General features: G+C 33.4%; 6 protein-coding genes across 10 annotated transcripts; 5 read left to right on the top strand and 1 right to left on the bottom strand.

Moving 5' to 3' along the window:
* The first annotated feature begins 1856 nt into the window (after positions 1-1856).
* On the top strand, positions 1857-12134 carry LOC132312566 (protein LSD1). Of its 2 annotated transcripts, XM_059810976.1 has the most exons (8): positions 1858-2233; positions 2446-2504; positions 5586-5699; positions 5877-5987; positions 7210-7322; positions 11343-11411; positions 11584-11655; positions 11756-12134. In XM_059810976.1, the coding sequence occupies exons 3-8, from the start codon at positions 5588-5590 to the stop codon at positions 11795-11797; spliced, it is 519 nt and encodes a 172-aa protein (XP_059666959.1). In that variant the 5' UTR covers positions 1858-2233; positions 2446-2504; positions 5586-5587; the 3' UTR covers positions 11798-12134. The 2 variants fall into 2 exon arrangements, with proteins under 2 accessions (XP_059666969.1, XP_059666959.1); XM_059810986.1 differs by lacking the exon at positions 2446-2504 and having other exon boundaries at positions 1857-2233.
* A 1023-nt stretch (positions 12135-13157) lies between these two features.
* Positions 13158-14537, top strand: LOC132314109 (CASP-like protein 1B1). Its single transcript, XM_059813031.1, has 3 exons — positions 13158-13419; positions 13557-13680; positions 14230-14537. The coding sequence occupies exons 1-3, from the start codon at positions 13175-13177 to the stop codon at positions 14470-14472; spliced, it is 612 nt and encodes a 203-aa protein (XP_059669014.1). The 5' UTR covers positions 13158-13174; the 3' UTR covers positions 14473-14537.
* A 4275-nt stretch (positions 14538-18812) lies between these two features.
* On the top strand, positions 18813-31153 carry LOC132312535 (lysine-specific demethylase JMJ18-like). 4 transcript variants are annotated; one of them, XM_059810935.1, is made up of 12 exons: positions 18813-19029; positions 21363-21658; positions 22753-22824; positions 23177-23257; positions 23404-23910; positions 24011-24238; positions 26606-26767; positions 27642-28010; positions 28185-29226; positions 29343-29446; positions 29782-29979; positions 30423-31151. In XM_059810935.1, the coding sequence occupies exons 2-12, from the start codon at positions 21653-21655 to the stop codon at positions 30801-30803; spliced, it is 3150 nt and encodes a 1049-aa protein (XP_059666918.1). In that variant the 5' UTR covers positions 18813-19029; positions 21363-21652; the 3' UTR covers positions 30804-31151. The 4 variants fall into 4 exon arrangements, with proteins under 4 accessions (XP_059666918.1, XP_059666911.1, XP_059666927.1 ...); XM_059810928.1 differs by lacking the exon at positions 18813-19029 and adding an exon at positions 19088-19631; XM_059810944.1 differs by lacking the exon at positions 18813-19029 and adding an exon at positions 19089-19631 and having other exon boundaries at positions 23180-23257; positions 30423-31150.
* A 1168-nt stretch (positions 31154-32321) lies between these two features.
* LOC132312558 (gamma-soluble NSF attachment protein) lies at positions 32322-42624 on the bottom strand. The gene is made up of 9 exons (XM_059810964.1): positions 42477-42624; positions 40455-40522; positions 40167-40251; positions 39901-40059; positions 39119-39256; positions 37826-37904; positions 37092-37171; positions 34149-34278; positions 32322-32616 (listed from the first exon to the last, which is right to left on the bottom strand). The coding sequence occupies exons 1-9, from the start codon at positions 42521-42523 to the stop codon at positions 32515-32517; spliced, it is 888 nt and encodes a 295-aa protein (XP_059666947.1). The 5' UTR covers positions 42524-42624; the 3' UTR covers positions 32322-32514.
* A 4389-nt stretch (positions 42625-47013) lies between these two features.
* On the top strand, positions 47014-47445 carry LOC132280036 (proline-rich extensin-like protein EPR1). The gene has a single exon (XM_059782142.1). The coding sequence runs from the start codon at positions 47014-47016 to the stop codon at positions 47443-47445; it is 432 nt and encodes a 143-aa protein (XP_059638125.1).
* A 2601-nt stretch (positions 47446-50046) lies between these two features.
* LOC132312523 (probable ribose-5-phosphate isomerase 4, chloroplastic) lies at positions 50047-58498 on the top strand. Its single transcript, XM_059810917.1, has 9 exons — positions 50047-50367; positions 51104-51231; positions 51927-51996; positions 52576-52680; positions 52962-53057; positions 53153-53209; positions 55242-55359; positions 55451-55517; positions 58055-58498. Exons 1-9 carry the CDS (start codon positions 50185-50187, stop codon positions 58131-58133), a joined length of 903 nt encoding a protein of 300 aa, XP_059666900.1. The 5' UTR covers positions 50047-50184; the 3' UTR covers positions 58134-58498.
* Positions 58499-60948: the final 2450 nt, after the last annotated feature.

Here is a 60948-nt window from a genome sequence, read left to right as displayed (position 1 = left end):
AAAAATTACTCCTTTTATATATAATAATAGTTTATATTATTAAATTTTGTAAGTGCAGTGTTGCCCTAGTGATTGGTTTGCACCCTTCTTCTAACAACTAACCTTTAATATTCTTGCCATAAAATATATATATATATAAATTTTGATGTATCCATCTGTATCCCCTTTTTTTTTTTTTTTTTTTCTTCTTTTAGATTTGTCAATTTAAGAGTTGAATCTCAACTTTTTTGCATGTATCTCGTGGATTAGTGCTTTCGAGAAATTTTGGAGTGACAGGCTTTGACACCTTGTATATACTAATCTAACTTCTAATACTTGTTGCCTTGTAAAAAAAAAAATAATAATAAAAACCTATGCCTTTTCATTTGAGATGGCATTTGTGTGATGAAATTGGTGATGATGAGAATAAAATTGGGTGTTGCCCAAGCCCATGTCCAGCCTCTCTAGTGGCCCAGTGGCCTCTCAGAGCCCATTAGTTCTTATGAGTTCTGGACCAAACCTAAACATTTTCTTCTATCCAGCCCACAGTTCAAGTGTTCTTCCACTGCATTCCTCCTCCTCCTTATTTATTTATTTATCTAGTTGAAAAGGTTTAAATCAAGTATTCTAGGCATTTCCATATTCCAAATATACAAGTAATATATCTTAGTAAGAATTATTATTATTATTTTTTTAATCTCACCATTTATGAAGTTCATTAAATCATATTAGTTAATAATTTGTTAGCTCTTAGATCCATCCATCTTCACGAAGTAAAAAAAAAAAAAAAAAAAAATCAAATGCTAGCAGCCGCGGCTAATAACCACAAGAGTCCATATGATATTGTGATCGATATTCAATCACTGGGGTGACGATCCATCATCAACGACTACTAATAACTATCCCAGCATTCCTCATTAAAAAAATTGTATTTTACTTTTTTTAAATAAATTAATTTAATTTTACAGATTATTTTAAAAAGAGATACACACAATCTCTTCCATCACATCCATAATCTATTTTTAAAAATTACCAAAACGAGTTGTCATTTTACTATTCTTTGTTGGCTCAAAGTAGGTATGAGTTGTCCATGATAAATTCAATCCAATCCAAACTGTAGTTTATTATTCCATCGCTATCAACTATTTTTTACAAGAGAGAGAAAAGGGTAGTGTTCAAAATGTTTTCTTCTTATTAGGTCTCATCAAATTGATAAAATTGTGGAATGACATCAAACATTTATAATTAATTTTGTTTTCCTCCAGTTTGGAATAATTGCATAGAAATGATATCATGACTTTAAAATTTTGGCTGCAAAAAAATAAAATAAAAATAAATAAATAACAGTGCAATAAAATAGTCAATAAGTATTAATAACTTTTATCTCACAAAATATTTAAACATTTTTCTTAATACTTTCAAAATATTGAGATATTATCTAACATTTAAAATTCAAAGATGAACAAAAATTTTCATTTAATAAACCTTTTTTTTTTAATCATGCTTAGATAATTAAATGAAAAATGATCTTTGAATTCAATATCAACTTTTGCATATGATTTTTTAATTCAATATCAACTTTTGGAAAAGGTATAAGTAAAAGATTGAGATGTTTAAAAATTATAAAAAAAAAAAAGTAGAGTATAATTTCATGCAGCTTATCTAATAAGATCGAATAGAATTCACCAATCAAATAAACAAACAATAAACTAATTTATGTTTTTTTTTTTTTTTTATAAAAAAAACATAAATAATTTCCTGACAATGATATATTCCTTTGGTTTTTACGCTTGTGTGGGGAATTCATAAATTTAAAGAATTATGGGGCATATTTAGGAAATAATTAAAATGACAACCCATAGTTAAGAGAAGACTTGTTACAGCAAATCCAATTCCCATGGAAACGTAGAAAGAAGTTTCCGTTGATGTTCTTCTCGTTGAAAGATTCTTACATATTAATTCCCCAAACGAGGAAGAAAAAGGGTAAGATTTCAATTTTCAACGAGAAGAATATTATAATAAAATCGTAATTAGTCCACAATCTTTTCCATTTTCAAATCCAAAACTCCCCAATTCAATCCTCCAAAGCCGATTTCAAATTCCCTCAGATAATCCGCGTCTCAAATATTCAATCTCTCTCTCTATATATCTCTGCAAGATCTATACAGAGTTCTATATATCTATATATATCTTCCTGATTGTTCACGCCGTTTAGCCTCGGCTTCAGATCGATTTTTAGAGGTCTCTTCCACTGGTAATTATTTTTCCCTCTGCAGTTGTTTGATTCTTCTGAATTCTGATTTGGGAATTTTGGTGCTTGATGTTCGATTGCTTTCGATGAAAGTTATTGATTTTGGCGCTGATTCTGATTATTCGTGTTGGTGTTTTTGGTGGTATGAAAATAGGTTCTTTAACGTTTTTTATGATTGACCTTTTTGATTTTTTTTGGTTAAATATTTTGATCAGAAGTGGTAGAGTTCGCGAAGTTGGTGACTTGAAGCGAATTAGTTCATTCAGTTGGTTAGGTAATTCTTTTGAGAGCTATAATTTATGTTGTTTTGTATGTGAAAATGTGTGTGCTTGAAAAATCACTATTTACTGAAATATATGTGAAAATGTTGGTTAATGTATTTGTTTCACTTGCTTTCTCTTATTGTACATTTTAATGTTTTATGTATATAATACATATGTGTGTGTATATATTAAAAATAATTTACAAAGTTGACCTCTCCAAAGATAAAAATGATTGCTTTGCACCCCTCGTAGGTGGGACACACCGGAAAATGCACTCTTCTTTTTTAAATTTTTCTGGGAAATAAGATCTTAGTAATACACTGTCAGGTTCATGTTCATATACTGTTTGGGGATATCTTATAGAGAGAATAAGGAATAATGAAATTAGATAATTTTGATGAACTTATTTTAAAAATGAACACATTAGGCAGGCATGTAAGGGGAGAAATAAGCTACAACTGTTCAAAATGGTCATTGGCTAGTGTGGTCTTGTTAATCGAGTGTGTTGGGAGGGGTAGATTGGATAAAGATCCAACTGTTGGCATTATTTTGCACAAAAGTGGCTGCTATTAGAATTTGAATATATATTATCATGCTTGACATCCGAGGCTCCAAGCTTTTACCACTACATCATATATTGGCCCCTAATAGAAATGACTGACAGGTGATTTTGATTTATACTGAAGTTGAGGCTTGTCTGTGGACCATACTGACCACTTTGCAATCCTTGTTATGCTTTCCTGACTATACACATCTACGTCAGAAGAAATTCAAAAGAAAAGAAGCAATTAATAATCTGCATAAATGGGCCCATGTCATCTAGGATTTGGAAAATAGCCTTAATGCTTAGGTAAATTTTGAGGAATAACGATTTAAATCATCAGTTATGCCTTTGTTCTTCCAGTTGTATATAGAACAATACTTAAGCATGCTTTCATCTTGCGTTGATGAATATCACATCTGTTTTGAGATTTAATGGTTAATGTTCGGCTTGAGAGAATGTGGTGTAAACTACTTCATGATTCATTACCAAAGGGCAGCAACGCCTTCTCTGGAGCTTGGGCTTGCACCTATGGACAAAAAGATTGTTCTTATTGCATTCTTCTTATATTCATGGGTTAATTTTTATCTTGATTTGTTTTTAACTATTGTGTTTGTTCATGAGAACCGTCCATGTTAGTTGACTTATTCCATTTCTGTCTCTTCTTGGCGCTAAATTGTAATTTTCGTCCCACTTCTCATTAGGGTATTCATTTCTGTATAAATTTAATAACTCTCACATCAGGTTCGCTTTCATTATGTACACATCTTATTTTTCTCTTTTGTTGCATATATTTTGTAAAATGCACGTGTTAGTCTTACAGCTGTTTTGGTCTTTTTAAAACTCAATTTAATTGGTTTGTTAATCATAATGTTCGACAATTCCACTTTAACATTTCATGTTCCATGAGAACGTTTATCATTTACTTGTTTGTAGCCACCATTTAAAAGATATTAGTTAATTCATTAGATGCGTGTGCGCGCTTGCATGTGTGCAAGCGCGTGTTCCTAAATATTTTCTGTCTTGAAGTAAGATATCCATAATATAGCAATTCGTCGATGTCATCTTCCTCCATATTTTATTTGGTTAACCTTTTTGCATATTGTCTGAAAATGTATAACATCCCCCACTTTCTAACTGGGCATTTTATCCTGCACCCTAATGGTTTCTGCAATGTTCTGTATTCCTTTTGAACGTGATAATAGATATCTTATGGTATATTTATATATTGTTGAGGTCCCCTACATCATAGTTTAGCATTTCACACTCAACCTTGAGATAATTATATTTATATATTGTTGAGGTCCACTACATCATAGTTTTGCATTTCACACTCATCTTGAGATAATTATATAGCCATTGGAAGCAGTTAATTCCTGAGGCTAGGTGGGAATGTGTTTACTTCCTTATTTTCTACTCCATTTAATTGGCCACAAAATTATCCATTTCAAAGTAAACTGTGTGTGTGCACTTATAAATGGACTTTTAGGATCTACCCTAGAACTTTTAGGTTGAGGTGCTTTCCCCTTCTGTTTGTCTCAGGAACACTCTTTCCAAAACTAGGTTAAATACCATTTGCCCATCTTTATGTTTCGTTCCCCTTGCACTCCCTACCTCAAACATTACTTGTGTCAGGAAGGGAGTTGCGTGCCATGCGGAAAGGACTGGTCCAATAGTAAATGGCCAGTGTGAAACCTTCTTTGAACCTTTCATTTTGATGTTAGTAAGGAGTGTTTTGATTCATGTTGAGGCTCTGGAAGGACAGGAGGAAGGTTTAATAGTACATGGGTTAAAGCTGTAAAAATGACATGAAGAAAGTACAAAAGGGACTAGAAGGAGCTGAATGGAAAAAAATGTGCAGTCACCCTGGTAGTTATAAGGATCTGCTGAGTTATGCTGTAGAACTCTTTGTGACTAGTGAGTTGATGTTGCAATTCATTTACATGGGCATAACAGCACCCTGATCAGTGGATAATGAATAAACAAAAACAACAGCAGCAATTACTTACCCAAGAAAATTGATTCCAATATGTGTTTTCCATTAATATATATGAAACACATTGATTTTGTTTCAACAAATACATGGACACACATCTGCTTGCATGAAGCATGCAATATTCTTCTTCTTCTTTGCTTGAGGATATCACAAAATGCATTGGCCCCATATTTCTTGGTGAGCTTGGGGAAATCTTTATTCAATCACAAAAGTCATAACTATTTTATTACCTTCTGCTCACTTGCATTTTTTTTTAAAAAAAAGTTGCGAGAGGTATCTCTTTCAAGAGCTCATGTTTTAGGTTCAGACAGTCATGGGATTTTTTTTTTCTTTCTTTCTTTTTTTTTTTTTTAAAACTCTGATGCAGATATACTTTTTATTAATTTTTATGTCTGCGTTGGGGTAATGCGATAGATGTCGCAATTGATACAGGACTTGCTATGTTTTTCTCAATAATTTGTACAGTTGAGGCTGTATGAAATTCTCGAGATTTGCAATTCTTATTAACGTAAAGATATGTTAATCTTGAACTTGTGAATCTTTTTGACATCACAGCTATGCAGAGCCAGCTAGTGTGCAGCGGGTGTAGGAGCATTCTTCTTTATCCCAGGGGAGCTACCAATGTCTGTTGTGCACTATGCAATGCAATCACCTCAGTGCCACCTGCTGGTATTTATTGCCACTCTTTTCTTCATTGTAATTGCAAGTCTGGAAGAGTCTAATTATGAGTTACTAATGTTGACTTGGGAGCAAACATCAATCAAATACATATTAGATTATATACTTTCTTTGCACTAGATTATTGAGTTACAGAGATAGATCACCTTTTTTGCTCCAAACCTGCAGGATTTGAAATGGCCCAACTTATATGTGGAGGCTGCCGTACATTGCTAATGTATGCACGTGGAGCTACAAGTGTGAGATGCTCTTGCTGTCACACGGTGAATCTTGCACCAGGTACATGTTTTTGAAGATTATTCTCCATAATATGTGGAGATCAGTCCAGGTATACATTGTAATGTTTAGGTCCCTTGACTCGGAACATCATGCTGTGATCTGTGAGGTTTGATAATCTAACTCGTGTTGTTATATGTTTTCACACTTTTCCATGCATTAAACAAGATTTGGGGTAAGGGTCTGCTCCTTTGATTGGTGCTGCCAAGGATAGCTCTTGGTTAATTTCTGTCTGAAAGTTACAGAGCTCCTCTATGGGTCTTCTGTCATGTCTGCTAATGTTTTAGCCCTCTGAGAAAGAAAGGGATATAGAACAAATAAATAAATGTTTTACCGCATAAATATGGTTCACAAGAAAAAAGTAAAAAAAAGATATGAAAAGCAAGATCAAGTCAAGAAAGACAGTTTGGGACATTTACTTATTGTTTGGCTTCTGGCTATAGTCTCGGGTATGATTGGTTTCCTTCTTTGGTGCGGGAAGACATCCCATAGAAATGCGATTGGAATTATCATAGCAGGTCCATCCTCTATTTTGTTATTCTTTTCCCCCTTACAGAAATGAGTTGTCTTTATTTTGGAAATCGACTAGCTGTTTGTGTGTATGTCTTGGGACATGTGGATGGTGTATCAATGTGAACAATTAGTAGGGAGAACAATATTCTGTTTGGTAGAACTTAACAAGTTTGAGGAATCTTGTGGGGAAGTGATATTTTGACATTGCTGTTGTTTTAACTGTGTTAATCATTTTGTTTTCTTTAATGAGGGCATATGGTGGTGCTCTCAAGATCAGCATCTATAAAAATTTCATGGCTAAGAATTGGGCTTCTTCCTTCAACTTATACATCGTATGAAATGAGTCAGTAACTTGAAATTGTCCGGCTGAAAATCAGTATTGACTCCAGTGGCTAATAGAAGTTCCAGTCAGTTATTTCTGTTATGAATAATTATCCTTGGAAAATTCTTTGGTTTTAAATCTTAGAAGCTTTTAGGAGTTTACCTGCAGCAATAATGAAAATTTTCTATTGTTTGTTTTTGGTTCCATATCATGTATGCTAGAGAACTTATATTTATGTCTAAATCATTGCATTATATATGTTGTATGATTAGGACACTAGATTAATACATGGATTATACCAGTGTCCATTATGTTGCATTATTCTTTTCGTCTTAGTCCTTTTACTGACACTCTCTTTCTGAATTGCGTTTTTTTGTTCTACATGCAAAGCATCTAACCAGCTCGCTCATGTCAACTGTGGGAATTGCCGTACAACGTTGATGTATCCATATGGAGCTCCATCAGTCAAATGCGCAGTCTGTCAGTACATTACAAATGTTAACGTGAGCTAACCTTGAACTTTTTAAGCCTTTATTTTAAAGACACAGTGTTCATTTTTCGTACTGTTTTTATGCTTTTTATTTTTTATTATATATGTATATATATAGGCACATGCAAGCTGTAACATCTATGTGACTACTGAATTTCTTTGAGATCCTGTATTGGACCAGTGCTTCAGAATATGCTTGTTTATCTCACTTTAAGAACCTCCAGTTTGTTTGTGTCACGGCGACATCACCATTGTCGAACATTTAAACTCTACAAACTCTCTATATAAAACACAGTTTGCTTCAACATTTTCAGTTTAGCAGCTTCCTTTACATGTAGTATGTATTTTGGTGCTCTGGTCAAAAGAATTAAAATAATTAAGTTATGTGCATACTGCACTATTTTTCTCGGAAGGTGAACTAGTATTCACAAAATCTTCATAGGTTATTTTTTTATGTCAATATTTTTACTTTTTTATGGAATTGGTCCAAAATTATTTCTGCTCCATCTATCTCATTTTGATAGCCCCTTCCATTTTTGACCGACTCATAAATACACACCTATTTTTTTTTTCGTAAGCAATACACGCCCATTTTGAAAAGTCAATGGATCAAATTTTGTAGCACTCCCAATATACTCTGAAAGACGAGTTGAATTCATAGTTTCCTTAAAGCGAATCTTTAAATTTTTGAAGGACGTTTTTGAAAAATATTGACTTTTTATTTTAATGCGAATGCACTAAATGCTTTTCTGTTTAAAAGTTGGATTTTTGAAAGGTGAAAACTTGATATGGGATAGATGATAAATCAAAAAATATTTTGGGTGGCTACATTTTTTTTTTTTTTTTTTATAGAAAAAATACAATTGGAAGAAACTTGGAAGAAGACTGGCTTTGCTGACCGGTGTTGTTGTTGACCGGAAATTTAACACTTAGGATGGATCGATTGATGGACAGTTATAGTGATTGTTGTTAAGGACTAATGATTCAATACTTCAGCATTTGTATATAAATTTTGGTTATTTTCAATTGTACTAGAATGGCATCATATTATTCTTCTTTCTTATTTTACTTTTGTTCATTTGTGATATGACACTTACTCTTTAGATTGATGTTTTGATAGACATCTATGGAGTGCTTTGCAATTAAAGGCCATTATATAATCCGAGTGTTTCAAATATTTGTAGATAGCTTATTTTGAGTGGAATTTGCCAACATAATGTTTTACTTATTGGTCATGCCCTTGTGGACTTGTGTAGATAAAATGAGGGAAACCTTATCAATAACTGATCAGTGAGGAAGACTAATTGGTTTACATTGGCTATAATTAATGCTTGGATGAGAGATTTATCACAAAACAATAAAAAAAAAAAATAAAAAAAAAAATAAAAAAAATTAATGCTTGGCTGAGAGAGAATAGAACTTGATGTGGTTTACAGTAATAAGGAAAGACACGGTAGCTTGGGGCGCACTGGTAAAATAGGATTCACATAACCAATCCAAATAGTTGGGGTAGGAAAGAAAGATGGCGTTTAGCAGTGGTGGAGCCATGTTGGGCCCAGTGGGGCAATTATAAAAATGGCCCCGCTAAATCCCTAAAAATTCACAAAAAAAATTAAGAAAAAGTTTCAAATTTCAAAATGACTCCTCATTGGCTTAAAATAATTTTCAAAATTAAAAAAAGGCTCGTGTATGTTCTCCTCCAATGGATCCCCACAAAATTCTATTTTAGTTTAAAGTTTCTTATCTTATTACTGTTAATAGTTGCCCACTTTGAAAAAAATTCCTGGCTCTGCCACTGGCGTTTAGGCTTCTGGGGTAGAGACTTTCAACTCAAGTGTTGGGTGTGACAACCTAATACTTTGATTCACTCTTGTTACTTTCCTTGGTTGGCTTCTTTGTTCCTAATATAGTGGCTCTCAGATCCTGCATTTGTTGCTTAAATGGAAACGTGGTAAACGAAGGAAAATAATTTTCTTAGAATTGTAGTGTTTCTAGAAGGGGGGGAAAAAAAGAAAGAGGGAGAATGGATGAGATTTGAGTGGAAGAGATAATTTAAATTTTTTAACCAGAAGGTGAATTCTAGATGTACATTTTTTTTTAAAGGGTGTGTGGGGTGGGTTCTCTTCCCTTCTTTCATGCTTGAGCCTGGAACCTTAAGCAGACCAGAAATGGGATCTTGTTAAAGTTGCCGATTTAATCATATTGTCCACCTGAAGTAAGCTGTGACCTCATAACTACATATCAATGTATTAGATAAAATTATTAAAAATACTCCGTATGAAAATATTGAACAGAATCTTTTTTTTTGAATAAATTACTTCCTCTGCTTCATATTAAATTGTTCCATTTTTCACTATTGGATGTCCCAAAATAAATGCCCCTCTTGAAAAGTAGCACATAAATCTATGAGAAAAAGTAAATTTTAGAGGGACATTCTTGAAAATTTTAAATATATATATTCAACACAATGTGAATGCATTAAGTACTTAAAAGGTTGGCATCCCAACAAGGAAAATTTATTTTTGGACGAAGGGAGTATATCATTTTCCTAGAATATTTGTTAGATATATCACAACAGATCATAAAATTGCAATATAGCAATAACTTGTATAAGTGTTTTAAGAAATTGAAATATGTAGTTTAGAAATCTTGAAACTGTAAGTTAAATTAAATGATCACTTCCGAGGATTACAAACTGGAATATAGTTTACAATCAGTTAGTAGTAATGCGATTTTGTTTTGGTTACACCTACTAAACCTATTTTGCCTTTAACTCTGATCTGATTGAAAAGGTGAAGAATGAAAGTAATGCCTTCAACCATTCAGTGACCAAACAAAGTCATTCTAAGGCTATAAAATTAATGATCATTTTTCCTACAATATTTGAAAGATATGTCACAACAGGTCATAAAATTGCAATATAGCAATAACTTGTATAAGTGTATTCAGCAATTGAAATATGTAATTTAGAAATCTTGAAACTGTACATTAAATTAAATGAACACTTCCGAGGATTACAAACTGGAATATAGTTTACAATTAGTTATTAGTAATGCGATCTTTTTGGTTAAACCTACTAACATTTTTTGGTAAGTGGTTAAACCTACTAACATATTTTGCCTTTGCCTCTATCTGATTGAAAAGGCGAAGAATGAAAGTAATGCCTTCGACCATTCAGTGACCAAACAAAGCCATTCTAAGGCTATAAAATTAAAGACCATAAAAAGATATCTTGTTGCCACTAATCGATCAATAACCAGAACATAACATCAATATAACTGTGCGTATATAGTTATTCACACATAAAGGTGCATTTGTAACTTTATGCATGTGAAAGAAGGGTTGTACGCATCTCAGAGATATGAACTTGTAATCATTAAGGCCACCCATCCCAAGAAAGGAATCAACAGAGTTGTGGCAATGCTGAGACTTAGACTCAGAGGCATCAATATCTCTTTGGGGCTGAATCATGCCCTAACTTATATGTGTGTGTGTATGTCAGTCAGTGTGTGGTTCCTGCCACCAGGCCATTGGTTCAGGTGGTATGAGCAGTGTGGTGTCTGTGCCCTTTGCTTACATAACAAAAGAAAGGAAAAGAAAAGAAAAGGCATGTGGTTCCTTGAACTCATGATAGGTTTTTCACGAGTCACAAATCAAAATAACTTGTTTTTGGAAGGGGGTGGTCTTGGGGCTTGCCTGTTTTAAGATTCATTTTGAGTGGTTTGATTGCCTGGTTCTTGTTAGGTTTAAATAACATGTCCCTTCCCTCAACCAAAGTAACAATAATAATGCTTTTGAATTTATTACTGTTTGGGTTCATTTGTCATAGTTTTAGAAATTAATATGTGCTAGATGCACAAGTGAATGTACTTCCAAGAATTTTAAAACATCCATATTAGTAATTATGAATGACTCTGATTTGGTTTGTTGTTGTCCAATTTAGCAGATATATATTACTGTTACCTTATTCAATCTGTGGTTGGTGCTTCTGAATTATGTTTGTTTCTAGTCCCTGATATGCTTTTACTTGCAGATGGGTAATGTTAGGGTCCCCATTCCTATGCACAGACCTAACGGGACAGCCACACCTTCTAGTTCAACAGTGAGTTTTTTTTTTTTTTTTGGTGCTGTAGTTGTCCCAGTATTTCAAATAGTTGAGTAAAAGTTTTGTGAGCTGAATTATTGTAGTTTGTACATTTAAGAATTTTTCTTTGCAGTTCTGTGACAAAGTTGATGTGTAAATAATCTTTTGGAGCACTGTTTTACTCTTGCAGGCAATGCCCCATTCTCAGAGTCAAACTGTCGTCGTTGAGAATCCCATGTCTCTTGATGAAAGTGGCAAATTGGTAACTTTGTTTGTTCTTTTTCTTGTCGTCCCTCTTTTCCATTCAGTTTCTTTGTGTGTGTGTGGAACTAACTAATGATATGTGATTTTGAACTTTATAGGTGAGTAATGTTGTTGTTGGCGTCACCACAGAGAAAAAGTGATGAGATCCCTGATATGTCTACTGGAGATTTATATAATTGATTGCTCAATCATTGTTTTCGTCGATTGTGAAGATGGAGATGGAGGTTGTGTATATTAGAACTGGACTGATTATTATTGACATCACTAGTTTGCCTATAATGTTTCATCAAATTTAACTGTGATGTACATTGAGAGGATAGTAAGTGGACTGTGTTGCTTCTTCAGTCACCTGTGTAATTACTCTATTGGACAACTTCTTGTGTCATATTATTTTGAGCTGACATAAAAATCTTTTAAGTATGAAAATATTGATACATATACAATCTTTATTAAAATTATTTTTATTTGTGTGTGACTTATGACTCTGTCTAATACCGCGCTAGGCCAGCTTCAGGGCTCCATCTCTACCCCTCCCCGATCCATCATTTAAAAAATAAATAAATAAATAAAAAGAAAAGAAATGATAAGGAAAAAAAAAAAAGACAATACTTATGTCCATACTAGCGAGGATATAGAACAGACTCACCATTGATGTGAATCAACAATAAATAGATATGTCTTATTTTAATTACCAAATCATAAATGGTAATTAAATTTTTATCTCTGATTTGGTAAGTGAATATCTATTCATCATTTCTAATTTGATAATTAAAATAGGAGGTGTCTATTTATTATTGATCCACATGAGCGGTGAGTATGTTGTAAATCTAGGTATTGTCTAAAAAAAAAAATTGTAAAATTTACTCTAATTTTACTTGAAGTTTGGTGTGAGCGTCAAGGAATGGATAAAATTGTTATTTTTAGAATTTGGTTAACAGATCTATCGAGAAGAAATGCTAGGGATATCGAATCTCAAGGACGGACAAAGTAAAATCCGCGTGATCCATTCATGTGTAATTTGTTCAAATTTCATGGGAGATCAGTGTAATTTATTCTTTTATTTATGGGTGAAAAGACTAATCTTCAAGGGCGCATGAGTAATTTTACTAAGTGATATTAAGATTGTTGGTTGGAATTGGGCCATTGTTTATTAAACCAAGATTGTAATTATAAAGAATTGGGGAAATTTTTTTATTTTAATATTGGGAGGAAAAAAAAAATATTGATTTTTGTTGCCATCTCTGAAAACATATATGAATGGCTACATTTTAACGTAATTAATACTCTTTCTGATGGGGCTTCAAATTTCTTAACAACTAAACACTATAAGGCGTGAAATTAAGTCGTTGGTTAGACAGACCATAGAAATTATAGACACAAATGACAACCATAAAATTAGCTTATTAGACTAAACAAATTATATAGGTGATCCATTTCCCTCTTTATTGATCTATATATATTAAACCAGCCCTCCCCACCAACATAACACACATACACACACACTCCTACACACACACATGGCTTCAGAAGGTGGAGAAAAAGCAGAGGTTGGATGCAACCAAGTTGTGGTGGTAGGAAAGCCAAAGGGTTGGGTGATTGAGTTCATTCCATTAGTGAGGATAATTACATTTTTTGCCACGGTATCAGCAACAATTGTGATGGCACTTAACAAAGAAACCAAAACCTTGGTGGTGGCCACTATTGGAAGCACACCCATAAATGTCACTCTCACAGCCAAGTTCCAACACACCCCAGCATTTGTGTAAACCTTTCCACACTTTTCTTAATTAATTACTAATTAATTTCCTCCAATAGTAATGCTGTTGTAACTATGTACTTAATTTTCCCAATTATATATATGTTTATTAATGTAAATTGGTTGCTGATATCATATAACAGGTTCTTTGTAATAGCAAATGGGATGGCTAGTTTTCATAACATGTTGATGTTAGTGGCGGACTTCATTGGGGACAAGTTTGATTACAAGGGATTCCGCTTTGTAATAATCGCGGTTCTAGACATGGTAAGCAACGATGGTTTTCTTCGTGTGCTTCTTATCAATGATCATGATTTTCATTTTTGCAAAAACAGACCCTCCATATATCTTCCACCATCTAAAAAGGAATATATATATATATATATATACTCCTTCTATCAAGATTTGAATTGAAATTTCTTTCTAACTATTGGCGGATTAAAAATCTCTTCTTTAAAATAGTGTCATGTTCTATTCAGTTAGTGAAATACGTTACAAAAATATTGCGATGGTCAATTCTACATCAAAACATTTTGGTAATCTACTTCGCTAACTAATTAGACGGAACATGACCACTGTTCCACTAAAAATAATTTTGATCATTTCTGTGTATTGCATCTATGTTAATGCTAACAATTTTATCACTGACTAATGAGACCGATATAATCTCTCCTACTCGAGATATGTTGAAAATTGTCTAGTGTCGAGCAACATTGTGGTTGCTTGAACTTCTTGGAGAAAAAAAAAGAAAAAGAATACTTCACCTTTATTTTTTCTTTCTTTATTTATCTCTTTATTTATTTATTTATTTATCAGATGGTACTGGGTCTAGTATCGGGTGGGGCAAGTGCAGCAGCATTCATGGGTGAGCTAGGGAGGAATGGGAATTCACATGCAAGGTGGAACAAGATTTGCGACAATTTCCATACTTTTTGTGACCATGGTAGTGGGGCCCTTATCGCTTCCTTCATTGGGCTCCTCCTTTTGATCATCATCAATGTGATGTCCATCATCAGACTTCACTACCCAAACTCCATCAACAATTCTGTAGTCCCTTGATCCACTGGATCCAACCTCTCATTATTGGATCCACTCCCTATCTATCCTCTGTTTATTTTCAAGTTCAAAAGTGTAAATCAATTATGTGACCTTGTTTGGTTACTAATATATTGTGTTACCCAAAACTTGCATGTCAATGGCTTTATTACAATATTGCATTATATATGAGCTTCTATTATACTTTTTCTTTAAAAAAAAAATAATAATAATATTGTTGAGTTTGCATGATAAACATTTCTACCTATGTCGTAGACTTATCATCTGGATTCTTCTAATATTGAATTTTATTTTCCGCCATGATTAATTCAATTCAAAGGACTATTGTTTGGTGCATTAATAATAAAATAACAAATCAACAAAGTATATAAAAGTCAATACATTACAATTGAATAATCCAAATCTCCCGATCAAGTTATGTTAATCCTAGTCAAACCTCGAGTTTGAAAATATTTATGAATATATTTTATCTATGTATGCTCTCTCTTTCTTTATCTTTTAAAATTTTTTTTTCGAAAGGTTATCTTTTAAAAAATTGCTAAAGCAATTGTAGTACATTGATTAAGGACTCGTTTGTTTTGATGAAAATCAGAGGAGAAGATTTGGAGGAAAAAATAAAGAAGTGGAAAAAATAGAAAATTTTGGAGGTGGCATCTAATTTACTATGAATTTATTATCCTTTCCTATGAAGCGCGGGCACCTTAAATTTTACAGTAAAAGAAAAGGATAGGGACCCACAAATAATACCTCAATATATATTTTATTGTTCTAAAAAAAATTAACTTTCTTTAATTCTTAATAATAACGTATATATAACCTGTTCAGCTCATAATGTGACGGATTTGTGATCATCCTAATATAGTTAGGAACAAGTTTGAAAAGGGAGTTTAAATCCTGCCAAGCCCCGAGCCTACCCTAATTAATAATTAATATCTAAATAAATATTCTTTTATTGGCTATAATTTTTATTTTTCTTTATTTCTTTTATGATATTTTTAATTGTTAAATAATTGACTATATTACAAAAAAAATTACAAAAATTACTTTAAATTTATCCAGTTTGAATCGTTTTTCTTAAAATTTATGTATATCGGGATGTCCCGACGACTCCAATGCGAGGAGTCCCAAATCAAGTTAAAGAAAAAAAATTCTGTTAGTAAGGTGGATTTGAGAAAGGAGTGCCCCGTCCCAAACTCACCTAGTTGACATCCCTATACAAGTTATACATATTCTTGATTTGGCTTATATTTTGTGAGAACAAAACTTTAAGCAAAAGAAGATGTGAATATGCTTGTATTGTATTTTTTGTTTTCCCGGATAGATAAGTACTTATTGTTGTTAAATTTTTAAGACTAATTTTATTTTTACCTTTTTAGCCCCAATAGATTTCAAAATTTGAGCTAAGACCTCATAAATTTTTAAAAATATTTACAAATTGACCCGTCATGTCCTAAAATAGTCCCGTCCGTTTCCTTGCATATCCGCCGGCCATGTCGTTGGCGTATCCTAAGTACTAACCGTGTCCTTTTCGAGTTTGTCTAAAAAATAATAATCATTTAAAATTGTAAATAATTTAGTCTTATCCAACAAGTGTCTTGCTAAATCCTTCCATGATTTAAAATAAATTATATAGTAATTTATATATATATATATATATATATATATAGTAATATCCCGTTTTGTTATACATCATTTGAAAGTTGAACATAATTGACTATATTTATTTGAATGGATAATGACGTCCACATTAATATAAAAAAGTACAATGCATTAACTCTTTATCATTTTTCTTTTTTAAATATAACTAAAGTTATTAGTATCATTTCATTTCTTATATTTTCTTTGCTATTTAATTTATACCAAACAAACAAAATCTAGGTGCTGATATCACTTGGAATATTGTAAATATGTCAATGTAGGAAGCATGCCAATCTGGCGTTGGATTAATTATTCTTGGCATATACATATATATATATATATATATATATATATACACACACACACTAAAGAAAGTTTACAATACTCTAGAAGTATGGTAGGCGGAGACTCTCAACCTTGAATCACCTACAAGTGAGTTTCACCACCACATCTAACAGTAGTCGAAATTATTATTTACTTTCACATGTATACTCAAGTAAGGGTGACAATTCGTATTCGTGATTCATAATCGTGTTATGTCGATGTAAAGGTGTTCTACTAAACAGGTAAATTCAAACTCAGCCTATTTAATAATCAGGGTAAAATACACTAACACCTCCTGAGATTTGTGATGTAAAGGTATTTTACTAAACAGGTAAATTCAAACTCAGCCCATTTAATAATCAGGGTAAAATACACTAACACCTCCTGAGATTTGACTTAAGGACAGGTGAAAGTTTGCTTATTTTTGGACAATCACAGCCCTTGTGAAGTTTGCCATCCAAACAGAGCCTTAAAACATATAAAAAGTCTATTTTACCCTTCACTATTTTTTTAATTTTAATTATAAAATATCAAAATACTTAAAATGAACAAATTACCATTTTCATCTATATAAATATATATCTATATGATAAATATATATACCCCAATAACAAATCAGATTGAGGCATCGACGGTGAGCTCGGTGTTAGGGCTTTTTATTAGAAGAGAGATGTCCCAGGTGGCGGTGACCTCGGAGGCTGTGGGTTGATAGGGGAGACGGTGGTGGAGGCGACCGTGAACTCAGGGAGGCAGGGGCGGAGGACGAGTTAGACGATGAGGAAGATGACTCCAATTATGAGGACGGCGGCGATGAGATGGCAGAGGAAAGAGGAAAGAGTGGTGACCGTGGGTATGAAATTGGTGGTGGTAAGTGGCGGTATAGAAGGTGGAGTGCGGTGGCGCCGCCACGTTGGGGTATCCGAAGGTGAAGCCCGTGAAGGTGGTGCCGAAATTACCCTGTTAGTCCCCACCGACAAAGCGTTCTCGGATCTTCCAGCGACTGCGAAGTCGCCAAGTTTCGATCTGGAGTTAAACGTGAACCCGATTTAGCCGTTGCAGGGGACTGAGGTGATGGGTGCCGGCCGGAAGCTACACTCTGCAAATATTGAAGGAAATCCGGCAGCAGCACTCTGCAAATATCTGATTTGTGGTGGTGATGATATATTTGTGTGCGTGATTTGTGGTGGTGATGATATATATATGTGTACTTTTATACAGACATATATATATATATATATATATATATATATATATTTTACTAGTTGTTTGGGTTAAGGTCTGACCGTCTGAAAGAGAGGGGAAAGAGAAGAAGTGGGTTAGGATTTTGGGTTTAGCAGATGGGTTTTACCCAATAACCCATTTAAACTTATTTGATTTAAGGATATATAAGTTAATTGCATTTGTCAATTTAATATATAAGGGTAATAAAATCAATTCACCATTGTCATGTGTCTTTGTCCATTTTATCAAACTTAAGGGGGTGTGATTGTCCAAAAGTAGGACAACTTTTATCTACCTGTTCTTATGCCAAACCTCAGGGGTATTAGTGTACTTTACCTTAATAATCGTGTCAAGAATTCTCAATATTAACTCAACCTGTATATTAAATGGGTTAACCTGTTTAAACTATTTATCAAAACGAGATGTTTAATATTTAATCAAATAATAAATATTATAAAAATTTTGTCACAATTAATCAAAATAATCAAAATAAAAAGAAAAATTATAAGGCGTAATTAAGATTTATGTTGAAATGACTTAACTGTTTATAATAATTGAGTTTAAACATGTAATATATTACATATGTTATATTCACGATTATAATATGTTGAGTTAAACGCGTTATAAACGAATTACACGAGTAGAACCCCTCAACCCTAACCCGACACGGTTAAATAAACGGGTTGATCGTGTTAACCCATTTATGATTCAAACCCGTTTAAAATCAACTCAAATTTATTTATCACGAGTTGCGTTAAAATCGAGTTGACGCTTAGTATCGTAATTTGCCGATACTCAAGTAACTCAACAAATTCAACCACAAAAGGAAATAAAGAGCATTAATAACATTTGACTTTAATTACCGCCTTAAAAAACATATAAATCAATTCTGAGCTGGTTTTCCACATTTTTCCTCACTTGGCGAAGGGGCCATAACAAGTTCTTCAACCAAACTGGTCCGTGGCATGATAGTAATAACCTATAATATAAAGGACAATCACGTTCTAATTGTACAGTTCATTGTACGTGTTGTCCAAGGAGAGGACCCACAACTGAACACGCGTCATTGTTCAGAACCAAAGATTGATTTCACAGATGTCAGTTAAAATACGCGCGTGCGTACGTGGTGCGGCCAGTCATTCAGTTTTGGTTGACCTCCTCTTTCTCACTCTAAAACCCATCCCTTCCTCTCTCTCTAGATCCAACTTCCGCGTTTTGGGAGTTTATCTTACCATTATTACTGTGTCCCTATGCAATACAGTAATATTTATTTCTATTTATTATTATTAAAAAAACATATTTAAATACAAAGACAATATAACAAAAAAGCAACACTGCTTCAACGTGGAATTTTAGGGTTTTTTAGCTTTTTTTGAGGTAAAATTCTAAGTACTTCTCATCATATTTGTCTTTCTTAGTAGTATTAAATATATTTTGAAAATGTTACTTGTGTTTTCTGTTCTAATCATCATCATTCACATTCACATTCACCAATTAAGTTTTTGTGCCATATCTAATATTATTTTACTTAATTAATTTGTACCTTTTCTTTCCTTTTTTATTTTTTAAATTTGATTTGTACCCTTTGAATATTTTGGTTCACAGAATTTTTGGCAAAAAGTTTATTTATATTAATTGGGTTTGGATTGATTTATGCATGTGAGTCTTTTATGTATTGTTTCTTTGAGGGATTCTAATTTTTTTTGGGTTAAAATTGTTTCTTTCTTTCTTGGGGGTTTGGTTCTTTGTCAGACCAGTATAGGATACAATCTTGTTCTTGAATTTTAATTTTTAATTGGTGTTGTGCCAAAAATAATATTTTTTGGTGAATGGGTCTGTATTGTGTTGGGTAGGTCATGAAAAGGGTTCTGTAATTTTTTAATTTTTTTTGGCTGTGGACAGTTGATAGATTAGGGTTCATAATTTCTTCTCAGTGAATAGAACAGTTGTTATTGCAATAGTTTTTCCAAATCAAAGAGGTTAGATTTCTCATATTGATTCTGTCTATTTTTACCTGTCTAACCAAATGTGTTTCTTATTGATCCTTGCAACTTAAGGAATTCCAATTACTGCATTGTAATTAATTTCTCCTCGTAGTATGCTTGAATAAAATCTGCACCTCTCTTTATTTTTTTTTTTATTTTATTTTATTTTTTTTCCTTCGTATAACTGTGTAATAGTTAGCTTATAATGTGCTTATTATCCTCATTCCTGCAACAGTAGCAATCTTTACGTGGATATCATGCTTTCCTGATAGATCAGTTTTCGAAATGATAAGATTGTAAAATGTTGCGTATATGGTGTAATGACTATATTGAACTATGGTTTAATCTGCCCTCTTTCTGGAGGGATGGTGTCACGCGACCGATCTTCTTTTGCATCATATTTAGAGTTTAGATGGTCACCATAGTGGCAGGAACCTCGTGCATTGGGCTACCCCTCCTTAATTAATCCAATTATTTAGAGTTTAGATGGTTTGAGATGATTCTTGAGTGAAGAGATAATATATCTTTTAAGTGATCTTATGTCGTCCATCAGCAATGTTAGAATTGGAGAAGTCATAGCATTATGTAAGATTCAATCAATTATTAATCTTTGGCGATAAACAGAGAAGAAGAGACAGGTTATCTATAGTTCTCTGCAGATCCCTTCTTTTTCAATAGAAACCGCATGATGGACAGCCGAAGTGGTTATTAAATCCCCAATTCTTAGATTCAAGTTAAAGAGGAAAAAGAAAATGAAGCAATGAGGTTGGTAATGGGTTGTAATGATACAGCTAAACAACATGCCTTTACATGCCAAAACTCAATGATAAACTCTTGTGTCTTGAACTTCAATTTGTTTTCTGTCTAAACCATGGTGACAAATACAACTTATTTTTTTATTCTTTTTTTCCCGGAAAGAAATTACTTTTGCAAATCATTCTAGGGTTATTGATTTGTATTGTGTACCCAACCTCAAGATCAAAATCTGTAGCATGTAAAACCAACTGAATTTATTATTATTATTATTATTATTTTATCAAAATGGACTTTTGATATATATATTTCAGATATACTTGCAAATTGAACTTTTCTTTTTGCCATATATTTAGTTCTTAAGCTACATGAATGACATTATCAAATGATGTATAGAAGCTCAGTTCTGTGCTCTTTTCCTACCAGTCTTGAGTTGCTTTCATGACTTCCATTCTGTTTCAAATTATACCTTTACTTTCTACGTCATTGCTTGATAAGGAACCATTAGTTTTGAAGAGTTTAACACTGACTATAGAATTGTCTCTTACCAAACAAGTCTTCTTTATCTAATGTCGATATGACTACTGTTTATTCTCTATATAATTTCAGTCCTACGGCTTGCGTAGTATCGCTAACGAGATCTTCTAGAAGGAATGTTAACCTGAGAAAATTGTGGCCTTATGTTATGTTTATATATTGTTGCAATGGATGCGACCATCTTAACTTAGTTTTCAATTTCCTTTCCATTGAAATTGTTAAAACCATTTAGAAGTTTATCTTCCATGGCCCTATTTGTGTACATGGGTTCTTGTTATTATCTTTAGCTGCTGACAAACAATTCTTCATTTATAAACTTATTTATTCTGTCTAAATTTTTTAAATTCAAGTATGGTTAGGGCTTTTTATATTTTCCATGTGATCGTGTACGTAGCTCTCTTTGTCATTCTCATTAGTCATTTCTGTGTGATGCAGCTAAAATTCTTGGTAGTAAAAGCATCAAGAATCGGTTCAGTGAAGGGTATCCAGTAATTTCAGATTGTGCAAATAGTCTCCTTGATAAGCTTTGTAGCTAAGGAGGGATGCAATGCCCCTTCAGCAGTTTCAGGCATGGAAACAACCACTGAGCCAGATTCACTGCAAATGGATGCTGTATTAGCCATTACGAAGAAGTAAAAGTTAAATGGTCCCTTCGGCGTAGAAATTGTATTGATTATCGGTTATTTGATAAACGCTCCAAAGCAGAACCTTATTGTTGGAAAAGCATGAAGGTTTATGATTTTCCTTTGCTTGATCTTTGGTTTACATGCTGCCTCTTTTTATTTATTTATTATTTTTTATATGCATATAAATCCAATGATTTATAACCCTATCATTCCCAAATTTATCTCATATGACCATAACTAACTTTTTTCCCCGACATAGATTCCATCTGTTAAGGAAACATCGTCCTTACGAAGTATGAAGCAGTGTATCCCCATGCTAACCAAAGAGGCATAATAATTTTACCCCAAGTCTTAGTTTGCTTCTAAAATAGTGGTTTCTGAAAATCCTTTTCTAAGGGCTCCATGGTGCAAATCTTACAACGGGATTGAGGAAATTCACCATCTCCTGCATCTAACTTTGCATTTTGCAATAGCATTTCTTTACACTTATTATTTGTTTTCTTTTCAGCCTTAAATATATTATATGAAACAAATGAAACCTAAGCTTTATGATAATATATAGATTCAGATAAGCAAATCTTTACTTTCCATCAAAATTGACGAAGCCTTATTGTTAGTTGTACGTACAATTTTTCTGTTTTGGCACTGTAATTTTCCTCAAAATAGCACATTTATGTTTATACCACCCTATATTGAACCATATAAAGTGCTTATAAATCTCTCACCTCTTACTCTCTTAATTGAAATGAACTTTCCACAAAAGTAATAATAATAATTTAATTACCATTTTTGGAATTTTAGCATATCATTTTTAGTGCAATAATAATTTAATTACCATTTTTGGAATTTTATTATATCATTTTTAGTCCTTTATAATTGTTTGTCTGAAATTGAATTTGTAATTTTTTAGTAGTTTGTCATATTTGGTTAAGAATAGATTGAAAATTCTAACTGTCACAATAAATTGTTTATTATATCTATACCTTTTAGAAGATAATATGTATTTATCACATTTATATATGAAACTAGGTTGCTTAATGTGTACTCTGCCATACATTTCCAATTGCAATTTGCCTTGCATGTCATAAATTACCTATAATTATTATGTGTTAGTTTCATGTACAGGTAGAATTCCTAGTAAGTCAAAAAAAAAAATGGAACTTGATTCACGTAAGATACTAACTAAAATTCCTTTGCAGGATCAACCTTCAAGGCATGCCCAGAAAAATGACAACAGCCTTGAGTGCTCAAGCAGTCCTCAAAGTCGAAAGGTACTAAACTAAATGTTGTTTCAATTTAATTGTCACATCAGCAACATTGCTTAGTCCATGTTAGATCCCTTGAATGTTTCCGCTGTGGAATACTTTTTATTCATATATGTCTTCTTTCTCCGATTGATTCAATCAATATTTAATAAATATTTTGTATAAAAGTAAACTTAGTCCACTTTGTTTCCTATAAGTTTCTCCCAGAAGTTCAAAATGCTTTCAATATATATATATTGGTTGCTGTTGCAAGTGACATGCCTGAGTTAACTTTTTTCTGAGAGTGAAAACATGTCTTAACTGTTTCCTCCATTCTTGTGAAGCTTATCTAAGTGACAACATTGTTTACTTCTTAAAGCAGATATTAGCTAGATGGGATCCTGGTGAAGCGTGCAGGCCCATCATAGATGAAGCTCCTGTATTTTCTCCAACTGATGAGGTATAATTTTTTTCTTTTCTTGTTGGTCTAAAAATGGAGATTGTATGTCTTTTGGTCACTCAGTGGTACAATTTTAATTAGTTAATTTATCGACTGATTAATTCCTAATTATTATTTTTTGTTTTTATGTAATGCTCCATCATTAGGAATTCCAAGATACTATTGGTTACATAGCAAAGATACGCCCAAAAGCAGAACCGTATGGGATATGTAGGATTGTTCCTCCTCCTTCCTGGACTCCACCCTGCCCTCTTAAGGACAAAAGTATTTGGGAACATGCTAAATTTTCTACTCGGGTTCAGCAAGTTGACTTGCTTCAAAATAGAGAACCCATGATAAAGAAAAGCAGAGGCCGGAAGAGAAAACGAAGGAGGTATTCAAGGACAGGAACTAACAAGAGACATACCACTTCTGAAGTGTCTGAAGGAAGCATTACTTTTGACACTGACAAGAAGTTTGGGTTCCAGTCTGGTTCAGACTTTACATTTGAAGATTTTCAGAAACTCGCCAATCATTTCAAAAAGTGTTATTTTGGGATGAATAGGGAGGACTCACACGATAATGCGATTGAAGACAAGCATTGGGAACCCTCAGTTGGAGATATTGAAGGCGAGTATTGGCGGATCATTGAGCAGCCAACAGATGAGGTTGAGGTATGGAAATATTGTAGTCAAATAGCTTATTCTTGATTATGTGTTTTATCTGTGCCTGTATTTTTTTTTTTATGAATATTTTTATTCTGTAAAATTGCAGGTGTACTATGGAGCTGATTTGGAAACTGGAGCTTTCGGTAGTGGTTTCCCGAGGAAATCATCTTTGCTGACAGGAAATAGTGAATCAGATCAATACATGGTTTCAGGTTGGAATTTAAATAATTTTCCACGCCTGCCAGGTTCTGTACTATCTTTTGAAGGATGTGATATCTCAGGAGTTCTAGTGCCATGGCTCTATGTTGGGATGTGCTTCTCATCATTTTGCTGGGTAAGTCATAGGAAATGCTGTGATTTAAGTTTCATTCATGAAGCCGAAAATGATGCGGTCATTTGATTTTAGAAGCCAGTATATTACCTTACATTTACTGTCTAACTTTTGTAAAATCCCATTAGGCCCCAAAATAATTTTTTTCTTTCCTTTTATTGTCTCCTTATTGGCATGATTACTTATGATAGTGTCAGAATTTTGTAGTGCATTAGTATGCCGCTTCTAAATTTTCTCAAACAGTAGCATCCTGATATCTTGGTACTAGTCCTTGCCCTTGACATTGGGATGTTGAAGTTCCACTCATAAACCTATTACCAATTCTATGGTTGGTATTCTCAAACAACCTGATTTTTTAGGACTTTGGACCTTGGTAAAGACCCAAGTACAAAAATATCACGTCAACAATAAAAAGCTGCATGTGGATTATTTATTTATATAGCTTGAAAATCTCTTTTAATCAATCTAGGCCCATATCTTCATTTAATCTCCACGAACTTTGAGTTTGGCATACTTTCTTTGTTCTCTTTTTTGCCTTTTATTTTCTTTTTGCGCATTATACATGAGTAACTTAAGATCTACCATTGAGCCTACAATTTATCATCTAAAATTTTTGGGTGAGCCAATGTAATAATATTAAGCTTTTTTACAAGGTTGCAAATTACTCTTGCACCTTTCACTCGTTGAAGCAGTGAAGATAATACAATAGCATGAAAAGATGCGTAACAATGCTACCTACTGGTATTCTTTTTGGTGGATTAAGTTTATAAAAATCTTATTGGTTCAGAGTTTTCTAAAAGGTGAAAGAAAGGTTGTAGGTTTATAGAAAGAAAACTTAGAAAAGTGACTGAATAGGCTAGGTTTTGATGGTGAGAAGTTTTTGGTATTTCATGGTGCGTGTTATTGCAAATTCTAGATGCCAGCTATTTAAGGTTGTTAAATGCCTGGGAAAAGGGGCAAACCAAAGGGTTTGGGTTATGGAGGCAGTTCTAGAGTTGATAAATTGAAGAATAACACAAGACCTAGTTACAGTAATGCACATAGCCCCATTAATATAACAAGGTCCAATTATTAACGAATGATACCTATGGCTAGTACAATGGCCCACAACCACATAATATGAAATTCCTAATGTTTTCTGAACTCAATAGCAAACAAGAAGGGTAAATAAAACAAGTTTGTCACCCTGATGACCTTAAGTATGAGGACACAGATCTTCTCTGTTGTTCTCTGTTCTTTTCCCTGGTGATCGAGTCGATAGCATTGTACCATGAAATCAATAAAGTGAAGATTGATTTCTATGCGGTGGATGCACCAGCGGAAACCAGAGGACAGTCTAGAGGATCCATGTCCAATTTTAAGAATATTTTCCAAGTCACTTAACCAAGAAACCTGTCCCTTATCAATCTTAAAATCCGGCAATTCATCATAATGTCCATTCTATGTCTCAACATATAAAGTTGATCATGCATAGAAGTAGAGAACACCAGTATGCAAATTGAAGGTGGACCACCAAGGGCTCCGCTCACCATTTGAAATTCCCTCCACTAACATTTTATACTTCAACTTTTTAATAATTCCACTAAAAACATGTGTTACAATAATTAGAAAAAGGATGAACTCGTGTGACAATAATGATAACCTGGGTGATAAAGGGTTGCCCTGCTTGAGCATCTGGAACTATTCAGAATTCTTAAGAATTATTGAGGATTGTAGAAAAAAAATTCGACAATTTAATGCTCATCCTTCATTTTCTTGAAAATTTATCTACCAGAGAAGATAGATTAAAATGTATTATCTGTTATGATTTTAAACCTTTTATTTCTACCTTGCAAACAAACTCCAAAAGCATTCTTCACCTGTAATTACAATGTTTATCTTCAGTTATGATACATGGACTCTTCAAAAGCACATGAAGTACCCGTGTTGGGCACAAGATATTCAGACAAGAGTATGGGATATGTGTCCAACATATTTGTTTCGGCATGAAACTGAAAATCATATATCTGTTAATTTGCTTCTATTAGATTATTGCTCCAAAACAAGTGAAATGCCTATTTTGAACATTATGCTACATACAAATATTATTTTATTACAAAAATAAAAGAAAAATATTAAATACTAAGAATATTTTTGTAGCAAAACACAAACCAGTACTTGCACTGGCAATGTTTCCATAACTTCTTCTCTATTAAGGCAAAATTTTCTGTTGCAATATCAACAATTTTTTTCATGCTATCTTCAGCAGCAAAGCCAATTTTTGTTGTTGTCATTATGAAGAAACAAAATTTTGCATTAAGCTGAAAAGCTAATCAGTTTTCTTTTTTTGAGCTGATGATTGACTGGTATTTCTCTTGTTTTTGGGAAAAGCATGTCGAGGACCACCATCTCTACTCACTGAACTATCTACACTGGGGTGATAAAAAAATATGGTATGGAATTCCTGGAAGGCATGCTTCTGCATTGGAGAATGCAATGAGAAAGCATCTACCAGATTTGTTTGAAGAACAACCAGATTTACTTCATGAATTGGTAAGTGGTATTTCTATGCTTCGGTTAGGCTTGGATAGATCGCATATATTTCTTTCACTCGATTATGCATGGGGACTGTTGCATCTTTAATTATTGCATAGTGAAATAAGTTAAGCACAGTTAGTTATGTCTCTCTCTCTCTCTCTCTCTCTGTTTGTGTGTGTGAGTGTGTCTGGGCACATATGAAATTTTTATAAAGGTGGAAACACTGTCCAAATTGTTGCCAGACACGTCTTGACACTCATCATTTCAACAAGTGTCTTGGGTATATGTCATTTTGTAGCCTCACTTTTTCCTGGTTTTGTCCATTTAATTTTACTTGACTGAAAATAGGTATCACCGCACTCAATTCCACTATTTCTCATCACATTTATGTTCAGATATTACGAGAGCTTCTATTGCCTGTGTGATGTTGTGGCCCGAATTTTGTTTCGACCAGGTCGCGACACCCAAAAAATTGGCTTTGTGTGTGCAAAACCCATTTTTTCTCTTGCGTGTCTTGGACCCTATCTAGGATTCTCTTGTAACCCAGCATATAAGGGCGCGTAGGGTTTTAAGTGGGATATAAGAGAATACTGAAAACCGCAGGAAAGAGAATAAGAGAGAGAGCTAGGGTTTTGGGGGCTGAAACTTGTAATATCTTGATTTTCGAATAGTGAAATCTTTTGCCAGAACTTCACTGTAGATGTAGACTTTATGCTGAACCACGTAAATATTTGTGTTCTTTTGCGTGTGGCATGTTTACTTTTCTGCGATTCTTGATTTGTCCTTGGTTCGCGGCATTTGTCATAACCTTGCTATTCTTTTCCTATCTCAACTGTATCTCTGTATTAATTGGGGATGCATTAAGTTTATGATTCTTTTGTTGTGGCAGGTCACTCAGCTATCCCCTTCGGTTCTAAAGTCTGAGGGTGTACCAGTGTATCGAGCTGTCCAGCACTCTGGGGAGTTTGTCCTTACCTTTCCAAGGGCATACCATTCTGGATTTAATTGTGGCTTCAATTGTGCAGAGGCTGTGAATGTGGCCCCAGTTGATTGGTTAGAACATGGGCAAAGTGCAGTAGAGCTCTATAGTGAGCAACGCCGCAGGACATCAATCTCCCATGACAAGTTGCTATTAGCATCAGCTAGAGAAGCCATCCGCACCCTTTGGGAGCTATCATTTCTCAAAAAAGAAAAACTGGGAAATTTGAGTTGGCAAAATGTATGCGGGAAGGATGGGATACTTACCCAGGCAGTTAAGGTAAATTGATGCATATACAAATGCTTACACTCAAATCCATTTTCGTGTTGATGTATTTATGCACATGTATTGCTGTAGACGTGATACATATTGTGCATGCATTTATGGTGGAAGCTGCTTATGCACTTATCAAATTTTTGTTAAGGTAATTTTTATGACTTCCACCTTTTTCAGACAAGGCTCCGGATTGAGCAGGAAAGAATAGAACATCTTCCAACTAGCATACGACTTCAAAAGATGGAGAGAGACTTTGATTTGAAAGATGAGAGAGAATGTTTCTCATGCTTTTATGACCTACACCTATCTGCTGCTTGCTGCAAGTGCTCCATAGACCGCTTTGCCTGTCTTAAACATGCACATCTTTTGTGTTCATGTGAACCACACAATAAGTTTGTACTGCTCCGCTACACTATGGATGAATTAAACACATTGGTTAGAGCATTGGAAGGGGAATTGGATGCAGTAAAAGCATGGGCATCAGAGGACCTTGGATTGGTTTCTGTAAATGGCAAAGATAGTACATCTGGTAAGCTGAATCAGGAGAGAGAGACATCCGAAATCAACTCTCCCAAACAAAAGGAAAGTCCATCATGTTCTCCCAGAACAGAAGAAAACCTTTATATTAGTGAACCTTGCAGTTCTTCGCATTGTCGTGCTCTTTCAGAAGTAGTCCAGTCAGAAACCCAGAGAGGAGCTTTTAGTTTAGGTGCTTCTCACCTCGTGACAGATGAGGACAAAGAAGAAATTCAGGTCTTAACTGATGAAGGTAAGGCAGGGCAGGAACGCTTTATCGATTTGAATCTTGATAGCATGTCTGATGAGCATGTAAGTGGGTTGCAGCAAGTATCAGACAGTTTTGATAACAAGGTTATGGTGGACACGGCTGAAACAATGTCAATGTGTATTGAAGAAGAAAATTGTAGTTCTGGTGCACAGAAAGAGCCAGAAATAATGCGACTTGGTAGTAATGTGAATTGTTGTCCATCTGATATTAACAAGTTGTTTGAGACTGATTTTTCGGTTTTGCATCAACACTCAAGTGTTCCATTGACCAACTTGTCGAAAACTGAGAATGGCAACCCTTCAGATGTAAAGGTATCTCTTACTGGCCAAAGTAGTCCTATTCAAAAGTTGAACTTCTGTGTTAATCCTATAAATTATGGATCTGTAGTGTTCGGAAAGATGTGGTGCAATAAGCAGGCAATATACTCAAAAGGTATGCCGCTGTAGGGCATTTACATGTTTTTTCTTAAAAGTTTCTAGTCTAGTGTTATGAACTACATGTTGAAAAATACTGATTTATTTTGTTTGAAATTTGGTTCACTGTAACAGGATTCAGAAGCCGTGTTAAATATTTTAGCGTGCTCAATCCAAGAGAAATGAGTAGTTATATATCAGAAATACTGGATGCTGGGCTCCTTGGGCCTTTATTTAAGGTAAGAATTTATATGTCTTTAAATGCCATAACCAGAAACTACAAACTTAGATTTTTCTGCAAATATTGTTTCACATTTGACTGAGTTCTAGTGAATTTAACTTTTTAAAATACTTGAAACCCGAGTTCCTTTACTTCCTAAGGCTTGGTCTTGTCAGAGACTCATAAAATTTGTTTGTTACAATCTAACGATGTTCTTGACTATTTTTAAGAATTAAAAACATTTTAGTACATATTTCACTGCATCACATCTTTTAAGTAGTATACACATCCGAACACCCCAAAAAATTGTAGTTTGTTGTCGACTTTTCTCTCATTTGCTGATGTTTATTTCAGGTTACTTTGGAAGAGTGTCCAAGCGAGTCCTTCACAAATTTCTCACCAGAGAAATGCTGGGAAATGGTGCTGCAAAGACTAAATCAAGAAATCAGTAGGCAGAGCAGCTTAGGAAAGCAAGGAATGCCACCCTCGCAGCATCCACAGAGCATCAATGGGCTTGAAATGTTTGGGTTTCTCTCCACAACCATCATTCATGTAAGCTTACCTTAATGCCCCTTAATTAAAATCATTAATGGCTAGTATGCTAGTTCAAAACTTAATCGTGACATCCATTGGGTAGACTAAGAAATTACCTTTTTTATTTATTAGAATAAAAAATTTCAATTGGAACCAAAATTTCACCCAAGAGACTTCCTCACCAGGACAAGAGTCCTTCAGTAAAAACAAAACCGTTTGTGATTAATTAGAAGGTTCATCTGATTCGACTAAGGGTAACAAGAACCATACAACTTTTAAATGTCTCGTGCTCAAATTTTTTAAGGGCCTCTGTTTGGCTGAGTGGATAGGGAAGTGGATGGGTTGCCGCACATAACACCGACACAACTATATTGATCCTTGTCATAAATTTTGTGCAACACATCTGATGCCAATTATAATTTTTGAATATTGTATCCTGATGGTAACAAGAGTATTGTCAGGCTATTGAAGCTCTTGATCCGAATCATCAATGCGTGGAGTACTGGAATCACAAGCTTACATTCAAGGTGGAGGAGTATTCGAATAACGTCCCTGAAATGCCAGCGACTTCCGCCAATGATGGCAATGCCAAGAAGTGCCCTTTGGCATCAAGTTGCTCTGTACGGGAAGTGGAGGCAACTTCTTTTGATAATTCAGTTTTAGGTACTGGAAATCATTCAGTTGATGAAGAGTTACAGTCCTTACTACAAGGATTTTTAAAGAAGGCAAATCCAGAAGAACTAGAAATAATGCACAGCATTATGTGCAATGAGTCAAGAAGCCCTGAATGGAGAGTGGCACTCGAAACATTGAATGAAGTGATCCGGAGAACGTGTAAATAAGGAAGCCAATAAGTTCCGGTAATTCGTTTTTGCTCAAGGTAGCATCTTATTTCAGTAGCTTATTTGTTAGAGGGTATTCTTTTTAAAAATTTATATAGGAAGGAGAGATCACGGGCTTGAGTTACATGCGCAATATTTGCGCTGTGCTCACTCATGATATAAATTTTGGTCTTTTTACAATTCCATAAATCTATCGCAGGGAAGGCTTCTTGTACACTAGAAAAAAAATAAATTTATAAATCTAACTATTCTTGGAATTCTTGCCTTTATTATATTTTATTAGAATTCTGTCTCTCACTCTCGTAATTGATGTGTATGGACTGACTAAAGATTTTAATAGTTGAAAAGCTTGAGGAAGCAAATAGAGATTAGAGCATTTAATTCTAGGACCATTATTCCCTTTGTTAGAAATATTACGAGTAAATCAGTGATAAGTGCTAGCTTGTTTTTCACCCAACCAGAGTTGATCTCTTTCTTCCAGAAGTTGAATGCTGAGGAGATCATTATTTTTTGATCTTGTGGATAAGGGGGAGGAGTTGTGATGAGATGCAACTATGGGTTCATGTGGCCTTCCCTTGAGATTGGTTCATTTGGACTTCCCTCGGAGATGATTAGGTATAGGGTGACCCGGGCATACCATGTCATTAGCATGCCCGGCCAATGAAAATATAACGAATCAAAGAGAAGTTTTGAACAGATTTTTTTTTTTCAAATGTTGAGACCCATTTCAGTGTATTAGGTAGTAACATTGTAACCCTTTTTATTATTTTTATTTTATTTTATCATAACTCAACCTTTGAAGTAAAGGACGAGCTTACAAATGGATATTAGAAAAGAGCAGCCTCTTAAAATAAGTCATGTCTCCTCTTATATTGGAATTTTTATTTAAAAACAAAAACAAAATCGTTTTTAACTACTACATCCCTCTTTCGCACTTATCATTTTTAACTACTACTCCGTTCATCCCTCTTTCGCACTTATCTAACATGAATCTTCGGGGTCACTAACATTGTTAGTTAATCTGCGTCGACATTATTAAGTTAATTTTGCTGTCTCTTTAGCAGTTTGATTATCTTGTCTATTCATGTCCATTTGTGCTCAAATTCAAGACTGGGAAGACTCGGATTTTCTGATTTGGAGTTTTCCCGCCAATTCTCTTCACTAATCAGTTACAGGCGATGCAGTGACTCAACAATCACATACCAAGTAGCCAGAATTGATTCTAAACTGTTAAAAGCATTGCCGTATGTAGGTAGAAGCTCTGTTAAAATAAGGAAGCACAAAACATTTCAATATAAATTGATGTAATTTCAAACAAATAAGCACAGAAGGAGGTCCCATTGTTGCAACAAAATTAAAATCTTATATGCAAATATATAATATGACAAGTACAAAGATCCAGTGTCTAGAATGAGAAAGGATAGTGGGAAAGGCAAATATGCCAAAGCAATTCCAGGTTCCTGCTGCATATCAACCAAAACTGAAAGCAAATATGCTTTGGTTCCCCTTTAGAGAGAGAAAAAAAAAAAAAAAAAAGAATTCCCTATTCAAGACTTGTATGTTACATTCAGTAACATTAAACAATTGCACTCCGTATATATCATACTGCACCTTTGTGTTTTGTGTTCATATTTAGCACATAAAAGCACAGGAATAACCCACACACATGTAAAACAAAGTCTGTCAATCATGTCGAGCTGAATAGGATAAATTAGGTGAGGTCATCTTCGTCCAATGCTTCTTGTTCGTCAGCTGCATCGTTCTTTAGTGCACTCACATCACCCATAGGGAGCTTCCTTGCAAGCCTGATGATCTGCAGAAATTTCAACTCAGTTGAATCCATCCATATAATTAAAAGCGTTTTCCTAACTCATAAAATTTTAATAACCAATAATCACCATCATCCTCATCTTTGTCCCAAACAATAACTAATAATAACATCAACAATAGTAATGATAACACTATTAACAGAAACTTTTAAATTGTTGGGTTAAAGAGAGCAGACTTCTTCCCTAACTACCAGATTTACATCCTGTCCACCTTTCCAAATTCAAATATATATACACACGTGTATGTGCGCGCAAGCATTTGTGTATCTATGTATATATTGAAAAAAATGCAACACTAAGACTATTATTATGCTGTAATCTAGCAGACTCTTAACCTTTTGAACTATTTGGATGAAAATGAGGGGGGCAAATCTGACCCTAGTAATATAACACGCAAAATTAATTTGTCATAACAAAGGATAGAACAAAATATTACAAATCACAACTTGGAGATTTGTGTTGTATGCATCCAATCTTACAGAATTAATGCAAAGGAAGGAATTTCTTTATATATATATATATATATATATATATATATATTTTTTGTGTGTGTGTCTCTGTGTGTGTCTTGGCATATATCTCACACTCACCTTACCTCTATGCGGACTTGAACCCTCAACCTTCCATAACCCTTGGTGGTCATAAAAGGGAATAAGTAAGTGCACAACTTAAAGAGTAATTTGTTATATAAAAATTTTACTCTAACTAATCCCTCTTTTGCCAGATCATTGCAGATATAATAAGAATTTATTTTTTTTCCCCTACAATTCAAGACAAAGCTTCTGATGAAATTTGATTTTTATGGAATCAATTTATGTGAAAAAAAATTATTAATATTTTTGTTGTTGCTCACAATCACTGCTATGATGGAAGAGTTCTATGTTACACGCAAAATAGTTTCTGCCTGTCAATGATGAGCTTACTAGATACATGTACAAGCTATGAAGAAAAAAGATACTGTGAAGGATGATGTGTATAGTGTGGTAACTCAAAATAACAATTAAAGAACCTCCCACAGCTAACCAAGGAATCTAATATTAAGCTAAGGAAGATTGAATGATGAGCAGGAAGTTCAATAAAAATATCTTATAAGTAGTTCAACTAGGCAAAAGTGAGCTCCATATTGCAGTCCCAATAGGTAATAGAAATTAGAACAGCTTATTGACCCAGCTTGCGCATGTTAAAAGACAAAACAGTATTGTTAACAAAATATGTATTAGTATAAGTTGAAAGTAATAAATTGAGAATGACCAAGACCATCAAAAATAATTTACTCTCCTTTCAAGAAAGAAAAATTGGTTATGCATCAATATCAACAAAAATACTGAGGTAAACAGGAATTATACTTATCAACCAAAAAACAAAAAGGAGAAAGAAAGAAAGAAACAGGAATTATGGATGAAATATCAACTGATGAACAAGTAAAACTAAACCCGGTTTTTACAATGTGACATGAGATGGGTTGATGATGCAGTACGTAACAAACAATAGATTTCAAATGGTTCAAAATATCTACCATGTGGTCAAGATTTGATATAATGTTTGACTGAGCCACACGTTTGATTTCTTCGACATCACCTTCTGTATAGGCAGAAAGAAGTTTACTGGCACAGCGATTCTGATCACTACTCAAAAAAGCATCAACCCTGCAAAGGAGAGGCCAAAAATAAGTCAAAGTACGACTGTACGACCTTTATCCATTAAAATCTCATGCATATGAAAATAAGAATGCAAAAAGAAATGTTACTGTTTTTTTAACATCTTAAGGTATGCACTCTATTCTTAGGAAAAAATTTAATGGGACAAGCATAGAGAGCCTTTTAAAGACCAATAATCTCATGGCCGCGAAATTCCAATTCTTCACTGTAAGGTGATGCAATAACTCATAAACAAGCAGAATTTAAGAATCCATTTTAAGGGCCTTCATGAGTATAAGTGATGAAAACCTATAACTAGTTTTTCTTTTGTGGTCACTTTGGCAGAAATGAACTGAAAAAGGTTCTGCTGAAAACACCATTACTCTGCAACTTAAGTTAGCCTAAGGGGAGTCCAGATGGCACCATCAACTCCATGTGGAGCTTTGTATCATCCTCTACAAGTGACTCCACCTGAATAAACTCATCCTCAAGCTGTGACAAGTTACCAAAATCATTTAAGTTGAAAATGCCATGTGCTTTTTATGTGACTACTTAAGGATGTGGATCTCCCTCACATCATATGTTATGATAAATAACCAACATAAGATTAAAAAACTAGAAAATTCAAAATAAAAGACTACGGCCTATCAACTGAGCTACATCATAAGCGTAGCTCGTACCCTTATCTTTCATATATACCTTCATCAAACTGTCTCCACAGTTGGATGTAATTCTCATCTCCAACATATTCCTGATAGGAAAGGAAACTCAATGGCTAGGAGCATTGTGAAAATGTATGGAAAGATACAAAAGGAATTTGATTTGAGATGGTTGTGAGAAATTGATTCAATAAAGACACTTGATATGATAAGAGCAACTCGGCACATGCTTTCTAGACCCACATTGGACCGAAATATAAAAGGAACACTGTTAGAACATGATGGAAAAGTCAGAGAATGAAGTGTTGAGAAGCATTAAATTCAGAAGATTTTGAAATGACTAGAAGATTAAGTTAATACCCACATCTACTAAGCCTGGTCATGGATATCCCTTTAGACATGAAACAGGACATTGGAAGCTAGATTCGTAATGCCATAGAATCACTTTCAATAATGTAATTCCATTGGCAATGACTAACTTAGAGACAAACTATTATGGACTAAATCTATTAGAAGGCTTTTCTTGCCAACTTTCGTCACTGTTTTTCCCCTAAAGTCCATGCGCTTGATAACATTTTGATTAGCAATTATATTCATAATGATGAAAAATGTTAAAAGGCCATCACTTAATGTTGATACTGCCAATGCAGGGTGTTATAAGGGGTTGAACGGATACAAACCTAACATTTGGAATAATTTATGCCAAGGATGTTCCATGGTCTCCTTCCTTTTTCCATGCTTCTGCTCTTTATGGAAGGCAGGGTTGAGTGGTGTGTCCTTTTCTTCATTTAAACCGCAGGTCAAAACAAGCTACTATAGGCTCTGACTGCTCTATTACTCAAACAGTTTTCTCCGGCCTGGCAGCTTGATCATTTTACCATTTCACCAAGCACTATCCTCTAATGACTTGTTGACAGGAATAAAATGAAAGGAAGAAAGAGGAAATTTTAAAAAAGTTGAAGATGTTTTGATTAACTGTTCCTATATTACTAATTTGATTATTTCATGGGATTATCTAACGACAAATTGAAGAACAGACCAAAAGCTGAAAGGCAGAATGGAAGTACAGGAGAAGATACCATAAGACAATTGTCAAAATAAACCTCAAGAAGAAGGAATTTGTGGATCATTTTATCCTAAGAAGCACGGACATGAACATGAACATGAACATGGACATGGACACGGACACGGGACATGGGTACGACACGGACATGGCAATACGGAAAATTTCAAAAAAATAGGACACAACAAGGATACGGCAATAAAATAATATTATAATTTTTTATTATATATAAAAATTTAATTTTTACTCAAATTATAATTTATATTCATAAACATAACTAATTTAAATTAGGCCAACTCAAAAGCCCAACTTCTTTTGCAAAATATGGAAGTGAAGTTACCTATCTATATATCAAAAAGTTACCTTTCTATCCAAAAGTGGTGTAAAAAATAAAATAAATAAAAATAAAAATAAAAAGATAAGATTTTGATCCCTCTATTCCTCACTCTCTTTCTTATCACCTCTCTGTAGTCTGTGCCTGTTACTTTCTCTAGAAAAATGGCATCTCTTTCTCTTCACCTCTCCCTTCACTATCTCTTTCAATCACGGCTCTCTCAGATTTATCTCTCACATATTTAGATATCTCCAATTTTATACATCACTTTGTATGGATACATATACATACATACATACATATATATATATATATATATATATATATATATAAAACGTCAATCTGCAACTTCGGCCTAAAAAAAAAAACTCCAAACAGTTGTTGGCGTGTCCGCCACTGTATCCCCAACATGTCCCACGGCCTGTTCAATGTAAAAAAAATAAAAAAAAATCTTCTAGCAGCGTGTCAGACACGTGCCCGACACTGGTACGGCAGCCCAGTTGGGCATGTGGGTGCTTCTCAGATTTTATCATTTGAGAATCTTCACACAGACACATGCAATACATGCCTGTTTCATTTTTCAATTGAGATTCTTTGTTATGCACAACAATTGTGTTACCTATTCTAATATCGATCAAAAGAAGGAAAAGCTTACGATTATTTGGGCACCATAATTCAAAAGTATCACGAAGTGAGTACATAACTAAAGCTAACACACACACACATATTATAAGCCATAAATTGCAGTGATAAATTTTGCACTTACTGACAACAGTCGTTATAGCACTTCTCTGCTTGCTTGAAGTCATGAGCATAAAGGTACACAATGATTGCACTAAGATATGCCTACATCCAAACAGCACTTCTTAAAAATTATACAAACAATTACTTTGAGAGGGAGAGAGAACTCAGCATGTATCACTCACATGCAAGTTAGGCATACATTTACTGAAAGTACTGTCACTTTTGCAGACATATAAAAGCATGTTGTCAAGTTATCCTCTAGATAGTACATGACAAAAGTATTCCAAATTAATTAAATCACATATCATGTTTAAATAAAAAAAATTAGGAACTATGCAAGGACACAAAGAAGAGTGCCCATGTCCAACATATATACAAGAAGCCTAGTATGATGACCCTCACAAAAAATTGAAATTTGGTTTAATCATGAGCACAAGTATCAGTGTATAATACACAAAGTATCCAACTAGGAAAAAGGGAGACAAGAAAAATCACAAACAAAGGATACGATTATACGAATTTAAGTCAACCTCAAATTTAAATAAAAAAAAAAAAAAGTCAAACTTTGATTTAAGCCAGAATAACGCTTTATGAATAACTAATCTCACTTGATTAGTGTAGTATCCCTTGAGTTCACTAAAAAGATGAAAATAAATTATTTTTAAATCTTTTACCAACTTTACATGTACATAGGCACATCTGTAAATGAAAATGGCTACAAGAGATTAAAAAAAAAAACCACACACACTTTCACACCTTGCACTGGCTATGCTTAGCATTGCACTTATCAGCTGCTACTCCCCATCTCAATAGGTAAGTTGCAGCATCGGTATACCTGTAGATAATGAAATCCATAAATAATGCTTATAAAATGAAAAAAAGAAAACAGCACAGATCAACAGTAATTTACATATATACAAGAACTCCAACATTTATACTGGAGGTGTCTAAATCAACATTTGCTGGTGGTGCTGATGCATACAGTCAGCGGTTGGGATCACCATGCCCAAGTTGCCCTCACACCACAGAATTAAAGGCTAAAAACTGCGTGTGTAATACATGCCACACCTTGGATCTCCTAATGTTTGACAACACTACAAGTTGATTTTAACAAAATAATGATTTGACCAGCATTGTCTTGGTATGAATCCAAGATCATATAAGAAACAAAAGTTTAGTACAAAAAATGACAAATTTATGATGCCTGAGATGTGAGGACATAGTTGTATTGATATAGATAAAGCATAGTATGGAACACCATAACATTTATAAATATAACTACATTGCCTGCATGCCAAAATCATCTATGAGAAAACAAAGCTTAAATGATTGTAAAATGTGAATTTAATAATAGTTTTAGTAAGACAAAATCATTTAAGTACATCATATATAGTTGACAGTCATCTGTGGAGCTTGATTACTACTGCGACAATAACCAAAAAAGAAAAAATAATTAAGGGACATGGGTCATCCACCCTTTAGAAGCATTCATGCAGCCTAGGTTGACTTCTGCAGTTAAGGGAATCGAGATAATAGTGCAATCAACTGACGTTCCCACACTTTGATTTCTATTTGCTCTTCTATTTAAGATATATAGAATATATGTCCAATTTCTGTTCTACTTAATAAATCAGTTGTCTAACATAGATTTTGATATACTTGTCCTCCAATTTTTAATTTTCTCTTTGCCCTTGGGGCAATGACGCAACTAGTGAGGTAGTTTTAGTACAAATGTACCCCCATGCAAGTTTCTACTATTCTAGAGAAATCACATAATGGAATCCTGTGGATAGTATTAGACTTTCACAGTGTATCGTATAATATGTCAACTGTAATCTGGTGAGCTACCAATGGGGACTTTTCTTGTAAGTACAGCAAACCATATTCATACATCAATTAAGTAGCACATTAAATGCAGGCAATGCATGTAAAAAAGAATCTGAAAAACAAGATGATGTTCGATTAAAATATGAGGATTCTAGAAACAATTTGACAGGAAAAATCGAGTGACTGTATCTTCGTTAAAAAAAGAAAGAAAGATTTTCCTACTTTTCAAGCTTTATATAAACACTTGTAGCATCACGATATAGATCAAAGGCCATTTGTTCCTTGCCATCCTCCTCAAGCATAGCACAAGCATCAGTGTACAGCTGAATAGCTTCATCAGGTGCAGCATCTACCAGAACACTGAATAGAAGTAATATATTGGTCATCAAAGACAGTATTAACTTGATAGTTAAGCTATAGAACCCATGAAAGTAAAAGGTAGAACATTAAAAGAATCTATTGGGATTAAGTTATAGTTCCTTCATTTTACCCAAATGGAGAAAGAGATTAAAAGGGAGAAAGAAAAAAAAACACTCATTCTGAAAACAGGTATGGACAAGCACAAGCACAACCATCAGTGCATCTCAATGGGAGATCCTCGGGAGACTAATCTTTTTCCAAGTGATGAAAATTACATAAAAGAAAAGGGAGGAAAAATAAGAAATTACTTAAAGAAGGAAGGACAAGTAGATAATACAGGAATTGTTTATGAGATTGTGAAGTTTTTTGAGACCTTGCATACTCATAAAAGCACTCCTAGATCAAACCAAGAGTATAAAGCAATGTGAATATCATCCTTCTTACACAGAAAATGTCATATGAAAGTCAACAATGCCATTAAATTTTAACAAGACATACAAACTAGCTGTTAAGTCTCCACAATGCGAATATCAAAAGTTCCATAATATTAAATTACCCACGAAGAATGTCCACTGAATTTAGAAAACATAGAATTAGAACAGGAGTTTAAGGTACAATACCAAGAGTATAAAGCAGATGCCTACCGAGCACCTTTGGCGAGAGCATCGGATGCAGGTTGTGATCGTCCACATTCGTTGTATAACTCAGATGCCCTTCTGTAAAAGTCAGCAACTTGAGCCCAGTTGTCTAATTCCTTTGCCATGGCAGCAGCAGACTCCATATGCTTAGCAGCATCCCAAGGCCTGGTTTGTTTGTTAAGGATTGAACAACAAAAAACAAACACTACCAAAATTTGAGATCAGATGACAACAGAAGTATAAGCAGAACGCCGACAAAAAGATGAGGATACGAAGAAAGCATCTCTTGCCCTTTCGAAGCTTTCTCAAAGGCTTCTTTCGCTTTGTCATACTTTTTAGCAAGCCTAAATCCAATGGCTACAACAAAGAACAAACCTTTGTGAATAAATCTTAGATATGCATGAAAAGCCCTGTCTATATATATATATATATTTTTTTTTATAAGTACCCTGTCGATATATATATATACTTTTGGAGTAACTGAAATAATACAAAACTTGCACTTCAATATCATACTATAAATAATTTGAATTTTACCGGCACAAAAATAAAATACCTACCAGCCTGCTCATACAAAGCAGTGGCACTCTTCCAATCCGCACTCCACCTTGTCATACTGAGTTTTGTTCTATGAAAATGGGAGATCCAAGTAATCAATTTTCATAAAAAGACAAACTGACATGTTTGATAAATACAGAATCACAGATTGTTCTTTGGACCTAACAAATAAAATAAAATAAAAAATTTCTTCCCCATGAAGAACATAAAATTATTTTTTTCTTCATCAACTTAACAAAGACATAACAGTATGTGCATATAATAATATTATTTGATCATCTCTCAAAAGAATTCCATATATTGAAATTAACTTCTCTTTTCTAATTCAACTTAGAACATAATTCAAAACTTCTGACATGCAAATAAATAAAGAAAATCTACTGGCAATTTATATTTCTCATACTATTTGTGCGATCTTTAACCACACAAGTTCGAAATGAAAGCAGCTACTTTGTGCAAAATTACAGAAGGTTAGTTCAATCCCTAGATTTCTCCTCCAGCACCCCAAGTAGGCAAGGTATCCTTGCAAAGAAAGCCAAATCATTTTATCTCGAATTGGTTTACCTCAACAGCTCAACCATCTTGCTTGTGCAAAAAAGGGCAAAAAAAAAAATCCACTTCTATCAAAGCACACAGTAGAAGTTGATACTGAAAGAGTAAGGAATGTTATTTGAGTGAAAAGCAATGTCGATATAACAAGTGGAAATGCAATAGTAACTGGAAAGAAACCACCAACTTTCAACTTACAAGGTGCTACCATTATGATCCTAATCCATCCATTATTCCATCATCAGATATACTCTGTTTGGTTGGAGGGATGGAAAAGTGGATAGAAGAGAGGGGGAGGGATGTATGACAGTATGAGGCATACCTAGGGAAGAGAAGGTGTCTTCCTTTCTTTTTGTTTGGTTGAATGGAATTGATAGTAGAAAGGATGGATGATGATGTGACAGTTTCTTTTTTTTTGTTGGAAGGAAGGAAATGAGAGTTTTATATTATTTTACAAATATACCCTTACTATACGTGTAAGAGAATTTTAGTAAGGTTTAATAACTGATTTTGTAAGTAATTAAGTATTACATATTTATAGTGTAACTTTTCTTTCTTTCCTTCCTCTCTTTTGCCCAATTTTGGATTGATAAAAAACTTTCCAAAAACATGAGCTAGGAGGGAAGCTTCATCCCTCGTTGCTTCCTCCCTCTCTTCCAATGAAACAAGTGCAACTTCTTATATCCCTCCTCTCTTCCATCCTTCCTCAATACACCAATAACAAAAAAAGTTGATGATGCTCTTTACTTTGCTATTATTTGCTTTCATTTCTTCTTCCAATGTGCCCTCATAGCTAAACAGGAAATGGGTAAAGCTAAAGAACCCGCATTGGCATGAAGATTTCACACCCTATTTTCAAACAGTATCTTCAATATAAAGCTGCCAGATCTAGGTTTCGGCATCAGCAAAACGACAAGCAGTAGTTCTATTACTTTCAAAATAAAAGGAAACTATAAAGCATCAGAGATTGCATATATGTAGCGAGAAACTTCTAGCTAAAAATAATTTCTATTTTTATTGTTATTATTATTTCTATTTGGCTGGTTTAGAATTTATAATTTCTGGCCATGAGATCAAGGTCTAATTTCAGCAAAACCAATAATAATTTTATACATCATAAAAATAATATTCTGCAAAACAATAATTTCTCCGATCATATACTTTTATTCATCTACCACCAACACATTTCATTATTAATCGTCTAGAGTATGATTCCTAATCAATATAAATCTATTGAACCTGTTCTAATTAGATTTAACCCAGACGATATTTGCTACTTCATTTTTATCTTTCTACTCTATCCAAGTGCATCTACCTAGATTGTTTCAATTAGTATAACAGACTAAAACTGAGACTCAATTTCAGGAAATATTGAACCAAATCATTCAAGTAAAACTTAGTCCAATAGAAACAAAAATTACATATAGATATACAATACTATATATATGTGTATATATATGTAGAGAGAGACTGACAGTTTATCGGCTTTGCTGATCAGCTTTTCGGGATCTGAAGCAGCCATGGCTGAGTTACTATCGGTCTTTCTCAAACCGAACCCCACTTTTATTGCGTTTTTGGACTCCAAGCTTACGCTTCGTTTCTTAAAACTTTCCTTTAGATTGGGTATAAAATCGTAACACATTTTATTTTAGGCTCTGTAAAATATTTTTGGAAATTTTTTAAATATATTTTTATTTTTTAGGTAAAATATTTTTTTTTATTATTTTTATTTTTTCGTGTTTGACAAAGTCTCTACTGAGATTGAAGTGGATTCCATCGGTTGAGAATGTAAAATAATTTGTCTAAAATTGATTCCATTCGATTGTGAATGTAAAATAATTCATCTAAAATTGATGAGTAAATTATTTTTTGTTAAATTTTAATATATGTATATATTTATTATAAATATTTTACTACCATTACGCTCAAACAAATATAATCTTAACAAAATGATTCTTAAAGCTCATTTTTCGAGCCTATTTATATAGAGAAAATGTTTTTTTTTTTTTTTCCAAAAAAAAAATTATAGGTGGATTTTTATCTTTGATGCAGTAGATGAGAACTACTCTTTGAGCATCAAATGGATAAAAATTATTTGGGCCCTCAGACATATTTGATAAAAATTCTTCGGGTCACTAGACAAATAGGTCTAGAAAAATGACACTTGGGTCGAACTTTTTAACCCATATTCTAGGCCCAAGTGTCATATGTGGTTAAATACATTAGTTATTTTTGTACTCAACTTAGTTACAAGATTCTTATTCTTCCAACATGTATGTATTTAAATCATGGTATTCTTTTGAAATTTCAAAACTACTTATTTGAGGCTTAAAAGTTTATATTATTAGCTAGACTTTAAAAAAAAAAAAAAAAAAACCAAGACTATTTAAAAAAATATACAATTTTTTATATTGACTTTTCAAATGAGACATAAATTTTCAGATAGCCAAATAATAATAATTATAATAATAAGTGACAAGAATGTTGAAAAATAAAAATGGTAAACTATTTTTTCAAGCAAATATTAAATTGTTCTGACTTTTTATTTTATCCTCTTGATTAAGAATAATCAAGAATGACAAACCTAGAAGTTATAATTTTCAAGAATTATTAGTTAATGATATTCTAGCACAACTTGGAAGTTGGAACTTTGCTTATGAAAAAAAAAAGTTAGTTGGAACTTTTACTAAAATTGTTAAATATAAAGTAAACAATATATATATAACTTGTTATTGGTTGGTTCCAATTTAATAAGCTAGAAAAATTATTTTAACTCTTTTGAACAGAATCTAACTTTCATTCACAAGTGTTCATCTACTTAAAATTGTTTCCCATGATCCAATATGTGCATTAAAATAAAATCTTAAGTTTCTAGTTCAATTTTCTAGATTTAACATAATATATATATATACATATATATATATATATAAATTATTATTATTATTATTATTATATTTTTTTATTTTTTGCATTTTCCTATATTGATGTCTAATAAAATATCTAACGTTCTAACAATATATTGATGTTTTTACGAATAAATCACATTACAGAATGCCAATGTGTAATGGGCAATGTTATAAATTTTTCATGTCATATTTTTTTTCCTCATTAGTAATTATTCTATGGATAACTTTTTGTTTCAAATCTTATTCAAGATAGTCGCGCAAGGGTAGAGTTAGCTCCATTTTGAACTAATGTCACGTTTTTAAAATAAGTAAGATCGCGTTAAAATCATTTTTTTTTTACATGAAATACAATACAAATTTAGTTAAATAGGTCATTTTTTACACAAATACGACACAATTATTTGACACGTTTAATTATTATGTCAATTCAAATCGACACGATCATGACACAAATATAATTAAACTCAAATTTATTAATGTTTGAGTTGTGTTAATGTGTTGTGTCAAACATTACCACTCCAAGGCTACATCTTCGTTGATCTGCTGGCGGTTTATACAAGCCTCTTTTACATGGACAAGTGACACGCCATGTAATGCATGCACACTTGCATTTATGGCCTGTAGTTAGCACTCCTATGAGTAGTCAATCTGGTCCGAATTCTTAGTATTTTTAAAAAACTAAATGTGAATCCGTTCATGAAGTGTAAGCTTATCAGCACATTGATTGCCAAGTACACGAACCAGAGATATCTGATAAGAGTAAAGAGTAGTAAATTGGCACTCATTTCAATTCTTTTGCTCTTAATCGGTGGCACAACCCTCGAAGCCCTCCTTAATTTCCCAACCATGCATGCATCCTAGGAGTCATACACACAGCTTTTTTCTCTGTGTGTGTGTGTGTGTGTATATATATATATATATATATATAAGCACCCCTAGCGTGAGAGATCGAAGCTGGACATCATCTCTGTGTTTCTCTCTCTATAATTCTACTTAGGGTTTACTATAATTAGCTACCAACAATGATCTTGAAATACATTTTCTTGTTTAGCTTGATTGTGGCTAGCAATCTTGTTTGTCATAGTGATGCTGGCAGACTTGGACTGTCAAAACAGATGGAAGGAAATGGAAATAGAAAAAAGACGGGAGAGTCTAGTAAGAATAAGGTAAGTTTGAATTTGGGTGAGATGAAGAGTTTGCCACCTCTACCAAATATACCGTTTGCCCCAATAATTCCTCAAATTCCACTACCACCCCCATTTCCACAAAAACCTGATATTCCACTCCTACCCCCAATTCCTCAAATCCCAAGTATTCCAATTCCCCCTCTTCCTCCGATGCCCACTTTCCCTCCATTCCCTCCTTTTCCTTTCCCTTTTCCTTTCCTTACCCCACCTCCTGCGTAAAGCTTTCAAAACTGTCACAACTATTTCCCGTACCTGTTAACTTTCGTTTGTGTGCCATGTATTTTTCTTTTTGATAGTTTGTTAATATGTATTTTTTTCCCCTCTCTTTTCCTCTTTTCTCGGGTGATAGTAATTTTTGGTAGGTATGCCAACGTTTTAATTTATCGTTTTCAGCAATATATGGTGTACTTCATGCATATTTTTTTTTTTTTTTTTTGAAAGATTTCATACATATTTGTGTATTTTATCGTAAAGTGGTGTGTGGGTGTATTTTTTTTTGTTAAAATTAAAAATAAAATACATGACCGAAGAAAATTGGGTGTGACAAAACAATCAAGTTCTAACAACAACAAAATAACCTAAATTTTCATTAAAAAAAAATATCAATTTGTTTTATCCTCTTGATTAAGAATAACAAAAAATGTCAACCTAGAAAGAAATGATTAATATTCTAGCACACTTGGAACTTTTACTGAAATATATTTAAGGTGTTATTGGTTGGTTCCAATTTGTTTAAACTTAATAAAATTTTATTTGAAACGTTTCATAGACATAAATTTGTAAATTTATGACATTATTCAACTTTTTTTTTCATGTTGCAATTTTTCGTTTTTAATAGAGCCTAACTTTTGGCCACAATACGCGTTAAGAAATATCTAACCTATTAAAGAAGCTCCGTTAAGGTTTATCTTAATAAAAATGTCTTCATCTAGTGTTTTTTCATTCTTAATATAACATTTCAAAATGAAAAATATATAACCGTAAAAAATATATATGAGAAATTGAGAATACAACTTAAATAATATATTTACTGAAAAATGAAATGAAAAAAAGACAAAAAGAGGGAAAAAAATAAGAAGAAAGTATTACAACCAATAGATGAGAGCCTCAAGGGACCAACAACATTCATTTATTTTTGGTAAATTTTACTAAATGTATTTAAAATTTGGACAAATTACACATTCCATGTTTTTTATTTTTTTCGATTCTACCTTTACTCTTTTCATGATCAGGTAGTAGAATGTGTTTGACTTATCAAGCTTTCTATTATTACTCTTTGTATATTTAATTAATAAAATATTGTTGACTTTGCTTTCTCCAGCTTTTAAAAAAAAAAAATTATATTTTCATTCGGTAGCATTACAATTACAATCATGTCCCTATGCAGTCACAATTCATTATTCATCAAAAGTAGAATAATAAGATAACGTGACACTTAACTATAGATAGGATATTGAAAGAAATTGAGGGGGCAAAATGTAATTTCCTTTTTTTTTTTTTTTTTTTTTTAAATCATCATTAACAACCATTAATGTAATCACAATATGGATTTTTTAGATGCATAATTAAAGGGCCACATTTGATTTTATTTTGCAATCTCTCCATTGTATAATATCCCAATAATAGCTAACTATGAATAGATTAATATTGAAATTAAAGAATTGAGAGTGCCACCTATAATTTCTTTTTCTTTCTTGTTTATTTTCAATTCATCATTAATAAGTTAATAACTATTCGTATTAACGAGTAACCGTCGCTATGATTATGGAAAAGAAAAATCAGTGGGGTCATCAATGACACATATTCTCAGTCAAAGAGTCCATTAATTCCCTAGCATCTCTTCATCTCTATATAAACACCCCTAGAGTGCTTCTCTTTCCATCAAACTACACTCTGTGTTTTATATTCACCTTGTTAAAATGATCTCCAACTTCAAGTTCATTTTCTTGTTTAGCTTGACTGTGGCTAGCACTTTTGTCTGTCACAGTGATGCTCGCATATTGAAGGAAGAAAATGGAATTGCGGAGGAGTTCGGTATTTTTGATGATTTGTCACCTCAATCGGATACATTTGTTCTCTCGGATGTCCCGAATACTCTTCTGGACACTCCGGATGCCCTAGATACTCCCCCGGATGCCACGGTTACCCCTATAATTCCTCAATTGCCACCACTACCCCAATTTCCACCAATTCCTCAATTTCCATTCCCTATTCCATTCCCTCCTATCACCATTCCCCCCTTCCCTTTCCTTGCACCACCAGCAGCACTTTTGCCTCCATTCCCTATTCCATTCCCTCCAATCACCATTCCCCCCAACCCTTTCCTTACACCACCAGCACCTCCTGCTTAAGATCTATGAAAGTTTAAATATGAAATAAACTATTATAAGAGCGCGAGCTTAGTGTGACATCGTTGATGTGGTTATTTTAGTTTCAAGTATTTTAAATATTTATCAACTTTCTTTTGGGTGCCATGTATTTTTCTTTTTTCTTTTTTGTTGTTGTTGCTCTATGCTTTGTGGTAACTATCTTGTAATTGCTAAAAAAAAAAATTAAAAAATTTGATTGTTGATTTAAAGCAAATGTTTCTCCTATGTATGCCATACTTTGCGGCATTATATTTTATTAGTAAATAAAATGCAAATGTAGTTTGCTCGTATTAAGATTTGGTTTGCTCCGAAAATTTCCCCTGTTCTTTTCATGCACTCACTCTCTCTTCTCTTACAACTTTGCTCAGGCCATAATGGATAATTGTGGAAGAAAAATAAGAGAAAATTATTTTTGTTAGCAAAAGGTAAAAAAATTACCTCTCATGAGATAAAAATAAGTAATCAGCCAGTAATAAAAAATAAGCCCAAAGCTGTTTTATTTTGGGATCCGAAATTAAGCATTTTGTGGGTGTGTAAGTGAAGTGAATTTCATAATTAAAAAATGATGTATATTTTCTTGATAACGATGGGACCAACTTCTTAGAATTAAAGCATATTATAATCTATCACCAAAGACCGATTTCTTAAAATTAAAGCACATTATAAACTTTCACCGTCCACATGCATTTACATGGTTTGACTTTGATTTATTCCCTCACAAATGTTCAAATCCCACCAGGGTAAAAGTGGTGTACAAATTTCTTATCCATTTAAAAAGAAATAAAAAATAAAACTATTATAATAAAATTCAACCATAGAAAATCTAATTTACTTAATTTGATTTTTCTCTTCAAATACCTATTTGGGGGTGATCCATCGTTTTTCATTATTGGTTGAGTTCTTAACAAGTTGTTTTGATACGTAGATGAAACATTAATACTATGGTATCAATCTTTTCATTTCAACATCGATTGCATCCCCAAATTTGTAGTTTAGGGTGGATCCCAAAAGAGCTCTGCCTAGGTGAGTTCCTGATACCAATTAAAAAAAAAAAAAAAAAAAAAAACCTTTCCATTTCAAAATTGTGTGTGTACATGTATATAACTGTATGAGGTATAGGGATGTTAATGGTGTGAGTTGTGACCAAGATCTGAAGTCTGAACCCACCAAAATTTGATTCCATCTCATCCTGTCCTGCTTTACCTAATTTAAACAAAGAGTTAACACTTGAGTCCAACACTATAAAAATTTAATCCCAAACAATATCACAGATGATAATTATGGAAATCCACAATTAAAATATGGAACTGTTCTAACAACGATTTTCTGTAAGAATAAATATGACTATAGAGGAAAAAAAATATCACAGATGATAATTATGGAAATCCACAATTAAACTATGGAACTGTTCTAACAACGATTTTCTGTAAGAATAAAGATGACTATAAAGGAAAAAAAAGAAATCCACAATTAAACTATGGAACTGTTCTAACAACGATTTTCTGTAAGAATAAAGATGACTATAAAGGAAAAGAAATCAACGATTTTCTGTAAGAATAAAGATGACTATAAAGGGAAAAAAATCAATTTTTTTTTAACTCCATACAATTTTTTTTTTTTTTTTTGTCCATGACAGTGAGAGGATAGATGATTATGTCTAAATTTAATTGAACTTACAAACTTAATAATAATATATTTTTTTTTTCATAAATACAAAGAGAACATAAGTGGTATGTATCACTTTTTTGAGAGTCCATACCGTTTGGTATAATAAGAAAGAGAGAAAAAAAAAGAAAGAGATGACATTACTTTAGAGGGGGAGAAAGAAAAAAATAGTGCTGAGTGCTAAGGGTTTGTTCGGATAGTATTAGTTATGAGATAAAAGAAAACAAAAGAAAGGATAGTATTAGAAAAGAAAAGAAAGAAAATAATAGTAATAATTTCTATTTGTGTTTGGATAGACAGGAGAAAAGAAAAGAAGTGATAGTTATTTTTGTTTGGATAAGATAGAGGGGAGAAAAGAAAAGAAAGGATAATAGACAAATTATTTTTTTACCCTTTCATAACCATGGGACTTGAATGGAATAATAAATCTATGTATTGATTTGTGGAGGCTAATTTTGGTATTATCAAAATACCACTAAAATCACTATCCTTTCTCTCACTATCTCTCCCTATCTTCTCAATTTTGATGAGAAAGCAAATAAGAGATAAGGAGGGATAGTTATCCCTCCCTATCTCTCCTTATCCCTCCCTATCCCTCCTCTATTTAAGTTACCCAAACACAAACTTACACTATCCTCTCTTTTCTTTTCTCTCCCTATCCCTCCAAATCAACCCTACCAACACACCCTAACTGATTAATGAAAGGAAAAAAAAAAAAAGTTTTAACCAACTATTTTTTTTTTTTTGAAAAAGATACAGTAATAGTAATAAAGAGAGAAGTTTTAACTATTTTTTATTTTTTTATTTTGAAAAAGATACAGTAATACATAGAGAGAGACAAAAAAAAAAAATAAAAAAAAAAAAAAAAATTTCAAAATTGAAAACATATCCATCTGAATCATTCCCTTTATTTTCTTATGTTTTCCATCAAAACAAACGGGCCCTTGTAGCTGGTGGCGCCGGTTAAAATTTCCTTATCCATCAGAACCGGGATTCTGGCTTCTGGGTAAGAAAGGGTCAGAAGGAGAGGGAGAAAGAGAGAGGAGAGAGATCAAAATGGCATCACCAGCAGCTTTGCTTCCTTGCTTATCCTCCTACCTAAATATGCATATGCAGGTAACAAACAAGAAGAGTCTGGGCTTGGCCTCTTCCACACGAAGAACCAATTCTCTTCCTACCATCACTCGCTCAAGTCTCGCCGACAATGCTCGCCTCCTTGAAGCAGCTGCCAAGCACACAGTAAGTAACATCTCCATATCAACTATGATTCCTTCATTCAAACTGCTCTTCAATTTTATGCTGCTTTTTTTTTTTTTTTTTTTTGCTTCTGTGTTCAATATACTGGTCATAGACATGAAAAATAATGTTTTTTTTTTTTTTTTTTTTTGGATCTTTTATTATCAGTATTGTCCTTTACACAATTTTTGTTTGGTTATGTACCCATTAATGTATTCCATTTGGAGATGTGGATAATCCCTTTAATACATGGAATATCTAGCTTGATTTTAAATCCTCATATCAACTTGGTTATGCCCAATGTGTGAAAATTTTGAATTATATATTTTGCCTAGGCAAATAACTCAGACACCCACTTGTCCTTACGGGAATTTGAACCCTCAACCTTTCACTTCTGAGGTAGAGTAGAAGCACTGGGTTATAATTATTTGCATATATCCGATAATGAGATTTATTGTGTTTGTTTTTGTGGGAAAGGGAATCTTGACATCATAAACTACATCTGCACTCATATATTTTTTTTTGTTTTTAGTAATTGATATTAGCATTGATTTGTCTATTTCTATTGAACATTTCTTGTTTAGCTAGAAGAGAACAGAGTAGTTTAGGGATTTGCTTTGAAATGACCATACTGGATTCAATAAAGGTTCAATTTTTTGAAATTCACTTCCTACCATTTTTTTTTTTCTTCTTCTTTGTAGTTACTGAATTGTGGTGCTTTTTAAATTTTATTTTCTAGGTGGATACATACGTCAGAAGTGGCATGGTGGTTGGCTTAGGATCTGGCCTTGCTTCTGGTATGGCAATACAATATTTGGGTCGACAACTTCGGGCTGGTGCCATACAAGATATAATAGGGATACCCACGTGGGTCCATTTCTTTATTCCTTACCTCCTTCAAAAAATGAGAAAAAAAATAACTTACAATTGTTATCTCCCATCAAATAAGTTTGTCTGATAGTTTCAGCAACTATATTAAGAACTAAAATCCCCATTTTTACATTGATTTTACCCAGTCTGTGTGGGCAATTGATTGTATTGTGTTTGGTAATTTTCTGTTCGTGTAGCAAATCAAGAATAATGTATAGGCCCTACTCCATCTGAGGATTTGCTATTATGTTCTATCAAAATCGTGTGGGTCACTTCATGCACCATGCTCTATGTAGCATACAAGTCATGTAATGAGAACAAAGATATAACCTTTCCATGTATTACTCGTGTTTTGCTTATGCACATTCTCTTCTCAGTCTAGTCCCTAAAGGATCAAGGCAACACACAATTTTTATGCAGTCTTCTGCCTCTTTATTTATTTATTTTTTTAATTGGCAAGATACTCATACACCCATTTTTCCCTACGAGGACTCAAACCCTCACCATCTCCTTTGGGAGGTAAAGGAGATACCACTAGGCTACACAGCCTTAGGCAGTCTTTTGCCTTTGGTTTCTTCAACTGTCTTAGCTAGAACCTATGTGTCCAACAATCCTGTCTTGGTGTGATTTTAAGACTTTCTACCGAATGTGATAATTTTTCATCAAGTGTAATTAGCATTGGTATGATGCAGATCTGTTGGTAGTGCGAGTGAAGCAGCAAAGGCAGGAATTCCATTGGATAGCTACCAAGATTGTCCACAAGTGTGCATTATTTCTAAATTTCCAATAACTCGGTTGCATTTTAGCTGTGGCTTGTGAGTTTTACATGTTTTGGACAGCTCTCTTTGCATCTTAATCTGAAAGCACACACAGTAACATACCTGTTGGGTCCATATTTATAGTTGATTAATCCACACACACACACAAACACACACACACACAAAAAAAAAGGAAAAAAAAGGGGAAAAAGAGAACATTACATTGAAAAATATATGTCTTTTTGAACTCAATAATGTAAAAAAAATTAACAGACTAGTATGAAAGCTCAATTTTATCTGTCATTTTGAAGTTGGATATTTCAATTACAAAAGTCTATAACATATTCTAACTAAATTTATATAGATTTAGTTACTTGAATCAGACAGCTAAGAAAATTTTACTAAATTTGTTCATTGTTTCAGAAGTCGTCTTTGAAAGTTATTATAGACTGGTGCTCCTATATGACTTTAAATCCATAATTCTGTATGATGTTCCTGTAAAGTTTATACCGTTACCTACCAAAAAATGAAGAAGAAAAGTTTATACCGTTGCATAATATGTCCTTAATTTGGTATTTTGTAGATTAATTTTACGTTTAGTGATGCTGATATTATAGAAGAAGGAACACTTGTGGCAGTCATTGGACGTGGAAGAACTCAAGCAGAGGAGTCTATAATTCAAGAGAAAGTGAGTCAAACTATCATTTTTTGGACTGTTCCCATAAGATATTGTTACTCAATCTATGTTGTGATGATTATTCAGATAGCCGTAAGTAATTCTGCTTGTTGAAGTGCTTAATATTTGTATATGTGGATATTTTCTCTCTTGTTTTCTTGATCAGAACACCTTCAAAGCAATTTTGCTTGTATATCTTGTCCTTTAGAAACACTTATATTGCGTGCATTGGAATTTCATCTTTGATTTTATGATCTTGCTTCCTGGCTATTTGCTTTTCTTTTCACTTGCAGACTATTCTTGAAGCAGCTGAGAAGCTAGTGTTCATTGTCACTGAAAAACAGTACAAAGGTGATCTAGATGGTTCAGTTCCAGTTTTAATTAATTGTGTAAGCTTCCACACATGTAATCTGGAATATGCTTGGAATTAGTTACCACAATAAGAGAAAAAGACTTCGTTTAACACCTTAAAGTTATATTTCAGTTTAACTGGATGGAAGCTGCTGAAGAGATTGATGACCTTTTCCTTGGTGATGCTGAGGTATAATCGCTGCAAAATATCGTGACATTGCTAAGATGACTTGTTGTTCTCATATGTAGAGGTTTAAGTAACTTGTTACCCAATAATAGACTCGAGAGGAAGGCCCCCCGCGCGCCCCGGGGGGTGTGGTTGGGGGGAATTGTCTTTGGCAAACAATGGCTAAATTTTCGGATTAAAAATAAAGCAAGTCAAGCAAATATCTCTATAAAATGTGCAAGATGAATATAGCAATATAAAGCAAAGCAAGTACAATATTATATGAGATAAGGAAAGAGAGATTGCAAACGATGACACGCCGATTTAGTGAGGTTCGGAATTCCTACTTCTCGGCTCAAGATCCCTCTTGAGACTTTCCCAAGTCCACTATGGCTTTTATTTTCGGGTGTAGAGCAAACCTTTACAATGAAACAAACTTGCTTCCTTCCTTCTTGCCAAGAGAAAAACTTCCTTTGGGTCATACCAACCCTTTGAAGTAGTTTGTAGAAAGAATGTGTATACAAGTGTATCTCTCAAAAGATGGGTATACAAAGCACAAGCTCACAAGACTAGAGCAGATATGAAATCAAGTTGAAGCTCAAGTCTATTGAATGAAATGAGAGAGAAATCAAATGTCGTATTGAATGCTCATAAATGTCTCTCAAGTGTTGTGTGTCTTCGTCATAAATGTACAGCCTTTATAGAGAGAGAAATCTGCAGAATTTGCCTCCACCTATAAATGCAAATCTAGCCGTTATAGTTCAAACTGGCAAGTTTCGGTTGGCTGAGACTCTTGTTTAGGTTGGCTGATACGATTAAACTTGTCGGCTGAAAGTATCTTTGAGGCTGCTGAAACGTGGTTTCAAGAATGCATACTTACTGCCTCAATTTATAGCTTCTATCAGTCAGCTGGAATTTTAAACCAAGCTGCCGAAAGTTCTTAATTTCAAATATAGATCACCTTTGAGGTGTCTTTGGCCTTATATTCCTTTAGGTCAAGTATGAATGGATCATTGAAGGTCATGACCTAATTCTAGGTTGATTAAGGATCAATATAAGATACGAATGATGTATATATGCATGATCCTATAGAGATGAGCTTCAAAAGGAGTTCATAAGTACTTTGACAATGAATCCTAAGCACTCACTAACCTATCTACCCATTTCTTCAAGCATTGGCATTGATCATTGAGCTTTAGGGTTTCTTCCATGAGCTTTGAGTTGCGTTCTTGGCTTTTGAGGTTCAAGTCAACTTGAAAGCTTCTTGCTTTGACGTTTTGGATCTTTAAGTCATTTCTGTGTCCATAGATATCTTCATGTGTGTTTGAATGCTTGGAATGTGATTTGATCTTCGTAGCTTCATTGAGGTTAATCTTGGAAATGTGACAAATCTAGCACAGCACTCGACGTAAAGATTAGTGCCTAAACACTATTAATGGTTTGTAATAATCAAAATTACTAGATTGCCCTTAGGTTGAAACCTTTGGGTCAACATAATTTTCAAAATTTTGAGACATTCATATCCCTGACCAATGATTTTGCATCTGGTGTGCAAGTTTCCTCACCATAAAACCAGCAAGTTTTTTTCCACATTGAAGAGTCCTGCATGGCTGCATGTGATTGGTTGAATTGCATTTTGTCGCGGCAAAGAAATATTGGTACACTTTGTGGAAGTATGTTGGCTTCCACATCCAATGTGGACTCTGGTTAAATTAGATTTAATTATTTAATTTGGAGAATTTGTTTCTGTTACAAGATGCTATCATTAAAATTCAAAGACATGTATACTTTTTCAGATGGGTAAGAAAAATGCACTTCTTCTTCTTCTTTTCTTTTTTGGCAATCCCTGGTCAAGGGAACCAACAGTATTTTCTAAAAGTTCAACATCTGGATTTTACGATGTTAGAGAGCTTGGGAAGATTATTTACAAATACCATGTCTCTTATGCAGTTTAATTCTAATGAAATTCATATTGAGGTTGATGAGACATGCTGGGTTAATATTTTATTCAAGTACTAGTTCTTTCTATTACAAATTTTTCTTCATAAAATTGAAGGTATGGAGGAGATCATCAGTAGGGCATGCAGGTCCACTAGGAGGAGAGTTCCCACTAGTAACTAAAGAAGGGCACAGTGTTCTTGATGTTATTTTCACATCTCCAATACTAAACCTTGGTAGGGCTTTACTATGATGATAGTTATCTTTTTAAATATCTCTGTCCAAGCTTCATGATTTTGCTTAGAAGGTTGTTGATTTTACTTGCAGCTGATGTCGCTGAGAGTCTTGATAAAGTTGATGGGGTTGTAGCCCATGGAGTCATCTCCAGAATCCCGTCAGTATCTTGTTCCCTTGTAAACTGTTTTATTCTTGACTTTTTTTTTTTTTTTTTTTTTCCTTGTAGATGATATCATTTTTGCTTAATTATTGGATATCATAGAGAGGGGATTGCACCTTTTTTAATTGGCACACCACTAATTGGTAGGGTAGAATTGGTCCTCTAATCATCTTTTTGATCGATAATATTAATATCCAATAATTATTATTTTTTTCCCTAGGAAGGAATAACTTAGTTTCATTATCCATGGTTGTAGTTAAAAATTCTATAAGCCACAAATTAATTGTTTAATGAAAAAATCCTATTGCAGTTTGTGAAGTTGTGCATTCTTGCCATCTCTAACTTTGTATCTTATCATTCTCTCTCACCCTCCTGTTATGCCTTTCTAGCCGTCTTCTTGGTTTGTTGCACAAGTTGGAAGATGCATAACAAAACTTAAATGGAAGACATGTTGGAGGAAATGAGAGCTGTCAAGAAAAATAACACATGATAATTGGTGACCTTTTCATAAGTTAAGGAGATTGGACGTTGCAAATGGTTGTTTACTGTGAAACATGGGGCTGTTGATTCTATAGGAAAATAGAGGTCCAGGTTAGTGGCTGAAGGTCTTACTCAAACTTACGGTAGTGATTACTTGGAGACTTTTGCCATTGTAGCCTAGATGAATTCTATCTGAGTCTAGCCTAGATGAATTCCATCGAACTCATTCTCCAGCAGCCAACCTTGGGTGCATCTTTAGCAGTTGGACATGAATACTTTTTCTTCCATAGTGACTTGGATGAGGAGGTTTATATGGGTAGTCCTCTATGTTTCACATCTTCATCCACATAAGATAAAGTATGTACATTGAAGAAGGCTTTATATGGGTTGAATCAGTCTTCAAGAGATTGGTTTAATTGATCTCAAAGGGCTATTCTGGAGTATGGAAATACCCAAAGTCAAAGTGATCACACCCTGTCAACCATTTTCATGGTACAACTACCACTCTTATTATATTTCTGGATAATATTCTGATGATTGGAAATGACCTTCAAATTAAAAAACTGCTCTTCCTTGGCTAAGGAATTTGAGATAAAAAAATTGGAAGAATTGAGGTACTTTCTCAGGAGTAGTCAGTTCAGAAAGAGGCATCTCCATTTGTCATAAAGTGCACCCTAGATCTCTTGAAAAAAAAAAAAAGGACTGGACTGTTGGGTTGTGAATAACAGACACCATTATGAGCTTAATCAGAAGCCTATGTGAAGACAGTGGGAGTGCTTTTTATGGATGCAAGGATATACTAGAGATTGGTAGGTAAGCTTATCGATATACCTTTCACTAGATCTATTATTGCTTATGCTGCGAGTGTCGTCAGTACATGCACACACCCGGTTCATCTCATCCGGAAGCAGTTTTTAGCACTGTACAATTCCTAAAATTTGCTCTTGTGAAAGGCCTCTTGTTTTCAAGCACGGTCTCTCAAAAGTAGTCCTAAAAGGATTAGTCATTAGTCAGACTCGGTAAATGAGAGATCAACATAATATTACTGTACTTCTGCAGGTGGAAATCTAGTGATTTAACGAAGTGTGGAACAGTTGGTTGATGGTAGATGAAGTGCAGAAGTTGAGTTTAGAGCAACGATACACGCAATTTGTGAAGATCTTTAGGTAAAAATCATATTGAAGGAATGAGGCTTTGACTCAGAGGATCCTACTGGATTATATTGTGATAAGTTATAACACAGCAGCTATCAGCATCGCTTCCAATATAACACAGCATCATAGAACTAGGCATATTGAGGTGGATAAGCATTTAGTTAACGAGAGAGTTATGTCATCATTTTAAAACATTTTTGTCGAAACGAGGGGTCAATTTTCTTTAGCATTGACTAAGAAATACGAGGCAAAAACTATCAGAGGATATTAAGCAAGCTGCAAAAAATAAGTGTGTGTAATAGCTTAATGGCCGAGTGTTGGTTGTCATGTACTATTTCCTTGGTGTTATTTTATTCTCTTCAGTCGGAGTATTATGATCTAACTTGTGAGATTAGAAAAGTCCAGACAGCTTTCAATCTCTTCATCACCTTCCCTCTATCGCCGTTCTTTTGTTTTTCTTTTTTCCTTATCAAAAACCATTTTTTAGGGATTTTTCAATTTTTCGTGACAAACTCTCTTTTCATGATCCACTAGAGTTCTGGTGGTGGGAAAAGGAGGCAGGGGTGTTGGATTAAATATAGGATGCATAAGTACTGTGTATGATATGCTGTATATACAACTGTATGCATGCTTATGCATTGCCATCTTTTAGTAATATATGAATCACATTTAACTTCCGAAATATATATATATATATATATATATATATATCACATTTTATCCCATTCTTTATATGTTAGAACAGCCTGCTGTGTTTGTTTTATCCTCGAGTTTTTCTGAAGGTTTTGAAGAGCAATTCTGTTTTGGTTCTTTCATTTAATTGTCCATTTTACCTAGAAAATTTTAGACAGATGTGATAACTCTTTGTTTCTTCTACTTCTTTCACCGGTTAAACTGCAGATGCACAGCAGTAATTGCTTCGGAAAATGGGGTGTGCGTCGTCGACAATTCACCAAAGGATGCGCTCAAGAACGTTTAATCTCAACAGTATCACTATAAACCTCCTTTTTTATGTTACTCTACAGTCTACATAATCATTCTGGTAAAAAGTAGTATGCGGAAATTCAAAGTATTTTAGGATTAAAAAGAAAAAAAAAAGAAAAAGCAATTTAATAACTAATTGTTCAGTGAGAGTATCATCAGGTCCTGATTTAATTCATTTTTGCTGTACCATGACCTTAAAAAATAATTTTAATAATATTTCCCCTTATCATATTTCAGAATTATATGTGATAATTCACTTTGACGCCTTTTTAATTGAATCGAAGTGCTCAAATCTGTATGGTGTTTGGAAGATTAATATAGTGTATATGGCATTATCATGATTTGAACACATACTTGAGCTTAAATGATTTGAACGCGAAAAAAAAAAAAAATTTCAATGGATACTTGCTTTTACAATGGAGTCATACCTATATCATCGTATATTGAATATATAAGATATTTTTATATTCTTACTATGCATGCCCAATGAATTTTTCCTTTCATTTTTGGTACGAAAATGAAATTTTATTAAAACTCAAGAGAAACGACCATGCAACTAGTAGCTACAGATTAGTTTTCAATTTGCGTCTGACCATAAATGAAATGTGAATAATTCTTCCTCCTCTCTTTGAAACAAGGGGCACTTTCAGTTCAGATGCTTGAAACAATTTTACAAATATATTTGAATAGATATATTACTCTCATTTTAATGTATTTATTAATATATTTAGTGGATTCTCTTCACAAGTAATTCAATATCCATTGTCGAGACATTTGAACAGTCAAACAAGGCGTTCCTAGTATATTGTGTGTATATAATAGTATAATTACTAAAAAAACACGTCCAATTTGGTACCAAGTCACTTTCAGTAGAATATAAAACACTCGCTTTTGTCATGGTGAGTTATAGTATAAAAAGAAATTGTTAGACTGTGTATGTCAGGACGAGCAGTTCTTTTTTTAATATTCTGCATATATATATATATATATATATATATATATATATTGGAAATTGAAGCAAATTGTATAATTGCATGTGGGATATCTGGTAAATTATATGTATATGTGTGTGCGCGTGTGTATATATGCATTGCAGTACCATAAATATATATTCTCCTATTGTTTTTTCAAGAATGTATATATGTATATATATGTAAGTATATGATTGTATGTATATTCGACTCACGTAAATGCTATCAATGCTTATGAGATGGAAACATTACAAAGCCATGAGCTTTGTCGGGAGAAATAGAAAGAAACGTGTATCACATGTGCAAAATGTGAAATGTGAGAAAATATCAGGCGATTAATATTTTTAGTTTAATGAAGCATGGTGGGCGTTAATGTGTGTGGTATAAAATGTAATATTATAGTTTGAACAAACTTTGATGATGTTGATGTTAGTTAAATGGTTGAATTTGTCATAGTTTTGTGTGTTTTTGCTGGCATCATATTGTTGATCTTGACCATGTTCTAAGTATAACGTCAATAAAACTAGGCAAAATTTTCAATTTAGTTTGGGAGAAATTGGAATATCGGTTACACTGCCCCCATCAATGAATAAGTATTCGGTGTGTTTGGCGTACCATGAGATACATTTGAGGCGTCCATTTACTACAAGCAACATCCATTAATTTTAACTCGGTACACCGGACACACCCAATATCTCTTCCCCACCAAATTTTTGATTATGGAATCTCATTGGTTGAGTTTTTAACGAACTATTTTTTATTTTCAAATAATTAAAAAATAAATTAATGGGTCAGTGACCTAACTGTATCAGTCCCTTACCTTTCAAAAGGAGGTCAAAGAATCAAGTCCCAGTGCAAACGCGTGTGTGTGTCTGCGAGTACCTTCTAAGAAGAAAAAAATAATGTAAAAACAAAAAGAAATAAAAAATTAGTTTAGTCAATAAATTATTATTATTATTTTTTTTTGAGAATTGTTACATGGAAAGAAAGATGCAATTTTAGAGTATTTGTTCTACTAATTGCACTTGGAAACTATTTGGATAATTGAGCCAAACAAATTCTTAAATATTTTGCATAATTTGAAGTTGAAGGTGGAGAATTTGTTTATTAAATATGAAAAACATATATATATATATATATATTAATTTTTTTGAAAAATATAAAAAATATAGGCTTACTTGGTTTGTAATTATGAAAATAGTTTTCTGTTCTTTGAAAATTGAAAACGGAAAACTATACAAAATTTTTTGCTTTGTTCAGTTTTCTGAAAATTGTTTAATGAAAATTCAATTATAAAAATGCATGTTTTCAGAGAATAATTTTTTATAAATCCTTAAAAACTGCTATCTATTTTATGAGTTTCTGAAAACTGTTTTCAAAATTATAAACCAAACAAGTTCATAATTTGCTGTGTACGTAAGCTCTTGAACTCTGTGAGCCAAAAACCACTCAACCTCCACTAAATACACATTCCAATTTCCAACTAATGAATATGTAAAGCGATTTAAATATTAATTTAACTCAAATTTTTAATTATAAATGGTTGGTGGGGTGAAGAGAGACCCTAGTATATAAAAGGAAATAACAAGGAAATGTTTGGAGTAATGAAAGCTTCGACTTTGTCAAAGTGGTTGCACTTATTTATTTATCACACACGCTCACACACATACTAGTCATAGTTGACTACGTTATAAAATATTTCAAAAAAGGCAACTAGAGACGTGAAAATGAATCCCCAGTTCATTTAACTTAAAACAAGTTTAAATGTAACAATCACTTACCAAAAAAATAATTTTAATGGTAACACCAACCAATTGGTTGTGGTTGAGTGACTAGGTG

Source organism: Cornus florida, unplaced genomic scaffold, assembly GCF_030987335.1.
Source record: "Cornus florida cultivar Cherokee Brave unplaced genomic scaffold, ASM3098733v1 CherokeeBrave_3.0.0_Hap2_Chr01, whole genome shotgun sequence".
Taxonomy (NCBI): domain Eukaryota; kingdom Viridiplantae; phylum Streptophyta; class Magnoliopsida; order Cornales; family Cornaceae; genus Cornus; species Cornus florida.
This window is presented reverse-complemented; position numbering and strand designations above follow the sequence as displayed.

Coding starts and splice junctions, on each gene's coding strand:
- LOC132312566 (XM_059810986.1), top strand. CDS start 5,588: ATGCAGAGCCAGCTAGTGTGCAGCGGGTGTAGGAGCATTCTTCTTTAT. Junction 7,323..11,342: donor AGTACATTACAAATGTTAAC/GTGAGCTAACCT, acceptor TTTTACTTGCAG/ATGGGTAATGTTAGGGTCCC. Junction 11,656..11,755: donor TTGATGAAAGTGGCAAATTG/GTAACTTTGTTT, acceptor TGAACTTTATAG/GTGAGTAATGTTGTTGTTGG.
- LOC132314109 (XM_059813031.1), top strand. CDS start 13,175: ATGGCTTCAGAAGGTGGAGAAAAAGCAGAGGTTGGATGCAACCAAGTT. Junction 13,420..13,556: donor CAACACACCCCAGCATTTGT/GTAAACCTTTCC, acceptor ATCATATAACAG/GTTCTTTGTAATAGCAAATG. Junction 13,681..14,229: donor TAATCGCGGTTCTAGACATG/GTAAGCAACGAT, acceptor TTTATTTATCAG/ATGGTACTGGGTCTAGTATC.
- LOC132312535 (XM_059810953.1), top strand. Junction 23,258..23,403: donor TATTTTCTCCAACTGATGAG/GTATAATTTTTT, acceptor CTCCATCATTAG/GAATTCCAAGATACTATTGG. Junction 29,227..29,342: donor GCAGGCAATATACTCAAAAG/GTATGCCGCTGT, acceptor TCACTGTAACAG/GATTCAGAAGCCGTGTTAAA.
- LOC132312558 (XM_059810964.1), bottom strand. CDS start 42,523: ATGGCTGCTTCAGATCCCGAAAAGCTGATCAGCAAAGCCGATAAACT. Junction 39,257..39,900: donor GCTCTCGCCAAAGGTGCTCG/GTAGGCATCTGC, acceptor ACTTCTATTCAG/TGTTCTGGTAGATGCTGCAC. Junction 34,279..37,091: donor TGCTATAACGACTGTTGTCA/GTAAGTGCAAAA, acceptor TCTCCTTTGCAG/GGTTGATGCTTTTTTGAGTA.
- LOC132280036 (XM_059782142.1), top strand. CDS start 47,014: ATGATCTCCAACTTCAAGTTCATTTTCTTGTTTAGCTTGACTGTGGCT.
- LOC132312523 (XM_059810917.1), top strand. CDS start 50,185: ATGGCATCACCAGCAGCTTTGCTTCCTTGCTTATCCTCCTACCTAAAT. Junction 53,058..53,152: donor TTCCAGTTTTAATTAATTGT/GTAAGCTTCCAC, acceptor GTTATATTTCAG/TTTAACTGGATGGAAGCTGC. Junction 53,210..55,241: donor TTTTCCTTGGTGATGCTGAG/GTATAATCGCTG, acceptor ATAAAATTGAAG/GTATGGAGGAGATCATCAGT.